Here is a 71,361-nt window from a genome sequence, read left to right as displayed (position 1 = left end):
GTGATATTTGAGCACCAGTTGTGTGTATGGGCGCGTAGGCATGCTTGCACGTTTTTTTTTTATGTGAGTGTATGCTGTATACTGTAAGTCAAGCTTCTTCTGATGTGCACATGTACACAAAAATAGGAAAAGAAGCGCTTTGCTTAGGGAGGTTGCCTAAGAAAAAAAGGAAGTGAAATTGTTGTGACAGCCATTAATTCCCCAGAATCTACCCTCATTTACATTCTCACCTGAACCAAAACAATTTCCATGCTTTAGTGTTCAGGCTGCTGCACAATACTGTGTGATAAAAGATCTTCACTCAGCAGAGACATAATTTTCATCCAGCCAAACGAGGGAGGCAAATTACCCACCTATATCACCAAATTCCATACCAAAAATGTCCATTTTTAACATCAGGATGACAACAACGTCTTTATGCTACTGTTGTATGTTTGCATTGCCAAATTGTCTACCAGTATTTTTGTTCAAATGCAATGTGAAGTTTTGCCCCCTCACAAAAAAACAAAACATTGCTTTTAAGGTCAAAGCAACTCAGAAGTTGTGTGCAGAAGCTAGCACATTATGCTGATTACTCTTATGAAAATTGCATGTAGTGGGGTGAGGGGTCACTGGAGCTTAATTCCATTTTCATGTTTTGTTTCACACTAGCCAAGCTGTGGGTGTCTGTGTGTGAGGCACTGTTTGCTATTGGCCTTGACAGCGCACAGTGTAATTGGCTCACTAAGGTGATTCAGTAATCGCCTGAGTGACACCTTCCCTGGCAAATTTTGACATTGGAGGTGGATGAGGATGCGGTGGGCTTCAGGTGCCAAGGGAGCTAACCTTGTAGGACACCCAAATTTACAGAAGGGAAACGTGGAGGGGACCCACTTCATTCAGTGTATTTGCATCATATAAAGAAAAAAACACAAAGAAAAGAGGCACCTTTTTCTTATCCTCTGCACCTTGTTGACTTCTAATTTCATCATCTGTCCTCTGCATCCTTCCTGTTCCACCTCCTCCTCCTCATCACCTACTTTCTGCTCCCTTCACTTCACTTCTATGGATCATCACTACTGCTGCCCCTCTCCTCTTCTTCACATCTTCGCCCCCCCCCCATCCATCTCCTTAACGTGGCTTCTCCCTTTCTTCCGCCTCCTCCACTTCCTTCTCCTCCCTTTTGCTCCTGGCGTAGCTCATGGAGAGGAGGAGCAGCCAGCGCTGTTCTGTTCCTCAGGACTGTCCTCCTCGTGCAGAACACAGATGGTTATTATGGAGCTGCACATAAATTGATTATGTTGGAAATTAACTGTTGCTGTCAAAGGCAGCCGCCAACCTGTCCCAGTGTGTCCCTGTGCCCGCTGATGCATAGGATCCAGCTGATGGACCAGATGTTTGCACAGTGCGCCGCTCCTTTTAAGGTCAGCACAAAAATGGTATGGGGGCTCTCTGATCTCCTTCTCTTTGTACTTTCAGCCTGTGCCCTCTTGTCTCTTGACATTTGGAGGAAGTGAAATGGGAGTTTTTCAATGTGGATTGGATTGATTGTGGCATTGCAGTATGCTACTTCACATCAAAATTACTTAGATTCAATTGAATATCATCTGTAATATGTCTCTGGATTTATTATCTTTTGTACAGGAGAAACTTCTTGTTTAGTTTTTTGTTTAGCGAAGATTTCCATGAGTTCTTTCAAGAACTGCTAAGTAACATTCATTCTATGGGAGGTTGAGGTAGGCCTTACATTTGTGCCAAAAGACCATGTAGTCTCTTCAACAACTACAGCATGCCAAGAGTCTCCAAGCGTGTGTCCCTAAGTAGCACTGTGTTCCAGCAACTCATTACAGGTTGGTCTGGATAAGCATGATGGGTGACTCCTGGCTGTGGCCTTGGGGGACGGGTAGCACAATGCCAAACTCAGCAGAAAGTCCAGTCTTAGGAGTGTTCCTACATTGTTTTCCAGGCCTGACCTTGATTCCAGGCCCACTCCTGCATGTTTCCGTATGCATGGCAGAGTACGGAGGGCTGCCAAAATCGGAGCCAAACAGGGAAGAGAGACACACACCAAACACACAGACACATGAGTAAACACACACACAGACGTGGGCCAAATCCCATCACGAAGGTTAACTTGCACGGAAATGGGAACTCAATAAGTTACTTCGAATCATTTAAAATGGATTAAAACATAAGATTCACTTTGAGGACAATCACCAAGATTTTTTTTTTTTTTTTTTTTACATGCAGTACAGAGTGTAATGATGGACATGAAGTAATTTTTGGCATTTTCCTGCCTGTGATCTCTGTATTGCACGGATTTCAGGTTAAGTCAAATGCATGGCTGGCTCGCCGTTTTTTTTTTTTTTTTAAACATTTGTGTTTGATATAAAATTCTGCTTTGTTTTAATTCATGAAAAGAAACATCATCCCTGATGCACTTCCACCCTGACTTTAGTTAGTTAAAACCTCTGCAGTGCAAAAGTCTCTTGAAGCATTTTGATTAGCACCGCTCTGAAGGCGAAGATCACTTTACGAACCTCTCTGGTAAAAAGCTGTTGGATGCTTTTAGCAGCTTTTAGGCAGAATAAAGCCTCGCTGGTCAGTGAACTAACTGAATCTAACTGAGAGGCATAGTGACATGAATATGAATGTCAGCAGGTGATAAACAGAGTGGATTTCTGGGACGTGTGACTGTTTGCGACACGTACCCCTCACACCCCAGATGTAAGCGAGATGGGGAGGCTGCCACTCAATTTGACGACATCTGAGCAGCTAGCAGCAGTAATTGGTGACAAAAGCCTGACTGTATGGCAGTGAGTCTCATGGAAAACTTTAGAAACACATAAATTAGATGTACAGTAGACACAATTACTGTATATCACAACTCTGCAAGTGTTGTTTACCTGAGTAGAAAACTAACTGCAGATAAATGCTAAATTCCTCATAGAGAGTGTGGTTGGTAACGCAAGTGTGAAACTGCCTAAATGGAATATAACTCTGGTTCAGATTAATCACATTACAGATACTTGAATTTTAATCTTCTCCATAACTTTTGGATTTTGGAAGAGGGTGAATTTAGACAAGGAGGGGACTCAAGCGCACTTTTGAAATGCAACAGACTATTAGAAATCTGGAGTCTTTGCAGAAATGGACGCAGAAAACCTTCCAATTAACTATAGCACCTACTTGGGTAAAGGTCAACCCGGGATCATGAACTCTCAAGATAATCAGCCCCAGATCCTTTTTGTGAATTACCTATTAGAATGCAAACCCCACAGTCTACAAATAACATATAATGCAATGGCTGATATGGAATAAAGGATATTCACAAGGAAAGAAGCAAAAAACACATCATAAGTAAAAATGTTGGGTTAATGTTCATAGAACTAATTAAACTGGGAATCCACGGTGGCCATGTACAGACAACAGTCATTGCAGCTCAAGGTTTATTTGAGTCCAATTATGAAAAGAAAAAAAGGTCAAAGTGAGTCATAGTATGCACCAAAGAGGTTCAGCTGCCTTTGATAACAGTTCATGGTTACTACATACAGTGCATACAGCAGCTCTAACCCATTATCGATCATGGAAGTGTTAAGGAGAAATGTCATGCTTTGTGTCATTAGAGTGCACAGTATCATGATTTCCTGCAGATATGTCAGCTTGGATGCTACAGACAAGGAAAGGACTTCCTATTTAGGCCTCATTGCTTGAAAAAGACATATAATACCATCCATGCAAAGCTATGCATAAGTGGTAACAAAAACAGATATTGCTCACTGAGTTTGGTCCTCGACAGACTATGAGAGTGATAACACCATTACAGCAGAATAAACAATGCTGAGGTTAAGATTTGTTCAGATTTTGGCACAAAAACAACTTGGTAAGGTTTATAGAAAGATTCTGGTTTGGGGTAAACAAAGCACTTTGCCAAAGCTCGGGAATTGCTGTAATTTTGGTTAAAAGGTCCACTTTGTTCAGGGTATGGCAGCTTTGTTGTGATGGTTACAGTAATAAACTGGTTAAAGGTATACTATGCAGGAACGGTAGGTAGCCTGTCCCTGCTCAGCATCATCAGAAGCACACTGCATGTACTTGCACTGCAGGCTACTATTGTTGGAACATAATGGAGAAGCCGACATTTAAGCAAGCTAACCAAGCTAACTGCCAGCATCTTCCTGTCAAACAGGAAACAGGCCAACTCCATCTACATTTGCCTCTTCATGGATGTATGCATCTGGTCACTACCTTTTTAAGTCCTGACCCCAAAATAAAAAGATACAGGCAGAGGGCTCTGCGGATAAATACACCTCCACACACATATTTAGTGGGTCTGTACATTGTTTTTTAGGAAGATCCTTCACAGTATGCCTTTAAGGTTCAGGGATGATTGTGGTCATGCTTTAAAAACAAATTTGGCTGTAGTTAGATAAAGGAAATGGAAAGCAGTCTGATATTTTGTTGTGACTCAGGAGGAATAGTGGGTCGTCCACTGATCAGAGGATTGGTTGTTCAATCCCCGACTCCCCCAGTCTGTGTAATGAGTCCTTGGGGAAGATTCTGAACCCCCCCAGTGCGTGTAAATGGGTGAACGTGACATGCGTTGTTAACCAATTTTAGTGACTGGTACACTAGAAAAGTTCTGTATAAATGCAGTCCATTTACCATGTTGACCCGTCCGTCTACCTTTATTTTCTCCCTATACGACTTGCTCTGTAGTATGTCAGCTAACTTTCTCCTTTGCTCCCAGCATAATTGCAACTAGAGGGCTTTGTCACTTGAGCATAAACATCTTGTTTATTGGGCGCCAGGTTTTTAAGAGCATAAAGTGGTAGAAAAGTGAACATTTTGATCATATTTGATCAATTTCCTATTTTTCATTTACTTTAAATGTCATACTTAAGCTGCAGCACCACATATTTTCTCTACATTATCAGTCTGTATAGAGTGGTACTGTTTATTCTCACTGGTCTAACACATTGAGCATAGCAGAGGATGTGCTACATTTCCTCAGTGGAGGAGCCATCGCATATTAATTATGGTTTTTAAATGTTTAAAGAAGTTTATTTTCTTTTACAACAAATTTGTGTATTATATCTTTCAACAACCAGACAGAGGGGAAAAAAAGGCAAAGAAAACAAATTCAGAATTTCAGAGCAATGTGCGTTCATTGTTCCACAACTTAGATTATAAGAAAGAAAAGGCTGGAGGATTTCTGGTGATTTACACTCCTCTGTGTGTGAAAAAGGTAGAAATCTCCTTTTCTTCTCATCTCTATCAGGCTGGAACACCTTGGGCTGATAGAAGCTCAGAGGTAGCTACGAGCTTAAATGAAATTTTCCATGTTAAAGTGTGTGTGCACGCAGGCGTGTGCGTGGTCTTGCGCACATCCGTGCGAGTGTATGTATGTGCGTGCTTTCATGTGCTGTATGTCTGTGTGGGTGTGAGTATGGTAGTGGTAGGAGATATTTTCCAATCACCGCTCTGCCGGTTTCTCATTGTTCTGGGAAGCTGTTTGCCACTCTGCACGATTAACAGTATTATCTGTACCTAGCCCAGTCAGCCAGCCAGTCCTTGGGCCATTGTGTTCCCGTCAGGGGTGAGTGCTCTCGACGCTGTGTGTCACGCCTGCCCCCCGACAGTAGGGACAGGCTTGGCTAGGCCCAGGTGGGACGTGCTGGCATTTGGGCAGTGTCCACTGCAGGAGGGAAGGGGTAGACGGGAGGGGGGATTTGGGAGGGGGGGAATGGCCTCCACAGCAGGCAGGAGGCAGAGAACTGGTCCCTTTGCCCAGTCAGAGTTCCAGTTCAGGGGTGAGGGGGGGTGTGGGGGTGAGGATGGGAGGCCCCCGGGGGCCACCTTTGTGTGCCCTGAGCATCAAGCTCCATCTGGTCTCTCTGCAAAGAGGACAGTGTTTGTGACAAGCCTGCTTTTAGAAAACAGAGTCGCCTCATAGTTTTTGGTCCTCTCTGCCCACGTCTCCCTCATACTCTCACTCTAATATAACCCTTAAAGGACCAGTGAGCAGGATTTAAGGGAGATCTTTGGACAGAAATGTAATATAATACTTACGGTTCTGTTTTCATTCCTGTATAATCACCTGAAAATACCTGAAATATTTGCATATTCATTACCTTAAATGAGGCTGTGTAGATATACAGAGGGAGCGGATCCTCTTCCACAGAGTCCGCCATGTTGCCCGCCATGTTTCTACAGTAGCCCAGAGTAGACAGACCAAACACTGGGTACTTGCGTTTTTCGTGGTCACTGTTGGGGAGGGAAGACAGGGGTGTGTTGGTTGCAATCTGCAACCTCACCACTAGATGCCACTTATTTCTACCCACTAGACCTTAAGGGATATTTAGTAAGTACAATTTTGAGGTACTTGAACATTGAGTATTTTATGCTACTTTACACTTAATTTATTTGACAGCTACAGTTAGTCGTCAATTTTAAGATTTTTAAAACAAAACATATGATTTCTCTGTAAATGTGATTATTATTTACTGTTAAATTTTGTAGTATTTACTGTATAGAGAAGCAGAATTACATGCAAAACATTTAACCATCGCTGTTCGTTTGCATGTTTATTACCTGTAATATAATGAGAAAATGTTCGTGCCGTGCACTCCTACGAAAAATAACCAAAGGCCAAATAAAATAAAATGTTTTTTGACCTTAACTTTTAGCCAAGCGAGCAAAGAATCAAAGAATCAAGAAGCAAACACTTAAATGGAGCCTTTTAACCAAATTTGTGTCTTATTTGATTTGGTGATATAGTCTCCTCTGATGTAAATGTCATATTAGCATACCATTGACAACCTACAGGACCACTCTCGCTCTCGCTTCCTCCCTGCCTCGCGGCCTCTCTCCCCGCAGACCCCTCTGCCCTCTCCTTTGATGAACTCATGAATTCATTGCCCTGCTTCTCGGGCCCTTCTCTTCCTCTCCTGCTCTTTACCCCTTTTCCCTACGCTGTATAATTGACTCAGCTGCAGCCTTTGTGATATAATAGCTAGTTTACCTGGCAGAATGACATTTCACAGGCTCTGAGCCACCATAAAGCTAATTGTTCTAGAGCGAGAGGGAGAGAGCTGTGTGTGTGTGTGTGCGCGCGTGTTTGTGTGTGTGCAGCTGATGATAAGAGGAGAGTGGTCGCTCCATTTGTGCTGTATAGGCCAACGGAGGGTTAGAAGTGACATTTATCTCCACACTGAGCCTCAGACCCAGTCATGGCCTGATGTACTCTCGCTGCCTCCCTCTCCTACACTCTCGCGCTCAAATTTTGTCTCTATTACCTTCCGTGGACTTTTTGTAGTTTCATTCCTTTTCATTAACTGTTGTGCATGTGTGTGTGTGTGTGTGTGTGCATGCAAGCAGTCCGAACGTACCTCCTCTAGACCTCAACCAGCCACCCTGCACAAGAAAGATAGGGTCTTTAATTAAGCCCAGTGGCTCTACTCTCAGTATTCAGGGTAATGTGGAAGGGAAAGCATAAATGCACTGTATATGGGAAGGAGAGGCAGGTGGTTTCTCTGCAGTGTTATTCTCACATGTTGCTTCTGGTTGCTCGGTGCTATTTGCCCTGTCCATCTGTCTTTTTAAAAATGAATATATGGTACGGGTCCATTTGTTCTAAATAAATGTCAGCTACCGAATGAGGCTCTGCTGTTTTGCAGAAATATAGTACGCAGCAAGGTTCACCGCATGAATGAAGCCCTCCGTCATCTTTGGTATTTCATTTAAATGTCTCCTGGAGATGTTGTTGACGGTAAATACAGTATGACTGAGCTTTCAGACTGAAAAACTTATGCATCAAGTGTCATGCATTTTATTCAAGCTGCAATATATTTTGAGGGAAAAGAACTAAGCATCGAAGCACGCTGGTGTTTCTGTTAGCTATAGGCAGATTGTTGCTCTGTGAGATGCTTTGTAATTAGGTTTTGATCTTTATTTATTCCATCAAATTAGAAAAAAAGGCGACTGATTAATACTATACTGCCATAAAACATTCCCAGCTCTCAAAGTGGTGTGTATTTGAGCATGCAAACTGAATTAACAATGGTTATTTTATTCCAGCTTTTTGTTAGTAGTGTTTGAAGATCTGTTTAACCGTAGCTGAAAACCAGGTGTTTTGCTGACATCCCGTGATTTAACTTAACTCACCTTGTTGCAGTGATGAACACGTCTTCTCCAAAATGTGTCAGTGCACTGTTGGGTGTAAAAATTCAGTGTTAATGAGACTCATTTTCAATAATGGGTGATGGTCAGAGGCAAGATCAGGGATCTGCCAACTGCCAACACCATGACCTCACAGCACTGACTGGGAAAGATTTTTTTTTTTTTTAATTATTCCAAACCAGTCACAACATCCCATAAAGGTGGCTGCGTTGGTTGCAATGGAACCGCCAGCCATCAAATAATACGCTTGACTAAATTTAAACATGAATCTTGATTGGTGTTTGATGAATGTTTTATGCTGTATTGGAAATATATACAATTTTCTGCTACTTTAAGTACTGTTATGTGGCACTGACCTGGGTACATGTCCTGGATCATGATTCTCATTGTGCTTCATTGTGAAGTAGTGCATCCTGTATGGCATTTGAGATGTAGCAGTCTGACTCTGCCCGTCATTCCACTGAATCAGATTCTTTATATAGAGTCTGACAACACACTCAGAGAGTAGAGACCTGCCACTGACATGTTTTGTATCGATTCTGTCTGTCTGACATTTCAGATAGCCCTGTCTTGAGTTTCAGCCGAGAGAGAGCGAGAGAACGAGATGGAGGGACAAATATAGAGAGTGAAGAGAAAGCTCCCAGAGGGAGAGCAGCTGCTCTGCAGTGCAAGAAGATACATTTCATAATGAGAACATATTGCTATTGATTCCAAGTTTGAATGGGAGCATTGATTTGATTGAACAGTCATTACATCGTGGCCCTTAACAACCCTAATGTGATCAGACTAAAAGCATGTCTAATGTTATCTACCCAGGGAGGGATTTTTTTTTTACATGAATGTTGAAAAATACTTTGAGGCATATGTCGACATTTTGGGAAATACATTTACACTCTTGCAGAGAGTTTGATGAAAAGGCAGATACAGCTCTCATATCTTTGCATTAAATGCGACATCAGAGCAGGCAGGTGGTTAGCTTAGCTTAGCTTAGCTTAGCATGAATACTGGAAGCGAGGGGGAAACAGCTAGTCTTTGAACTCTGAAAAATCCCTGTTCACCAGTATTTAGGAAATCATTGAATCTCAATTTCTGTTATTGTGACAGTCAACAACAATTAAATTTACACACCAAAACATTTCAAACTAATTTGTAAAATAAAATGTGACTGACAGAAAAAATGTAATATGCCACAAATTGCATTTGAAATACCTACATTTTCAGCTTCAGCCGTGCTCCAAGTGAACATTCTGTCGTGTCAGTGCTCTCGTATTAAATATATGGCAACACATCCGTCTATCCTGGCAGGTTTTGAGGAGGCATGTCCGCCTGCCTCTGTGTTGAACAGACTGTGGGATGTCTCTGTAGCGTCACTAGGTTTCTTCTGCTCTGTTCCTGTCAAAAAACCCACAGGCCCACCCATCCAAGATGGCCTCTCTGCTTCCCACTTAGAGAAATAGATGGAGTGTTTAAGTGTTTTTGTCGAGTCAAATGGCACCAGGCAGATGACTGCATTCCATTACCATAATTTACCCTGATGCAGTCTGTCAGGGTGTATCATCAGCAGGTCTGTTTCCTGCCCTGTGGAGCTTCCAGGAGCTTATAGACAGGTGTAGCGCTCCACAGTCAGAGTCAGTGAAGCTCTGCGCAGGTTCAGATTGTTGCGTAGTTTGGCAAACTTTTGTTTGTTGTCTGCCACAGCTTGTCACCAGTAAAGTTAGTTTCACTTCCTGCTCTCTGGTGACAGCTGAGGGGTGATGAGTGGCACTCGTCCTTCAGTCTGTCTGTCTGTCCTTCCCCACCTGTCTCTCTCTGCCAAAGCTTTCAGGGGCTGCCCGCACAAATCTGTCAGGCAGATGGGGGGCCGGCTTTTTACATGTCACTTGAGGGACGCCCAGGCAACACAATCTGCAGCCCACAATGCAGTGTGTTTGAACCTTGTGAAATCCGAATGGAGAATCGATGCAACGCCATGTATGGCCCAGATTCTCTAAAGAATCCCTCTGTATCCTGCCTGTCTGTGTCTACCTTCTGCCGGGCTCCTTTAGAAGAACTCTGCATCTTTTATTTATCCCTTGAAATAAGGTTGGACCCTGACGAGAGCATAGGCTGCACACACAGACACACTGTCTCACACAGACATATACACACACAAATGGGCCTCCTTCTGTTACTGAAAAGTCGGCAATTATGGAGAGAGAGGGGAGGGACAGTTGGGATTTGCATATGTCGTTGAGAGAAGAAACTACATCTCCCACAAGGCCCGGCGGTGGAAATGAACCAGCTGTCCATGGTTTGTAGATCAGATCCCATCCTCTTGATTACGAAATCACAGAATAATAAGGACCAAAAAGTTGTGGGCCACGCTGTTTGTTCCTCCTTTGTTGTTCCCTAGAACAGAAGTTATTTTGCTTCCGCTGCCTCCGAGCTGTTTGCCATGTGCCAATGTTTGGTGCACTGTGCTCCACTTGTTCTCCTTCTCACACAGAAAATCAGAAGGCTCCAGCCCTGCCCCTCCAAAGCTGTCATGTGAACTCCCGCCTTTTGTTTAATTTACATTTTGAGGCACAGCCCATCAATTCCCCCTCTTGCCGCTGCCCCCTGCCAACACCACCACCCCACCACACCAACTGGCTTCATCAAAAATGCAGAGTTCAAACTAATTAGTGACATTTGGCCATTTGTGAAACTTTTTCCCTCTCCAAGCTCGGCTTCTGTCAAGCATGGCCTCGTAACTCATGGAAGACTGCGATACTTTTCATCAGTATGAAAAATCTGAATGTTTTACATCAATGACTAACAGCTATTTCTACCGCTACATCTGTGCCGATTGAGTAGAGATCTGATGCATTTAACAAGATATGATACAAATAACTAATCAGCTCAGAATAGGGTAGATTAAATGAATAAATAGTATGAATTATGTAATTATGTTAATGCAACATTGACTAAATAAAATCTTTATACATTAGCTTGCACACTGCATAGCTTGATTTTGTCAGAAGGTTGTGATAATCATGATCTCATCCCAACAGCCCACCTTCCACTTTCCATTTCTCAAAACTCAACAGTAATCTAAGAATAATCTAAAAGAATTATTTTAATATTACAAAGCATAACATCCATAGAAATAATCCAAATAACACAAATAGTTAGAATTGTTTGTATCTGTGCATATGTACAGTGTGTGGGCGTCTTTCAGTGAATTTAAAAGTTTGCTTTTGTCACAAGGACATCTGTCTCACTGATTAAAAATCACTCTCAGTATAAAGACAAACATCTGTAGGGACAAAAATAAAAAGATGACGTGATAAAAGGATGACATGAAAGCTTAATTACACAGATAAGTACTGAGGTTCTAATAGCAGCTTGTGCAGAGGTGTAGAATCTGGGGATTGGAGATATAACACACACACTGACACACACAGGCCTATTCAGTGTGATTTGGCCAATGCAGGGATATTTTCAAGGCCCCTGGTTAGGTGCCTGACTGCCAGCGATTCTTCAGTGAGGGTGCAAAAGGCTGCAGTGTGCATAATTTTTTAATCTAAACAGCCTTGTTTTTAGCTCGACCACCATGCATTTTTGCATTAAAATGGTCAACTATCTCAGTCTATAAAGGAATCATGCAACCTGAAGTGAAGTTAAAGTCGCTATGATCAGTATGTTTATATCAACAATGGACCACATGACTACTTGTGTGTTTTCAGAAAAGCAGAGTGCAGTGGCAGAAAGACGGGCTTCAGATCTACTATGAAATTTCTAAACATCTTTTGGCAAAATCCCAACTGTTCTGCTAAGGATGCAGGAGCAAAATGCTTTTCTAGGATTATTGAGAACAGCTGCCATAACCCAAGAATCTTAGTCAGCACCTTTAACTCTGTTGTAACCCCCCCTCCTAGAGCTAGCCTTGACCCCCTCACCAATCAGCTGTTAGGACTTTAAAAGATTATTTTTAGACAAAGCTGAAAACATCAGACTGAATATCTCTCGCTGTTGTCACTCAGCACAAGAGTCCACCAGAATTTGATATTTTTCTGCCCATTTCCCTGCCCCAGCTGCATAAAATAATTTCCGGCATGAATCCCACTGCCAGCTGCCTTGATATTATTCCAACTTAGTTGCTGAAGGAGGTTTTTGGGGAAAATGGCTTGAGCATTCTCAATGTTATTAACAGCTCTCTTCTTACTGGGAATGTCCCACCTTGGTACAAAACATGCTGTGGTTCAACCCCTTCTAAAGGCAGGGTGCTGGAGAAAGTAGTCCTTCAGAAGTTGCTACCATTCCATTTAAGTTTTAGTCAGGTTTTTGTGCACACCACAGCAAGGAATCCACACTGTTGAGGTAACTGGTATACAGTGATCTCCTTATAGCAGCTGACGCTCCTCAGTGTGGTTCTTCTAGATTTCAGCACTGGTTTTGACACAGTGGACCACACATTACTTATTGACCTTCTGTGTCATTGGGTTGGAGTCTCTGGCACAGCTCTCGACTTGTTTCATTCTTATGTCACAGACTGAGCTTCTCTGTCACTGTTAATAATTCATCCTCTACCTCCTAGTATCCCTCATGTGGAGTCCCTCAAGGCTTGGTCCTGGGTCCCCTCATATTTTCCATCTCTATGGTTCCACTAGACAGAATTATCCAGAACCACAATATCTATTTTCACTGCTATGCAGATGACACACAGCTGTACCTCCCATTCCAACCCAATGACCAGATTGGACCTACTATCCTTGCTAAACGTCTGGATGATTAAGATATTAGGATGGATGGCTAATAATTTTTTACAATTAAATGAGATCATAGTGTTCCACCCCCAAACTCCTCCAGCATTACTCCCCAGCCCCTCAGCCAGTCATCTAATCACATTAGACTGTATGCAAAAAACCTTGGACTAATTTTCAATGACCCTGAAATTTGATAAGCAAGTCAACACAGCTGTCAAATCTAATTTCATCCATCTGAGAATTATAACCAAAATCAGGACATTCTTACTTCCTTAAATTTTTTTTAGAGAAAGTCCTCCATGCTCCAATATCTTCAAGACTTGATTATTGCAACTTCCCATATTTTGGCATCTTAACTGCATTTCACCCCTAACTGCATATTCACTGGAACTGGTACAGAATGCTGCAGACTTCTATGCAGAAGTAATAAAAGGGAACATGTTGCGCATGTACTAGCATTGTTGCACTGGCTCCCTGTTGGTTTCAAATTCCTTACAAGATTCTTCTGTTTGTGTTTTAAACCCTACATGGTCTCACCCCGAGCTATATCACAGAACTTGTATCCCCATATGGTACAGCTAGGCCCCTCAGATCTGACTTCGGAGTGCCTAACCATCCCATGATCTTACTGAAAACTTGGAGACAGGGCCCTCTCAGCGGCTGCACCAATACTCTGGAATAGTCTCCCTGAAAATATCAGAACAACAGAGTCTCTTGACTCCTTTAAAAGATTCTTTAAGACACACCTTTACTCTCTTGCCTACCACTGGAATGATTCCTGACATGATTTGCATTCTACACTGATATACTGTATGCGTCTGTATATGTAAACTGTGTATTATTTTTCTACTTTAAGTACTCATGTTTTGTGAAGAACTCTCTGTTGTGATAATCGCTGTGCTCAATTATGCCTCTGTAAAGCACTTTGGCGCAAACCTGATTTGTTTTTAAAGCGCTCCATAAAGAAATTAGACCTCGACCTTGAAAATTGGACATATATTCTCCACATGGCCAGAAACATGACTGCAAATGAATGATATTCTTGCACTGTATCCTGTTGCTGTGTAAATAAGCATTAAATATTTACATATTCGCCATATCAACTTAAAATATGTCAGTGTTGTGTTGTGCTTTGTCAGGATAAGAACGATACCGGCTATGACAGTGGAGTTGACTCAAGTTGCAGTCCTGTCTCTCATATCATCTACATGTCATGCAACATCTGCCTCAGACCCACATGACCCAAGTCATGACTGTATTAATGTGACGAGTTAAAAAGTTTGTGCATCTCTGACCTTTGCCAACAGAGGTGTACTGACTTGTATGGTGTTGTTACCTTTGATATGATGATGCCTTGTTTGTTGTTTCCACCCAGAACATCAAAAACATTTCTAAAAATGAAAAAGCATTGGCTGCAAGGCTGAAAGTTTCTGCCAAACTTTATTCTGTGTTTCCTGTAGAGTCTGGGTGTGAGGGGAGCACTTGAAAATGAGCGAACAGCAGAACACGGTGAGGAATGGAGCAGCGCAGGTGAGGAGAGGGGAGGTAAAAAGCTGACAACGTTAATATGGAACCGAAAGGAGAGTGCAGCCTGGCAGTCACTCAAATCCTGCACCTGCACCTTTATAAAACAAGCTCTCCGGTGTGCCTCTCTGGCTCCCTCTCTCTCCTTTTGTTTCCCTCGTTTCTTTCTCTCCCCCCCCCCCCCCTCCTCTCTTTCCTTTCCATGTGCTTTGGCTTGGGGCGTTGTCATTTTCGGCATGTTTTCTATACACTGTGCACTCTGTGTGTGTGTGTGTGTGTGTGTATGTGTGTGTGTGTGTGTGTGGTGTGTTAATTGTGGCCATCCTTGGGGAAGGGGAGAACGATGAGGAGGACCTGTTTGAGAGTAGCTGTGCCAGGTTCTGTGGTACGACTCAGCGTGGAGCTACAGACACCTGGTCTGCCTGAAGGGCAAGAGGAAGGTAGACTTGCTTTTTCTCCTCGTCCTCCTCCTGCCCTCCCTTCGTTTTCTATTCGACCTCTCTCTTTTTCTTTCTCTCTCTCACTTTCGCACACACTCTCTCTCTGTCTCTGCTCTCCTCGAGCTTGGAGAAAACAGCTGCTGTACAGCCTGCGTGCAGGCATCCCACCTTACCAGCCCAACCTATCCCATCAATCATGGCACACTACTCACCACTGTTTGTATGCATCCAAGTGCGCTAGACGGGGAGAAACTTAGAACTTTGTGGGTCAATGACTTTGAAACAATTTGTCCAGAAGGCCTGAGGCCAGTACCAGCTGATAATGTTTCATAAATTACAACAATGCATCAATGACAATCCTCAACAACTCTTGATCAAAGGTAGCCACTCGGGAGCAGGCAAAGGTTTACCCACTCTCTGAACCCATGGGTCAGATCATTAATATCACTTAAAGGACAGTTCCGCTTAATTACAAGTTTAGTCTTGTTTTAAAAGTGTTTCCATTAGTTCGAGCTTCCTGGAGGGTCAGGAAGTTATTGTGCCTGGGTAGGAAATTGTTTTGCCATAACCACATGACAATGTGCTTTTTCTTAATGCATGTTCATTGGTGAGCTGTTAGATGTGCTGGTTGGTAGATTTTGTTTCATTCGAACAAAGCCGAGCTAGCTGTTTCCCCCTGTTCACAGTCTTTAAGCTAAGCTAAGATAACCAGCTGGTGTTGGTAGCCACATTTTTACTGTACTGGCATGAAAGTGGTATCAATCTTCTCCACTCATTCTTGAGATGAAAATGGATAACCAGGTTTCCTAAAAAATTTAACTATTCTTTTAGCAGGGTACAAGTAAGGATGGCAAAAGTTTGTCAATAGAACCTCAATTTTTCAATTAACTTCATCAGTAAAGATGAAGCAGTTGATGGTGTCAGTCTTGCCTTCTTAAATTTGCTTTAGGCAGAACGATTCCTAAGGTTATGCGTGTTTCCATTTTTCCATATAGTCATATCCCAAATTGGTTAAAAAAAAAAAAAAAAAAACATCTGTACAATGGTTGCATTTAACTCTTGACTGATAACTCTAAAACTGGACTGGGATCTGTGTCTGCCACCACAGTGTGGCTTCGATTTATAGTCTGCGGCGCTTTGTCGCTTTGTCCCTGCTCCTTGGCCTTTCCACTCAACTTTGACATTCACCATCAGCTTTGTGGCCATATGTGCACATGGTGGTTGAGTGATGAAAAAGTTGCCCGTTTTCATATTCAAGTCTGACATATTGAGGAATGGAAAGATGCTCGTGGAGTGCTCGTGGGCAAAGACAGTGACATACGGACACAGTCTCTCTCTCTCTCTCTCTCTCTCTCTCTCTCTCTCTCTCTCTCTCTCTCTCTCTCTCTCTCTCTCTCTCTCTCTCTCTCTCAGATACGCACACAACTCTTGGTCAGCAGCACAGATGAGTTCTGGGAAAACAAGCAGCTGCAGGAGGAGGAAAGGACCATAAGGCTGGACGGCTTGCCAAATTTCATCATCTATTATGGATTGCCTGAGATGCGCACTCTCCTGCAACCAGGGGCATGTCTCAGATTCGCATGCAATTGCAAATCTGCGCGCGCACACACATATGCATGCACACGTGCGCACCTCTGCAATCAAAACCCACTGCATCTTATAGAGTGCTGGGAGGCCAGACTGAAGCTTACACTCAGGCATGGTGTGTTACAGGGTGTCACCTCAATGTGCCTGCTTGGATTGGGCTGTTCGGTCTCTGGTGTTGCCGCCAGCAGCTTTCTCAATATCATCAACCTGCAGGAGCGCCCCCCGCAGCTCCAGACGCTGCAGTTCCAGACCCACGTTTTTAGACATACACACGTGCCACCAGTTTTTTTTCTTTTTCAATCTTTATTAACAACATAGTAAGACCAGTTTTAGACAATAAGTAACCTTTAGACATATGGAGTTGTTCCCAAAACATTAGCCAAACCCTGAATAATTAAAAAAAAAAACAGCAAAACATGATACAAACAGAAAACCTGAAATACACTACTGTTATGACAGCAAGCAAAATGAGAGGATATATGAAACATGCAGTACAGTGGGTGGGAACTTTAGATCCATGAATTACCAGTATCCTATGGAAACAAGAGACACGAGGGAAATGTTAACAACAGACTGTACTTAAAATGTCCTCCACAGATGTTGCCTGTGGGTGAAGTTATGTCGTCTGACGGCGTCTGATTTTTGCTTGTTTTTCGCTCAAAGCTGTAGGCTTATATGACGGCCTGTTTCACCGTTCTTCACAGCATGATGGGATGAAAACAGCTACTGTTCTAGTGTTGATGCTGCTGTTGCTCAGCTGGGCTCATCGTTATTTTCTCCACAGTGATTGGAGGTGTTTTGTTGGGGAAGCAGCATAGAAAGTCCCCACGAGATAACATTCACTTTGTGGGCAAAGGTGCCGACCACTGGTCGGCCACATGGCAGCTGGAGCCCAGTCCACATATAGTACACTCTATGTACCAGCGGTTGTCAGGCTCGGTATCTAATGTGTTTTGCTGTGCTCGGTGTGTGCTTGCTGTGAGCGATAAAGTCAGAGCCTAAACAGCAAATATCAACTTTGTACAAACTCTGTATTTACATGATACATCTGTTCTACATGAGCCAGCTAACTGAAATGGAGTAAAGCCTTCAAGCTGGTTAAAGCAGACATTTCTAGAGTATAAACGTATATCCAGTGCACCGGATATTTAAGCTGCCTATGCTCCACTCACTCTTTGACTTAGCTGTATGCTGCTGCTGCAGTGCTCGTTTACACTTGCTCCTGCAGCTGGTTTTGTGCTGTGCTGAGCTTATTATAGCTACTCACTGTATATATGTAGAGTTTCATAAGTCCCAGTCCCACCTCAGAATCTACCTGTAGGCTTTGAAGACACCTGAATTCATCAGAGGTGCTTGTCGGATGGTCAAATGGCTTTCAAGACCCCCTCTCTCCCTCCACACTGTTCCGATGTCAGAGTTGGGACACTGCGTCCAACAATTTCTGTAACATTCAGCAACCGACAATCTGACTTTCATGCAGTGAATGGCAAGGTGAGAGGTGAGAAAGGGAGCAGCTTTTGAATCTCTTTCAAGCTCTCGTTTTCATTTGTTCATACCTATTGCATGTCAGTTTTTGTGTTTCTAGCGAAATGCAACGCTATGATTGCCTTCTGGAGGGACTGTCTGAAAGCGTGCACCGTTATCTCCAACCATCATCACCCACCGTCTTGCCGCTGTGTATGACAGCAGGCTATTCACTCCTCACGTCGCACAAACTTCTTCTCTAGCATAAACCAACCCTGAGTCTCAGTAAGGAGTTTATTACTGTCTGTGCCAAACCCTGAGCTTGGTGCATGCTTGTGTCGAGTGACGAGGCTTGACACCAAATATGAAACACTTTTGCTTCTGGAGGGTTTTCACTGAAATAAATTGTTTTTACTGGTTTAGAACTAATTCAGTGCAGCTCACTCGTGTTTGTGGTGGACTCACTCTTTGGTCTCACTGAGATTTCTATAGAATACAAAGAAAAAAGATGTTATTCTCTAGCAGTCATGAGAAGTTCAATGCATTTATCTTTTTTTCAGTTTTAGTTTGAGTTTTTTCAGTTTATTTTTTTTAGTATTCATGTTCTGGTAAGTGGACAATTGAGGCAAGTACCTCAAACATACAGTAGATGCCCCGTGGGCCTCAACAGCACAGTCACCAGTCCTGTGGTTACATTTTATTGAGTGGTCTTGGCATTCTTGGGCCCATCTTCAGGAAGGGAAATGGGATAACTTGTTGTTGTGCATGTTTGTGTATCTTTTCAGAGGGAGCACTTTGGCAGGCACCATTACCGCCCAGCAGTAAATTGCCTTGTAAATTACAGTGCCCGGGTAATAAAGCCAGATTTGTATATCACCGGGAGTGGAGACTGTGTCTGTCTTGTAAATTTAATTAAACAGCAGGTGCAAAATCAGGTCATATGGCTTTGATGTGCCCCATGTGAGAATGACAACCAGACAAAGATTCTAATACGGGCAGCATTTACATATTTTTGCATGCGGCGGGCGACTTGTACAGAGGTAGGGGGAGCCTCGCCTATCACCTTGTAGTGTATTAAATTTCCCCCAAATTAAAGAGGATTCAAATTAGCTGTCACCTTCAATTTTAATAGATCTACAGCAAAATAAATGGTTTAAGCTCTTCAAAAAACATCCTCTTGCTTGTTGAGAGCGAGCATAAGCTCAGGCATTACCAACACCTAGTGCCGACTGAAACACTTTCAGACTAATTGGCTTTTATTGCCTGTCTACTGTACATTATACAACATCAGAGCTAACCCATTAGAATGCAATTAATACTTCTCAAGAACTTCAGTTAAACAGGACGCGACATCAAGCTAAACCAGCGCCTGCAGTACAGTATATTAGAAAAACTGTTATTTTCTTGCCAACTGGAATTGTGTTTTAATATAGATCTCCGTCTGGCTGATGTGCACTGAAGCCAAAAATCATCCTCTTATGGCTGTACTTGACCTGTGACACTGTCAACGTGCTGTCTGGGCTCCAGAAGGCCCCTTCCTGTACGTCGGTTTGAGCTCGCTGCCAGAGAGCCTACGAACGTGTCAGCGGCATCAGTTGACCTGACGGCAACACCTTCGCTTGTTTCTTTTTTTTGTGTGTGTTGGGAGGAAGTGGTTGATAATTACCACCTAGGATGTAGCCATCTGTGCCGCCCTTTCACGGCCTGTTAAGCTCGCTTTTCAGAAAGTTTACTGTTGACAGAGGGCACGCGAGAGGAGTGAACGCCAGAGTGCGTTAAAAAGACTGCACACTCAAGCAATATTAAAAGCAGCGATAAGGAGCTGATTTACAGCCAGGAGGTGGAGGAGGAGGCGAAGGAGGAGAGGCGCGGGAGGCAAGGAGTAGATGCAAAGATATGGAGGGGGGCACAGAGGGATTGTTGAGGTTGCGTTCACTCATTAATACGCTTAAATCAAGTGGAATAACCCTGAAAACTTGCATCTAAGAGCAACTAGTGAACATCAAAACATTTACACCAGATTGAAGTGAGTATTCTCATTACTGAGTCAGTTTCACGGGGACCTCACGCAAGTTCACAATCCCCGTCTTGTTTTTGTCCCAGCATGCTCACTTGTTCCAGCTCTGTAACTTTTCATCAAACCCGTCCATCACTCAGAGATGCCTATTGTCATCAGCCATGAGGGACACCTGTGTTTCTGCCATAAGGCAGCAGTTATCATCAAGCTGTCGGATATCTGTCACTATGGCAGGATCTATGTGGAAGCCTTCGCTGTCAAAAGCTGTCAAATTTCACTGAGTCTTTAATGAGAAAAAGCCAAGTTGAAACCACAGGCACAGCCGTGTGTGTGTGTGTGTGTGTGTGTTTGTGTGTGTGTGAGAGAGAGCGAGATACAGAGCAGGCTGAGGGAACAGGTGCATGGCTGGAAGCTGTGGTGGTGGTAGGTGCAGCAGGGGCTCAGTACAGTACGTCATCTCTGGTAGCTGACGGTTCCAGTCCAACTAATCAAACACACATCAACTGCCAGTGACTAAAACGCACGACTGACATTACATAAAGAGCAGTGGGCTAGAAATTGATCCAGCTCCATTTCACAAACTTTGTGTTAAATCCATGGAAGAAAATATTTTTTTTCTGCAGTAGCCTCAGGTATTTTAAAAAAATCAATTTGCTAGCTGTATAAAAAGAAAAGGTTTCTTGCTGAAACCAATGTAAATAGTATCTGAAAACATGTCTTCAGTGATTTCCCTACAGTTCTCTTTACACCTGGCAATATTGTAATCAACTCAAGCCTGTTTGTATTTGACTACGCGCTCTATTCCAAACCAAATCCCTAAGGTCTTTGCTGTTCTCAGGTATGTCACCATGACAGAAAACAGAGTTTATTTCTTCCCCCGCGGCACCTCAACAACCGTTATCCTCACCAGACAGGCCCGCCGTCCCAACAGGCCTGTCAGAGGCCAGGTGAGGAGGCTCAGGTGAATGACCCCAGGCAAACTTCTCCCAGATAAAATCCAGAGAGAGGAGGGAGAGTTTGGAATGAGACACGAGGCAAGTGGAGCAGGAAAGCAAACACAGGGGGTTGTAGAAGAAGTGGGATGAGTTTTATTAAAGTGTGGCAAGAAGGCAAGTCAGGCAAAACTGAAGGGAAAAAGGAGAGGAGGTGTACGATGACACACGAAGAGGGGTTGAAAGAGAGAGGAGGGAAGCTGCAATTCAAGCAGTCGTTGATATTGACAGGTTCTTATTCAGGAGCCTCGCATGAATCAATAAAGAGGGACTGTTTTATTTAACGTTTTGACATACTGGACTAGGCCTGCTACAGTTCAAACAGTGCTGACTGTAAAAACCAGTTTGATGTAGGTGTGAGGTAGCATATTAAGGTGCATATATTCACTATTAACTGGTTGCTTTTTAGCATGTGTATTAGTATCACAGTGGCTCTTTATTAGTCATTTTAACACCTATTTATGCCTTATTCTGCTAGACCATATTCTACAGCTACTAGGCCATTAACTAAGAGTTTTCCCTCAACAACCTCCTAATAACTGCTGTTTGATAGTTCATAAGGAAGTTGTTGTACATGAATTATGATCTAAATAATCAAACCCTAACCCTTGATAACCCTAACCCCCAGAATGAGACATTAATAAGAGCTTTATACTCATTAATAAAGAGCCAATATGCTACTAGTGTGCATGCTAATAGGCAACTAGTTAATGGTGATGTTTTGGTGTGTACCTTAATGTGAAGTGTGACCAAACATGCTTTTAGATTTTCATTTTCTTTTATTATTATTACAGGAATGATTTTACATTTTGGAAAAGACGTGTTTCTGCTTTCTTGCTTGTCCATTTAATATAAAGCTCAACCAGCAGCCATTTAGCTTAGCTTAGCAAAAAGACTGGAAACAGGGAAATAACTAGCCTGACCAAAAGTTAGAAAAAGCAAACAAACAACCAAAAACACCTGTTACAGTGTTAACCCATTCTCTGTAGAGCACATTGCTCTCTCGTATCTTCAATATCTTCAATAATTTAATCCAGCAAATTGTCAGAATAGATTTGTGGTTCTAGTTGCGTAGACTACTGGCATCCAAAATGTTGAACTATTCCTTTAACTCACTATATCTCATTCATCTAATCTAAATCCTAACTGTTCAAACATTAAGTTGTTGGTTATATGCTGGTCTATTTGTTGGCTGGGAGCCCTGATTTATTGGAGTCTCCACTGGTTCACATTGGTTCAAGACCTCAAGAGGGCACTTAGTTTTTGTACCAATTAAACAAATATGATAAAATGTGTTAACTAAGTTTTAGAGGTGATGTTTTGTGGATTGTTTTTTTTTTTTCTGACAGTGCCTAGCTAGCAGAGGCTAGCAGTTTGTGCTAAGCTAAGATAAGCGCCACCCTGCTGTAGACTCATATTTAACAGACAGACATGTGTGGTATCAATCGTCTCATCTAACTCTCAGCAAGAAAGAAATGTTTTTTAAAATGTCAAATATTTCTTTTAATTTGATAAAATTTGCTTTTATGGTTTGATTAAATATACTGACTTTGTATTTTGTTCTCTCTTATCGTCTAATTCTTAGATTAATTTATTATTCTCCCTACCTGCCCACACAGTATGGGCGGAAAATAGCAATTTGCTGCCAATCTGTCCTTGTATTATATAAGATTAATGTTTTTGTGCATTTTCCCTGTTAAAATATGTGAAACATACATGAAACATTAATTCCATACATGTTTCCCCTGTCAGAGCTGACAACTATTTGCTAGAAACTGTGAACTTTTCAGCTCACGATCTGAGCAACTGATTGTTAGATCAACATCAACAAATGCTGTACATCCTTTGCAGTTGATTTGACAGGCCAGAGCCTCGTCGAGCTGAACCACAGGAAGCTAATGAGAGCTAATAGGTGTCATAGGCTGAAGGGACAATGAGCAGTACAACTACATGCTGGGATAGAACAGATCAGAGGCGGGACCCTGTCATCCTACGTCAGTCACTGGCTGATGTACAATGGCCCCTGGTCACAATTAGAGTCCTGTGTACTGTGTGTGCAAGTATGAACGAATGCACGTGCATATTATTAACCCTTAACCCCCCATCGAGAGCGGCAGGGAGCTCTTAGCTTTTGTCAACGTGTGTTTATTCGGGTCTTTCCTCGGCAGGGGCAAACGCCTCCAGCCAGCGTGACATTTGAGGCCTGAGAAGAGCCTCTAGACTGGGCATCAGTGCTCAGTGGAACAGAAAACAGAATAATGTTGATATATTGCTGTATACTGCACTGAAGGCTTTCCCCCGGCTCTGAGTAGACCTGCATTTTAGTCTTTGCACACTGAGAAAATTTCACCTCTGTATGATGTATCAGAAGTCAGTCTGTGTGTCATTATTGACAAACAGGCTGTGCTGTTTTTACAGCACTCTAGTTCCCTCTTCTGGCAAGCAGAGTCACCATTAACATTAAGTAAATCATAATATTACTTACAACACAACTACTTAATGACCTTCTGCTATACCATAGTGCTCATGGGAATTTAGAATTCCTGTGGGTGTAAAGACGTCTTTACTACTGGATTCTGCTCATGGAGTGATCATCACAGACTACATTAACAAGCTTTGTTAAGTAAGATGAAGCAGAGGCGTTCATCTAATGAAATTCTTAGATAACATGTTGCAGACAATGAGGCTCAAGTTAAGTCTGTCATAGCCTTGAGGGGGACAAAAATGTCAGGCCTTATGTGGGGATACTAAGAGGTGTAAATGCAGAGCCATTAATCAACACTCATGATGCAGACAACGATGGTGTATTTAACTCTGTGTGTTCTTTTTTAAAAGTGTCTTTCATGTGCATAGTGCTGAATGTCTTCAAGGATGTCAGGTCTTTCTGTCTCTATCTAATGTCACTTTCAGGTCTTGCAGGGACTAGACCAGTGGTTCCCAAAGCAGGTGTTGCGAGATTGTGTGTTTCAAGATTTTCTGCTGCATAGACAAGACAAACAGACATCCCTGGCACTCCTACTACAAGGATAGTTTTAACATGTATCCTGACAATAAGATTTTCTGTACTCTCCTGCAGTAATGCTGTAGTATAAGGGCTAAAAGGTTAAGGGTTTGTCGGTTGGTTTGGAAATGCAGCGCAGCAGAGGAGAGGATGCTGACGGGGAGCAGGAGGAGGACTTGGCAGCAGGGTGTTGGAAGGTAAAGCCAGCGCAGAGCTGCCTGATCGGCCTGCAGCCAGCACACGTGTGATAGCAGAACCTTGTGTTCTATACAGAGCAGGTGCAAAGGCCTTGTCTCTTCTCTTTTCATCCTTCCCCCTCTCAGCAAGGGAGCTTGGCTCTCTGTTTGTCTGAGGTTCAGCTCTTTGTCCTCCAGGTGATACACTCCTCCCTGTCTCTCTGTCCATCTCGCCATTTCCGTCCCCCACGCCTCCCCCTCCCCCCTCCTCCTCTCTTTCCCTGTATCATACTTCATTTGCTCCAGATAACACATCAGCTTCAACGCCCATCCGCAAACTCTGTCACCATGATGCCCACAGATGGTAACTTCCTGTGGTCCTGCCCAGTGATTGGTGGAGAGACTTCTAAACAGAGAACAGCTGGTGAGGGATGATGTATCACCGAGCGTTTGCACTTTCATTTTCAGGGTTGTCTTGTTAATGCTCCCAATCCAGCATCTGGCAGGAAATAGACACAAAGGCAGAGAGAGGGAGAGAACAACCTGTTCTTTGGCAGACCTTAACAAAAGGCTGACACATGTCTGATGAACAGACAGAGCTGCATTAGAGCAGACAGAGCCGAGAATATGAAGAAAAGATGCTTGACGCAAGTAGAACAAAGGCTAGAAAGAGGATGTTTCACAAGAACTCCTTAGGAGAATAAAATAATAAATACGCCTCCTGAGGATGAAAAAAAAAAAAAAAAACAGCATTAAGAAAGTTGTTTCATGACTCAAGCTATTAATCCGCCCATGTAGGAAGGTGAGAACGATTTTAAAATGATTACAAATAACATGCTCTTGTGATTGTGACACAAACATTTTTTCATTTTTTTAATCTTGTGATGGCACATTGTTTTGCTTGCCTCTGTTTATTATCTCCATGATATATTTATATATATGTTGAAAATGAAAAGCAAGGGAAATGTATTTTTATCATCTTTGTAGCGTGAAGGATAGATCACTCAAAACTGCAATTTTGGCTTTTAGTTTTTCTTGAAAAAAAAAAGATGTTATTATTTTTCATATCTAACCTAATGTTTGCCTGATGATTGACTATTTGTGCGTGCCTTCTTGTTCAATAGGTCTCCCTGTTAATGGAAAAGGAGAACTGCACACTTTAAACACTAGAGGGAGCCATTTGACAAGCAAATGGGCCGCAAGACTTCTATAAGGTATGTTTGAGATGCAAGATTCTAATATTTCCATACATTGGTGTGAATGAATGAAGAGAGCAGAATCACAAAAAACAACAACCTTTAATACCTGGTGTCACAGTGTTAGTGGAACTGGAGATATACTGAGATGCCGAGTCTAAGTTGTACAGAACTGATCCAAATATGCCATTTTACAATGCTGATATCTTCGCATCACCCAGGTCAATTAACTCTCACTTACTGCCTAAACTAGAGACACTGTTTACCATCTCTGAATACAGGAGTCTTGAGTACAGACGGCATTTCCTCTGACAATAATCCCACCTACTGAGGTGATTGATTGGAATTGAATTGACCAATCAGGCCAAAAGAATTCCACTCTTAAAACAGATCATGTAAATACAACAGACTATGATGTAACACAGGCGTATTAGAAAAAAACTAAATCAACGAAAAAGACACGTGAAGCCAACCTGCTGAACTAGGAAGGCTGACCAGTGCTGAATATCATATGGCTGAACATCAAAACTTATTTTCGTCCAAAAAAAAAGAAAGAAAAGGGAGCAAAACAAACTGAAAAAAGAAAATCTAAACCAGACAGCTGGGTGATAAGAGTGACAACGCTACCATTCCACAGATCTGTAGAGGCTACAATATTGTAATATTTAACATGTAGAAGTCAGAGAAAAATCATGCAGCTTCATCTCTTGACACAACAGGTTATAAAATATAAATTGCTGCTCGTAACCAAACTTGATCTTAGGATAGTTGCAGAGTAGATCTGGAGCCTTTGTAAAATAAACGTCGCCTTGCTTCCCGTTTGTGAGCCCAAATCTTAGAAGCAAGCCCTTAACTCGGTCCGGCCGTCCTGTTCCAACACCTGTGCTGATGTTTCCTCTGCTGCAGTGGTTCAACAGGCGGAAAACGGTTACGCATTGTGACGCTGCAGTGATTGTAATGTTTGCTGTTTGGCCCTTTTACATTTGTTGCATAATACGGTATCTACCTGTTCGGTGGTGCCAGCAAACATGAGTAAAGAAAAAGAATGGAAGTGGCCACGAGTACGTTTGGCTGTATTCAGTTTGTGCCAGCTCAAGACTTTGCTGAAGAAGTTAAATGAAATTTTGCCCGAAAAGAAATGCATTTTTGTCCTGGTGATATTAGAGCCCTGATGCATTAAATTTGCGAAACCCCTTAAAAAGTACAGCTGCAATCTCTCGGGTGTATTGACTTTTCTATCGAGTTGACGCCGATTTCAGCTTCTAAACACAGCAGGCACCAAACCACACACGCGCACACACACACACACACACACACACATTACAGATCATATCAAGAAGTAAAACGATGAAACCCATATACAGTGCAGCGTTTACATAAAGAAGCATTAAAATATTTTCCACCCTGTAAAAACTGTTAATACATTACAAATACATGGTCAAAATGCACATACAGTAGACAGCTCCGTTTCCTCATCCCTTCCAGGAAATCTGCTTGGCACGATTGTCATAAAAACAACAAAAGCTTGTGGAATTTAACTCTTTTGGGGAAAAGCACCAAACTTTAAAAGGTAGAAATTGGACTGGCTTTGAACTCAAATTATCATGCTCATACAGTAGATGAGGTCAGTGAAAGCAACACAGGCTACAGGTTAGGTACTCAATTTAAGGCTGCTAATAATTAGGATTATCATACTGAATATCGGAGCTAAAATTATGAGGACAGGAGTTGTGGATGCTTAGCTACTGTTTAGCTTAGATTAGCTACTGTTGTTAACTATTGATCACCTTTTTTTTTGGTAACTGTAGCCACACTTCTCATTAAATGCTACATTAAAACTGGTAAACTCCAGCAGAATGAAGGGGAAAGTAAGCAGTAATAAATGGCTTCTTCAGAACATTAGAATGGCTATGGATGGTAACAAAAAATGATTCCACAGACCCAACACAGGTAAACACGCTGAAATGATCTGTCAACTTAATGTTTTCACCTTTTTTCCTTGACTAACTTCACGCAGACTTGCGTTTTTTGTAAAGCTGTTCAAGTATATGAACAAAAAAATTTGAGATTCTATAAAAAAAAAACTAAGAAAAGTGGCCAAATCACAACCTTTAAAACTTAATAGCTAAAAGCCAGATAACAGCAATATAGATGATGAAAATAAAATGGACAGTTTCTGAATAATTCCCTGATTAAATAAAAACCATGATATGCACACGCATGGTGACATTCTGCAGCTTTCACTGTTCGAACCTTCTCATCACATACAGTTGATTATGACCGATCGATAGCCTGTTAAGAATGGTAATGTACAAACTTGCATAGATAAAGTGATATAGTAGAGAGCAGCTTTATAATAATTTGCCCAAAAAAATGGAACATTCTTTTGTATTTCCTCTGTAGGCTTTTCTGACGTCCCTGCAAGGAGTAGCTGCTTGTTGTTGGAGGTCTAACCACCAACAAAACAAAACAAGACACTCGGACCACTAACATATGCAAGTTTGCAATTCGGGCCGGCGGGGACCTGTTAAGTCTCAAAGAGTGGGAGATCTGATCCGAGTTCAGCTCCGGGTCATTTGTGATGGTTGGGTGGATGCTGATCAGCTCTCCTGCTCTAAAAGGCCTAAGAAATACAGGCCCCAGGTCACACAAAACATCAGTTTAGGACAGTTTTTTTTGTTTTTTTTTACAGTATGGCTATTAACAGTGTGGCATATGGATGACATCATAGAATCATCTGAATATAAAGGGCTTCACTGACTGTCTGTAATGCTTTAAAATGCTGTTAAACATGCTTTCCCTGGGATTATTTGGATTCAACTTTTAACTCTTTTTAATGCACAGGGGGGAAATGCCTGATTTTGGCTCTTCTCAATTTAAGGCTATTCATTTCTTTTTGGCTACACCACCACCTGGGGACTGAGACTTACAGGAGTGACATCTCTTTTAGCGTAGTATTAAAATGTCTCCACAACACGTGGATACAAAGTCCTCTGACGGACTTTACGTTGATGCTGAACTTAAAGGGGAGAACTACTCAATTTGGGACATTTCTGAATCTAGGATCATAAAAATCTGTAACATCTTCTGGAAACACACCATCTCTCTCTCACAAAGATGACTCCAATGTCTGGAGGTGTGTCAAAGATGAAAAAAGAACATTTAGGTCTAAAACACAAGCTGAAAGTTAAAGGAAACTAGTCAACTTTACAAAATAAGTGTATTTTTTAGATTTGAGTGGCAATCCCCTTTAATAAGTGTACCTTACAGTTTGGAAAACACTCAAAAGTACAACACATAGACACTACTCTGAGCACGGGTCTATTTAAAAGCAACAGGTTATAAAACATTGACATCATCAAGAGGACGTGCTGTACATTGAGTCGAGGGTGACAACAGCCTCCCGTCTCTACCTCAGTCGCCGACGTGATGTAGAAATCACGCCCAGTGTGCACATCGAGTGGACACCAAACATGCGTGGTGTGACTCTAATGCTACGGACTGAATCTGTAGAGCTACATCGAGTGTGGTGGTGGTGGGGAAAAAGCTTTTGTTGCGTACGACAAATCGACAAAACAGAGCGATAAAGTAAAAGTTCTTTCTAAGGTGGCTCTTGCATGATAACGTCCATACAAGAGAAAAGCATCTTTAACTCAGATTTTTCCTTTGTTTGTAATGACCCGCCCAAACACCACACCACAGTAACCCGCCACTGAGGACCACTTGACGTGGCCCAGTCTTCCTCCACGTCCCCAAACCACCAACGTCTCACACACACGGACACAGCGGTCCATAGACAAGTCTGACCTCCTCTGACCTTTGACCCTGCGCCCCTCTCCAGGCCGAGGTGCAGGATCGCTTTTCTACCATGCCTCTCTCATGCAGAGCGATGGATCCCGAAGCGGCTGGGGCTGGTGCAGGCTCAGCCCAAAAAACATATGAAGCGCTCAAAGCTGGTGGGAGGAAGATAACGTAAAGGGGTGAAAAGGAAAAAAAGATGGCCCATCCTTGAAGCGGCTCTCCGCTCCAGCTCTGACGGCGTGGTTAGGTTGGCAACGGGTCGTCATCCCCTTTGCTGCACTTGCACTTGCAGCAGAGGACGATGGGAGTGGCCAGGAGGAGGAAGGGGGAGGCGACCAGCAGGAGCAGGCCAAAGCCGGCAAAGATCCCCACAACCTGCAGGGAGACATCGGCAAAAATGAAATACCTTCATTCAAGTACGACACTCTTATACATACAATAGCAGGTACATGTAGGCGTTGGGTGCAGTGATGTTATACTGAAAGCTGACCACCTGACAGCATCATCCTATGCAATACAGGTATCAGCTCCAGCACAAAGAAAAGCTTGGTTACATCACACATATAAGTGCAGAGTAAGCTACTTACACCTTTTCAGCTACTTTTTATTGTGCGACTTGTACTGAACAAAATATCGAAGGTAACTGTGGTGAACCAGTGGCTTGAATCCCTCCAGTCAGCTGCAATACCACATGTTGGCCTGCAGATGGACCACTGCCTCAAAACAACAAATCCTTTTCAGCACAGTTGCTTCATAAAGGCTTTGTTTTCCCACAAACTTTTTATACAAAACTAAAAATTAAAAGCATATGAATTAGGTTTTCTCTTCCTACAAAATGCTGCGTGGACAGGTGCCTTTCTGTCATTGCAAGAGAGAACGCAGGCGTACACAGAAATGTGGGATGTGACGGACAAACCCGCGTGATGTAGCGCAGTGGAGTAGATCTGCAACAATCTGAAAATCCTACTGAAAACGCAGTGAGGATCTCCCACATTTCTGTGACGTTGCTGTTAAATTGTCAGATTTACAGGCACGGACTGGCTCGTAAGAAGATTTACTGGTTCTCTGTCCCGGCATCGACACCAGGAAAGCTGCTGATGGACATCTGTAATTTTCAGCAGGGAACATTCAATGTTCTGAATATGTGATGCTCTGTGCAGTAATGCTCACATTATCAAGGTAAAACAGAGATAACAAACTTAATGTCTCTTTCCTCTTACAATTACGACAAGCTAGTTATTCACCACATGGGGGTGCCAGACACCAGCATATTCACAGCCACAAAAAGGAATACATAACATGCAGTCACATGTAATAGTCACTTAGAATAGCACAATGCTTTTCCTTATGCTTTGAGGGCAGAAAGGCGTCGTTTTTGGGAATCACTTGCCAGCAGGTTTCTGCCTGTTATTTAACAACATCGCTATCCTTCCAGCTGGTATTACAGGCTGTGCTGTCAAGGAATGCACAGTGCACTGAGGTCAATTTTCTCTGATTAGCAAACCCTGGTGCAGTTGACATGTTTAGGACATGACCTTCCTGGTAACTGACGGTACGACTCACGGTACGCCATCAGATTTGCGCAGGGAGAGGAGACGTTTTCTGCGGAACAGGTTTGCCTCGGTGCATCTCGTATTTATGAGGGAGTGAGAGGGAGGCTTCTGAGACGTGAAGGAGCGAGGGGGGGTGAAATGAGGAGAGCAACAGTGAGACAAAGACACACAGAGCGGTGAAGCTATAGCTGGTTTCCACCAGCTGAACTGTAATCATATGACTCAGCCTGTCCCACTGAGCAACAGATGCCAGTGTGTATGCTAATCTTGACAGAATAACAAGTATGTTGGACAAAGGGACGCACCGCCCCATAAACAGATTATTTGGCTAAAATACTGAGGAGAAATCTGGGAACTGAACAACAGCGTCAGATTCCATCATAGACTTAAAACACGCTGTCACACGTGGGAAATTTCATGTCGTATCTAATCCTTCATGTGTAATCCGCCATTTCACATGTGGGAAATTACACTGCATATCCAATCCTTTATATGTAATCCCTCATTTCATGTGGTTACCTATTGATAAAGAAAAACCTTGGTTATGTAAACCTTTTTTTTTAAAGTGAAAGGTTTGTATAATAGGCTTTGTTGGAGGCAGCGGGACACTGACCACCAGACATTCGTCGATGCACGTGGATCAAGATGTCCTCTTCCTATTATGCTGTCAAGATAATACAAGGCCGTCACTGACTGTGAGAGTGTGAGCCAGAAAGAGGCGGGGAGCACGTGTATGTCCACATGCTGCAGTGTGGTTAAAAGGGGGGAGGGGGCAGAGTAAGTGTGAGAAATTGGGGGGGGGGGGGGGAACGGAGAGGGGGAGATGGGTTTCTCACCTGTGTTCTGTGCCAGATAACAGACGCCCTGGAGTGGCCCAGTTTGTTTCGACAGGGCCCTTTGTCATAGTGGATCAGGAGAAAGTCATCCTGTCTCACACACACACACACACAAGTACAGATAAAGATTGACCATTAGCAGAAACAAAGACACTGGTAGCTGCTCTGAGAAAATTGCTTTCTAAATGAACTGTGTGGCACAGTCGTTTCTGCTCGCACAATTAAGATTACAAAAAGCCCAAAAAACACATCTCACTCCTTTCTTATCACGACCAAGGTTAAGCTACAATTTCCTGATAATGAAAGCTAATGCTGTCGCAGGGAGACAGATGATGACAGCATCCAGGATTATCACAGTGTGCAAACACAGTATTAGAATACTAAACTGCAGAGATTTTCAGGGCTGGGGGGAAAAAACTGCGCGATCTTGCTTTCTAATGCCGTGAATGCGAAGGAATAAAGAAATTATGCAGAGCCAACTCACATCCAGGGACTCCAGACAGTACCAGCAGAAGGCGTGCTTGCAGTTCTTGCACATCATCTGTGCACATCCCTCGTCCCTCTCGATGTAAACTTTGCATTTAGGACAGCGCTTGATCGGTGCGTCATCCTCTTCGTTCTTATAGAAAGAGCTGGGAAGGAGAGAGACACAAGCCTGATGTGTGAGGGTTTTTTTTTTTGGTCCGAACCTGACGTAAATCCAAAATCACTCAACGTTCACGTTACAAGAAATGCCAGGGGCGAGTCTACTCTGACGCAGCAATCAATATTTACAATCTTTGGCTTAACAGGATTGCGTGAGGCGGCAGATATCTTTTAAAAACCACCCGTCGCTGAATGGCACTGAACCCCTCTCGCGCTCTTATTCTTCCCTCCGGTTGGTGTCAGTTTATCTGTGCGAGTGCTGAAATCTGGCGGCGAGCAGGTAGCTGTCATTTTGGGCATTGTGCTAGGACAGCTAACAAGCCATTTCTAGTGGAGGGGGCATTTAAATGAGGAGGGCCAAAGTCTCTACTGTCATCCTCCTCAAGGCAATAAAAAAAAAAAACACTTAGGGTGTAAAGACGAATCAGATTCCAGCGTTTAGAGACGTCCTAATAGTGAACAAGTGTAGTTCAAACACCGAGGCTGGTTTTGGACTAAGAGTCGACCTGTTAATCCTCTCTCCCTCCCTCCACTGTGGCCTCTGAGCTTGGTCGTGAACCTGTGCAGATAGAGGAAAGCTCTGCAGAGCTAATGACGTTTCCAGAGTAAGAGGATATCGCAAAGAAACGGGTCAGCCGCACATGTCCCCGGCCAGCCCTCTTCCACTCTCACAGCCAGTTCCTGCATCCTTAAAATGAATAATGGGCCCATCCCGGACTGCTTTACTGCAGTCTATTACTTTGTGCTTGAGCCCTGGCTGATGTTCAACTGAGGTGACTGTCAGTCTGTGTTTAAGGATGCACTGAGTGAATCCTGCCGTGTATTGACAAGCGCCTGTAAAGTCCAGTCAGGTGAGCTGAACATGATGCCTGGACTGCCACTCGGTTTCTGAGAAAATGAATATCACTGCCAGGGGTTTCCTCTGCGGAGGCTTTCCAGCAGCCGACAGTCAGAATAAAACATGTTTTGAAGGTTGAGGAGGTGGTTACGACAATCACATTATGTCGACAAATTACTGGACTGGCTGTAACTGATGATGATGATTTCAGTTGTACTTCATCAGTTGCTGTTATGTAACTGAGCACAATTACTCAAGTACTGTGCTTAAGTACACATTTGGTGCTTGAGTACCTGAGTTCTACTGAATTCCACTACATTTATCTGACAGCTCTACTACTTTACTAATCAAGATTTGTACATACAAAACATAAGAAGAGCTTATAAAATATAATTTTTTTTATATAAATTAAACTACCAACTACTATTCTCCGGGGAAATGTGAAGCCATTTCTCACGATTGCAGAAGATTTACAAAACCAATTCAATCGAGTGATGGAGAAAATCATTAGCAGATTAATCCATAGTCCTATAGAAAATAGCTAAACAGCAAAATCCTGCTTTTAAATGAATGCATGAGTAATAATAATAATCTAATGATATAATACTTTTGAGTGCTTTCCAAACTGTAATAATGACATAACAGTCACAGGGGACATTTTTCTGCATTGAGTACTTTTACTTGTAATACTTTAAGTGCAATTCCTGGTGGCACTTATTATTATACAAAGTTGTATGCAACATTTTCAATGCCGGACTTACTCCATCACTGCTAGTAGGGAACAGAAGGGCTGTAGCTAAGGGTTATTTACTGGATTATAGTCCATAAAATGTTTGAGAAATCCTGATGGCCGTTTTATCCTTTGTTCTCTAACCAAATTTGACATATTCAAACTAAGTCCAAAACTCAAAGAGTTTAATATAAAAGAAAATCTCACATCTGAGAAGCTCAACCCCTGAGAATGTCTGGCATTTTGGCTTAAAAAATGTCTTAAACAACTAGTCAATTATGAAAATGCTTGCTAATTAATTGTCTTTTGGGCAGTAGCTAACCCTTAACAGCTGCTGAAAGCATGAAATCACCAGAGGAGCAGCATGTATGATTGTGCTAATCAGATCATAAAGGTACATGGAGGTCAGAACAAAGAGGCAAAGCGAGATAAAACGTTCTAATATCCGATCTGCTGAATAACATCGATGAGAGAGAAACTGAGAAAGCAACAATTTCAAATGCAACGGTAGGTTCGATCTGAAGGGAAGAACACGTGAAAGACCGTACCTGTTTTCTCCTGGTAGGAAGGAGGTAATGGGCAGGTTGTTCTCCTGGCAGGCCTGCCCGGGGTGCCAGTTGGCCTTGCAGGCCGAGCAGAACTCGAGGGCGCAGACGGCGCACTGGACCAGCTGGGGCAGCGCTGGAGAGTCTGCTTCCTTTAGTTGGCACACGGCCTGGCAGGTCGAGGAAGGGCACCACGTCCGGCACGGGTCCAGCAGCACCTCTGATGGAGCAAAGTGAGTGCCAGCGTCACGGACAGCAGCTCTATTAAAGGGTTCGTTAACAAAAACTCCAAAGAAATCGCTTGTAACGCTTGTTTTGGTAGAAGCTTGAGGTCAAGTTGGTATGGATTTATGTTTCAGATGATTTTTTTTTCTTTTTTGGCTGCTGCTGTTTCAAAAGTATCTCCACATCTCAGCATGTAAAATCAGAACAAGTTGCAAGGCTTCATGCCACCAGGGGTGAGAACAGACACGCTAAGAAAGGGATAACCTTGCAAACTGGTGAAAAGCTTCCTACACATAGATATTTTATGTAATGTTCAATTTTCAAGGTTCTTTTTGGTACCTGCTTACACCTGCTTTCATCCAATCGTTAATTTCTGTCTATCCGCGATCGTCTTACTTCTCCAAACTCTTTCTGAATGTGTGCTATTTTGTATTATTTTTTCCGCGGGTAAAGACACCATTCCTTGTGTGTTCGTGCCAGTTCTGTTCGAAGTCCGTGGCGTGATGCACTTGCCCTTGTATCCCCTCCTTCCTTCCTCTTGCCTCCCTGCCAAGAACTCGGAGCACACATTCCACATGCACTCTTGGCTCAGCCTGAGAAATATGGAACGGTTACAGCAACCGTTCTGCCTGACTGAACTGGGACATTGATGAGACGGCTGATTGCCCTTATCTAGGCGCCATCAACAGCCACTTCCCAGCATTTTTATTCATTTACAGGACCCCCCTCTGTGCTGCTATGCATGTGTTTGTCTTTGTGTTCATGCATTTATTTGTGCACATCAGATCTGTATGCTGTGTGTATTCTCTGCCTCTGTGTAGGTGGAGAACCTGCAGGGGGAGTACCATCAAAGAGAGATAGCGCTGCTTGGTTGCTGTTTTCCCTGGTAGCGGAGGAGCTCTAATATTACTGATTAGCATGTCTGCACTGACAGCGGGGAGCAAAGCAGCACAGACCTGCCATTATCTTTCCTCCACTGATATTCAAGCCTGTTAGCAGTAGGTTAACGTTTATTCTACAAACAGTGTAAACTGCAGACTGCACGCTGAAGCGGCGATAAAAAAGGATTTAACTCAAATATCTCGCTATGCTAAGAGACCTGCCTCCATCAGAGTCACTCAGACAGTTTACGAGTCTAGAGCCGGACCAATCCAATTAGAGTCTCTTTAAACAAAGTCTGGGAGGCTTTCCCTTTCATGCATATTTGATGGGAGCTGGTGTTACACTTTGATGAGGACGACAGGGTTGTGTCAGAATACTACAGTGCAAATCAGACAAATGTTTGGACTGAGTACCTGTCACGAGAATACTCCTTGTGTGCATGATTATTTGCAGTCCATGAATGGTGCTGAATCCAGAATTGTTGGTGCCAGAAGTTAAAATTGAAACAATTAATTCGGAATAAGTCGACTGCTGCTCGTTGCAAAAGAAAACGGATGAGCTGAAATTTACTGAGCAAACGCACATTGCTTAAATCTTTTCCATTAGCTTTCCGCAGACACCCCGTGGCGTAATTCAATAGCCGGAACGTCCACAGGGGGTGAATGATTGATTCCAGACAGAGTGAGCAGCAGTTCGACTACAGTCGCAAGGCGGGACTGTCATCGTCCTTTTGTGTGTCGCAGTAGAAACACAGTACCCCTGGAGGACAGGAGGGTCCACGTGTGTCTGCGACACACAGCCACTGCCCACACATCACGTCTGCATTGACTCACCCCTTTCAAACTGGAGCTTCTTGTATCTCTGCATCATCTCCGTGGCCACCATGCACTCGATCTGCAGGGAGAGAGGAGAAGAGAGGTGGGAGGGAAATAAGCAGGTCATTGTGCATATTTATAGACAGAAGCTGCAAGGAGCAATTACACATTCAGTGTGTGAATATCATTTCCAGAACAATGTCAAATTCCAATTTCTACATGATCAGAATTTGCCGCTCGCTTACCAATAAGGCCTTTCATGGCGATAGAAAAACAGAATTATCACGGATGTATTCAAGGTGCATACGCAGGCCCACTCGAAGTTAGATGTACTCATTTATTGGGCCATGAAATGAGCATTGGGGCTTTGTAAAAGAGCAGTCAATTACAGGGTGAAGGCAGTGCTGTCAGAGCAGACAGGGATGAGGCATGCTCTGCCTGAGTGGCAGGAGGAGCCGGGCTTCTATTAAAGGCCAGCGACACTGATTGATTAAAAACATAAGGCTGCGGTGTGCTGAACCGTGCTGTGCTGAGCCGTGCTGTGCCTACTGGCCTCCACACCAAGTGAGAGATTGAGTCCATCACCCAGGCTGCCCTGAGGATGAGGAGCTTTTGTCCTCAGACTGACCTCTGTTAGGAAGGCTGGCACGTGTGCGCGCTCATTATAGTGGAGTAAACGCGCCGGCAGGTGTAGCGCAGCGGTCATCTGGAGTAAAGCTACAGCTGTGAGGGGGCGTAGAGGTGTTAAACTAACTGCACATGTTAGTCTCCACCAACTCGTACTTTCTTACGTGGGAGGAAAAAGAACGGCTTGACATGACATCGAAAAAAATTATCTGTTGAGATAACGCATCGCTGTTTTTTCGTTTTTTATTCCGTACATACAGTAGCTTATTGTGCCATGCGCCATGCTAAATTCTGTACAACACGGTGTGGGTGTAAATGTGACTGTTGTTTCTGGAAACTGCTGCAGTGATAAAAGTCCAATCTCAGTCCAACCCAGAGCTAAGACTGTTTATAAATGTTCATGAGCCTGAGGAGCAGTGGGGGGTGTTTCTGATAGCCACCACCTAAAGCACAGATTCATCTAATGACAATCAAAGTGAAAATCTGACTTTTTCCTTTTGTCGGTACCTCATTTTCCTGCAAGTGTCCTCTTTTAGGGCAGGCAGAGTCTGGACAGCTGATAGCAGTTTCAAGGCCTTCTTTAATCAGGAGTTCCACATACTGCTTCAGGCACTGAGGGAAAAACGGACAGACAGACAGACAGACAGACAGACAAACACAGCGTTTGACCTTGTTTAATATCAGTCAGCCAGTTAGATGAAAAAAGAAAAACAAACAGACCACACAGCAGAAAACAAGCACAGCTCTATCAGTCTGTCTTGATCGCTATCTCTGTCTGTCGCCTCAGAAAATGAGGCAGGAGTGACAGGATGTGTTGAAAAGCTGAAAAATAAAGGTTTGTACTAACAATGGATCAAATGGCTGTGATATAAAAGGGTTCGCTGGTAGTAACAAACCTACCACAACTATCACCTGACTCTTATACCTCTGCATTTTAGCTTCTTTCAGCTCATTGTTTTGGTTTTGCTTACCATATAAGCGACTGTGATTAATATATATAACTGCTGCTTTATGTTTGCATTTTGATGTATATACTGTAACTGTTACTCTTTTAGGGAAGCCACTGTTTGTCATTAAGGTTTTGGGTTTTTTTTAAGCTCATTTTGAAGTACTGCATCAGAAAAGGTTGATGGAGCCAGCATTTCAAACTCTGCTGGTGAGACGTCTTCGGTTGCAAAATGTACATTCATGAAACAACCAATGACTGATCCTTTACAAAGCTGAAAAACCCAAAATATCGGTTTAACGAGGATGCAAACCAGTAAAAGGAAGCACTGCAAAAGCAGATGTCTGAGTGAAAGGAAGAGAAATTAGAACACCATGGTGACACGTTTAAGCAGCGCTTGCATTCATCTATTCATCTTTTTCACTGGTGAAATTACATTGCATTCAATTTGCTTGTTGCTTGGCCTTAAATTAAAAGCTCTGCAGCCCATAGTCAGACATGTTATATTCTCTTCAGGGGCTTAAGGTGTACAGCCAGAGTTCAGGTAGAGCCAGCGCAAGTGAGGTACTCACCTGGGATATAATGGATTATACTACGGGGACATCAGAAAGTAAAAAGCATGGGAGGAAATTGCTTGCAGAATCATTGATAATGCTGTAATTTTTCAATAACCTGACAGAGCTGCAGTCTCATTTTCCTTTCTGGGGCCCTGACGCCGCATGCCAAACTCAAAGAACCAGTAGAGATAGAGGCTACACTTGTTTGTACTTGCACAAACCTGCGGCTACAACTACGATGCTGATTATAAAAAAAGTCGGGACGCTGTGTAAAAAAAACAGAATGCAATCATTTGCAAAGAAAAAAAAAAAGTCAGAAGAAAACGTAGTAACATCCTTTATACAATCATGTGTTCACAAAGTGATGAACGTCGCTCCAACCTCTCCCAGTCTTGTTGCTCCTGTCCCGACTTGTTTGAAACGTGTTACTGCGTAAAATTCAGAATAAGCAGACCTTCACAAAAATCAGTGAAGCTGAAGAGGTAAAACGTTGAATAAACTGTCTTTGTACTGTTTGTCTGAGTGTATGTCAAAAAGGATTAGCAAGTTAGCAATTTCTCTTTTCTTTACATCTTATACAGCGTCCAGCTTTTTGGGAGTCGGGTTTGTAATTCATTCTTGCTCATTTATTATGTTTGTTTTCTAGTTCAGCTTCAGTGAGGTATCAGACTGTTTGTGTGCTGTGTGTATTGTGTTTGTGTGGTTGACCTCTGTGGAATAAAGCCTACTAATTGAACGTTGGTAATTACTGCCACCACCCAGACTGTGCTGTAGGAAGCAGTTTTTTATTTTTACTGGTCATTCTTGGGCATTGTCTCCTCATCTCTCTACTATATTGGTTATGATCTGACAACCAGTTGGTGTTAGTACTCCTCTGTTCCAGCCTTTTCACACAGGTCCAGTGTTACACAGGAGGGGTGTGAGATTTGTAATTGATCCCGAAGTCATTACCGGTTTTAATACAGTGAAGATCCCATGTGGCTCTTACGTTAAAACCCATCTGAATTTTCTTTGATGTAAAGAGAGAGCTTGTGAAAATGCCTGCACTGCACAGAGCAGTAATTCTGGTAACTTTGGCTTTTTCTTCTGTGCATTGCCTTTGAATACCGCTCATATATTCTATAAACTTGATGTGTGGATCATTCTGTCCCTGGGAGACTTGTGTCCAGCTCACCAGCGTGCAGAAGACACATTGGCACTGTGTGATGGTGGTCATCTGCTCCAGAGGGAACTCTCCAAGGCACAGCTTACAGGAGACCAGGGGGTCCACGGCCAGCTCCCAGGTGGGACGGTACCGTGCCGTGGTCATCTTCACCGCCACCGAGCTGCAACACAAAAAGAGAGGGGAGGGGGGCCGCGGTTAACGAAGTGCATCCTGAAATACAGTGAACAAAGTGGAACGGATGACGCTCTTAATGCGGCTGATGACAAAGGTAAACCTTGAAGTGAGAACATCCGTGGCTCACTTTTGTTTGTGTCCGTCTACATAACAAACGCACAGTACAGGATGTGCTTTATCTGTTGTGGCACGATCACCATGACAGTATGAGCACACACACACGCACACACACACACAGGCCTGCTGTATGCAGAATGGCACCAGCTCTCTGCATAAATGGCCCTTGTCAGCCGTGTTCATTTTTATTCCAGGCCTCATCCTTTCTGGCAGTGAGAACGAAAAAAAAACATGCAGTTCAAAGCTCCTGAAACTCCTGTAGCTATCAGCTATCGCAGCTCCTTGTGAGATTTTCACTCAGGATGAAATAACACTTTTTTTTTTCCCCTTTCCCTTCTCTTCACTGCGCGTCATCGCAGCTCTTTTGTGAGAGTCAGAGAGGGTTATTTTAGGCCGTCTCGTCTCTCGCTCTCTCCTTCCCTCTGTAGCTGAGAGCAGAGAGCACCCACTCGCCTGTTTACAGGAAGTGGTCCCGCGCACACAACGTCAGCACTGTCAAGCTCTCCCTCCGCTGCCTAGCAACCGGCTGAAGGAGGATTTTGGAGGTGGAGGGGCGGCGGAGGAGAGGAGACGGAGGGGGAGAGATGGCGGTTTGCTGTCGCTGGTCATGCTACGGCCTTCCTCGGTCTGCAGCTGCCTTTCGCAGACGTACGAGAAGAGGACGACGAGTGGGAGGAGGCGGGTTGAAGGGTTCACATGATCGCGGACTCGTGTGCCGTCTACATGTGCCTCTGGGAGAGGGGAGAGGAAAAGGAGGCAGGCAGCGTGCTCTGCTGTAGCAGATATCATATCACACTGCCCCTCTTCACACATTTAATATTTTAAAAGGAAGAGGAGAAATGCACGGATCCGCCATAGATCAGCTGCATCGGGGCGCCGGGTGAAGGCAGATGATAACATGCCGGAGCGATAAAAAGATATGAGACCAATCTGTCACGATAATGAGGCAAAAGCAAGGAGTTGCGATGCGTCAAGAAGGACATATGTCTCCATCTCATTTCTTTTATTTCACATGTCCTTATTCTTTGTCCCCACGTAAGGCGTAAAAGTGTTGGGTCAGCCATCAGTCAGGGGGTCTCAGTCGCTGCTCGGCGGTCCAAAGCTTCAGCGAGGAGACATGAGAGCATCCTATGTGGAAGTCTATTATTAGACGCTTCATTGGAAATCAGGAAATGATTGGCCGCTGCAGCTGATGAGATGAAGTGCATCGCCGCGCTGCTACAACTGCCGTTTAGTCAAACTACAAGCAGAGACAGAAGAAACAGAAGCACACCCCCCCCCCAATTCATGATTTACACAAATTCGTTGGACATGTGTTAAGTGAGGGTTTCAGAAGCCAGATGGTGTCTTCTTTTCACAACTTCAACATGCATCTTAGCACAGTCGAGGAGACTAATACAGTCCACTGATTTATTTTCCCCACATGGGCAAATGCTTTTAATTAGAATATCTTTGAGATCTTATTGCCGACTTGAGCTTTGTGTCTTCTATAAGCTATAAACGCATCATGATTGGCTTGTCACTGTGGAGTAATTGATCACATTGGGCAGAAACACTATTAAGTATGTTGGCACGAAAAACTGCAAATGCAAATACAAAAAAAAAAAAAGGATAGGAAGGAAAGTTCTTGTTAAAAAGCGCAGATTTAAGTGAAAATATGCAAAATATTTCATATCAAGATGACAGCATGTAGAGCAGCTACAAGCTCGTGCTCAGGTGATGCAGCTGTGCACCTGCTGTCAGGAAGTGATGTTCATTCCGATGATGCATGAGTAGGAAAAATGTGTCATTTGATTGCCTCAGTTCTTCCTCCTCCGCATCTCTTCATCGTGTCTTACTGTAAGTAGGAGGACTGAGGAGGAAATCGCAAAGTGAGACAAAACTTGAGAGGACAAATAAGAAAAAATGAGACTCATCTCATGTCTGACTCACTCAAATCACCTGGCGTTCATCCACCATCCATCACGCTGACCAGAAAGCACCGAGCGTGAGCGGGCTCCACTGTGGAGGTGCTGGACTCGTATACAAAAGCTTAAATGGCAATTTGTTACCAGGATGGAGCCAAGGACTCACAAACATGACCCTCAGGGGAGTGTGTGGGAGGGCGTGAGCTTTGGTGGTCCAAAATAAAGAGAAAGGGGACTTTACCACCAAAGTAATTAAAATCACACTTGGAAACCCAGCTGCTCAGGTGAGCTTTATTTAGGTTGTGGAGTGCGAATGAGCAGCGAGTGTCAGCTTAAAGGCAGGTCAGACAGCCAAACAAACATGAAGCATCTAAAGCAGTGGTGGCAAGCAAGTATTAAAAGTAACCGCACTCACTTTGCAGTAGAATGATCCCTGTCAGTGTTTATTATCATATATGATGTTTCCAGCTAATCCAAGAGGGTTTTTAAATACTTTACTTATCTTTGTTCAACACATAAAGGGACACTTAATCCTCCAGTTTATTAGAAAAACTCAAATCACCAAATTCAGAGATACGTGGTTTTTTTTTTTTTTTACTGGACAGAAAGCGTAACAAAAAATGGAATCTGAAAACGAAGTAAAGCTGTAACTAAAGTATGAAGCAGAATAAAAGGGAACTACTTAAGTAAAGTACAAATAGATAGAATTTGTGCTGGAGTGTGGTGCTTGACTAAATATATTTGCTACATCCACCACAATTAAAGATTTATGTTACAAATTCAAACAATATTATTCTGACAACATGGACAAACTTCACAGGCAAAGAGGAAGATGAAGCAAGTTCAATTATAGGACTGACAGACACTTGAAAGGACAGGTGCTAAACATTAAACAGCATATCAACAGTCTGTGGTAGAGTCTCAACGCTGCACAGCTGACGAGTTGAATGACAGCAGTTCCAGGAGGACTGAAATTAGTCTGTTTCTTTATCTGTCTCCTAGTCTAAGCTGCTGAACTCCATTAACCCTGTGGCAAAAAAAAAGCCCCTGATGGGAAAAAGTAATTCGCACTGTACAGAGCACTGCTTTCTAATACATTTGAATCAGAATCTGTCCTCCCAGACTTATATTGGCTGTGCAAATGCTGACAGACTGGGTCAATGGGGACAAATGAAATTGTTTTGTAAAGATGGCCTGAGGAGAGGAGAGGAGAGGAGGAATGAGGAAGGGAGAGAGAAAGAGCAACAAAGAGAAAATGAGTTTCATGAGAAAAGGTGGTGCAGCGCCATCGCTCTGCTGCATTATTAACTAGATGGGTCCATTATCACTGGAAACGCATATATACACAATATATTCTAAGCAATGGGTCGGCACGTGCAGGCCTCTCATGCTCTGCGTGTGCTACTGTAGGTCTGAAAAGGTCGTGTCGGTCGAAGCAGAAGCCAAACATCCATCCTGAGCGGCGGTCACCATGTGTCAGTCATCAGTCTGACGGGGCTCAGCTCATCGCTTAACTGGCTGCAGCGGTGCTCATGCGATAATGATTCCATATCCACGAAACACAGCACACACACACACACACCCGTACGCGGACGTGCATTAAGAATCCATTGCATAACCTGGGTGGAGATGGTCATGGAGGAGCAATTGAGGAGAACATCTCCGGGGAGCTCGGAGCAAATGGGATTTCTTGCTGCAGTATACATGATACCATCCATTAAAGCCATTTCTGCATCTCCAATGCATGTTGTGTAAAGTAAAGGTCACTTACAGCACACAAAAGAGAGATATTATACCAAACCACTCTCATCCACACACACACACAAACCTACTGTCAAGGCTCATAAGACAAGACCAGACATACACTTGCACACAAGCAGTATGAAAGCATATCTTGTCTCATTACAGTGTGTGTGTTCATATTTCTTAATTCCCATGGTAGGACTGATGAAATTTATGGGTAGCTTCCAAATATATCTCAAATTAAACCACTGCTTGTAAACACACGCCCTTGATGGGTAAAGTGCAGATATTTCATAATACTGCAAGTTCATGTCTTGGTATTGCTTGTGTAAGGCAGCAACTGTCGAGTCCCGCGTTATTGTCACAGCCAACTGAAGTTTATGATCTTTTTAGAGGAGAATATTTTGTCAATTCATTAAACACAGCTTCAGCGCGATTGACTGAAAAATAATTAAACGGATTAATCAATAATGAAAATAGTCAAAGCCGTTAGATTTTTAGAATTGTATTTAATTAAAATGAGACTGATGTTTAATACGCCGTTCTTAGTGTTTTTGCTGCTACTCTGTCCACACAAGAGGCCTGCCGAGCTCTGCATTCAAATAACTGCTGCTTCCTCGTGTGGAAAGAACACAATAAAATGCAAATTCTCACCTGAATAGACTGAGACAAAGATGGAGAGTGAGAGCACATTCTCATACGGTTCAGCACGAAGCCTCACGCTGCATAGTGATGCGGGCTTTACATTCATGAGGAACTAAACGAAGTGCTCTCAGTGCAGCGGAGTGTGCAATCCACCCTGTCATGTGCTCCTATAGAGGAGAGAGAACGCTGCAAAAACTGCGAGAAAGAGGAGGAAAAAAAGAGGGGGGAAACAATCTTTCAGCTCTCCATTTTCACCTAACAGGCAGCTTTTATTGTGCATAATTATATAATGTCACATCAAAGCATTGCGTAAGTTTCTATTTATATGTCTCACCTATGGCTGAAGTGAAGGAAAGCTGTTAGCAACTGTTAGCAGATCTGGAAGCGGGGAGCAGCCCGCACCTTTTTCCTCATTCTCTTGCACACACAGATGAACGTTACGTCAACACATGCACGAAGCCGTCCTTCAGCTGATTTGCAGGAATGCACTCAACCAATTAGACGAGCCGGGGAGGGCGCGGTGAAGGACCAGTGTTCAAGCTGGAGACGAAGGACTGTGGACCGCGCTGATGATATGCTGCCTGAAGTCTGGGGACGAGCCAGTGCAGTAGATGCTCACTTGTGTCCTTATTTGCTGCAGCAGAATTAATGTAGTGAGAAGCGTGATATGATACTAGCTGACTGGAGCAGACTTTGTTCTGACTGGCCTCATCAGCGAAACCAAATCTAACCTGAAGTTTGCTCATCAACGCTTCTGTCCTGCTTACTACAACGATTATTGTCTCGTTGGACTCGCAGCTTTAATTGCATTCCACAAACACATTCTCGCCAATGAAATACCCTACTGTGAGAGACTTCTGAGAAAAGGGGCTCCAGGAAGAGCCCTGGCCTCAGGCTGAAGATGAGCACACCAGAGAGTGGTGCAAGATGTCGTCTGCATCCACATCTAGTAGACAAAACCGGTGCATTTAATGCAGGCTTAAAGAATTTGAATCATCCAGTATGTGATGAACAGGAAAAGAGCAAGGAGCACACGAATGTGGCGCAAGCTACTGCTAACAAACACTCTAGTCAAGCTGAAAAGTCCAGTCGCCCACTTGCTAAAGAAGCTGAATAAAGAACAACGGCTAGCTCTGTGTTTTTTTTCCCAGCATTTCATGAGGCTAAATATGCACGTCCTATGTTTTCCAATGCTGAGGAGTTCGCTTTACTGAAGCTGCTGGGAGTGAATGTCGGAAGTGAAAAACTATTCACAAATAATAATGTGAATAATGCCGCAAAAACTGAGAGAAGATGCCGTCCGCTCTTTGATGGATCAGAGGACATCACAAAAGGAGTTAATTTACATTGTGTCTGTGTCCAACAACAAAGAGTTTACCTACTTAACACACTCATCTCTCTGTCCTGGTGCACATTCACCTGTCAAAGATGACCACAGAGACATTTGACCCAAAGCCAGCTGTTGACCTGTGGATGGACACAGCTCAGAGGCTCAACCGGGGACTGTGCGGTGCATCTTCATCATCTGCCATGCAGGAAGCTGAAGCAGAAGACAGCGAGGAAGACGGCGTGAGTGCCAAACACCATCTCCTGCTACTCAGCTGAATATGTGACTAAAAACATGGTGTGCATGTTCACAATGTGACTATTGTGATTTAATTCACCTCAGAATCCACATATACTGAATCAATAGTCCTGTGTGTATCCACAGCTGCAAAGAAAGAGAGAAACTGAGTATGGTATCTCCAGAGGGAACACCTTACAGCACTACATCACACACCAGCAATTATCAGTGATTTTCGTGAAGCTGGATCATATTTTATAGAGAAAATGTCTTCTGGTTTTCCCCCTGATGTGGACCGATAGCTTTGCTTGTTGCTGAAGCTGGAGCTAAAGCAGAGGCCAAGAAACCGAAGAGGACGTTGATGTTGGAAGCTAAGAGGAGGAAAAGAAAGAGCGACTGAGTATGAGGCTTGGATTGGCTTTTAGTCGTTGGCGAGGGCTTCGTCAAATGAAAGGCAGCAAGACGGATGGCGAGCTGCGTGCTACAGCAGACTCTGCTGACGCTCAGGCGATATGAAAAAATACAGAAAGCTGCACCAGATGACTTGAAAAGATCTATTTGGAAAGAATTCGTCACTCTAGAACTTTTATGCTGGAGGTTTGACTTCTTTAAATGAAGAGGATTTCCAGTTAGAGGTTATATTCTATTAGAAAATAGAATTAAAATAGTTCTGTCAGACCATGTGAAAGAAGACTGAAACCCAGCACCGCAAAAACAAAAACTCCACAACTCAATTAAGTTTTCAATACTTCAATATTAAATCAAGCAAGCGAAGCCATGTTGGTGTGTATGTGTGCGTGTGTGCATGTGAAGGACTCAGCCCACATTCCCAGAGTTCAATCCGCTTGGTAAAGAGTCTGTTTTGTTTTCCCCACAACCCCAAAACAGTTCACTTCCAATCCAGTTAACAACCACAAAGAGAAAGACAACTCAAAGCTCGGGGGTTTCACCGCAGATCGCCACAAAACAGCTCCGCCAAAACCGGCAAAATCCGACCGAGGAAAAACACACATCCAGCGGATCGTACCTCCTGACAGACTCCAGAGATGAGGCTTATGTTTTACCACAGGTTGGCTACAGGGACACGGACTTTACAACACGAGCTGACGACGAGGGTACAGCCAGAGTATGAAAACGCTCTGAAACTGTTTGCTGTGCATGCAGAGCCTCACTAGCAACAAACTCTGCATCCATTAACCCTTGAACCGGGGGAAATTATGCTTATCGGCCTTCTCTTTTAGATTAGCTGAAAATGAGAAAGTTTTCTTTTTGCAGCACGCAGCCAGAAAGTTGTAGCATGACGTGCTGGAGTTAATTTGCCTTACCTGACATCGCACGTCCTGTGATGGTGATGCCGAGTCGATATATCACGCACCCCTAATGTGGCAGCCCGTCGCCTTCAGACAAGCACACAACAGCGTTTGAGGCACAAATTCAGCCCTTGCCTGGATAGTCATCGACATCTTCTGCATTATTCATGCAGTAATAAATGACTCCTCTCAAACAGTGGGCCAAATGCAAAAGCAAGCTGCACATTCAAAGCAACAGCAAATAACACCAGTTTATTTACAACCCATTCCTCCATCTGAATTACACCATCCGTGCACTAATAAATAAAATCAATGTGGGACATGTCACTGCTAACATCACCTGATGAAATAATAACATTGGTAAATCATACCAGCATCTATTTTCAGCGTTTTTATTACAGGCAGAATGTAGGTCATGAACAAATGTGGGCCATAGGTTGATGTGGATACTGGAACAATGCTAAAGTCATATACTGTCCAGCCATAACCCACACACTCCTGATCAAATATACACTAACCCACATTCATGGCCGAAAGCAAAGGCGCGGGGGCTTTATTTTTGGACGGCTCAATCGCTGAATGTGAAAGGTGACGTGCCTTTGTGAGGGAACAGCGGCGGGGGACAGCCTCCGTCTGTCCTTGACATGGAGAGGGAGCGCTAAGAGGGTAGCTAAGAGTGGTGATAGGCCTACTTTTTCCATGCCCCGAGGAGTTACACAATCACCCAGATGTATTCTGGCATCGTGAGTGTGTGCGTGTGTGTGTGTGTGGTGGTAACGAGCAACTCAAAGTCCGTTCTGCAGTTCGGGCCAGACAGTGGTCATGCCTGGGCATGTAGGGCAAAAAAAAAAAAAAAAAAAAAAAAAAAAAGCTGTAGTCTCATGTCTGCTTGGTCTCTTGCCATTTTTGTGCTGCAATGCAAGCGAAGTATCGTCTCGCCGAGCACACAGTTACTGCAAGAGCTGAGATGGGTCTGGACAAGCTGGAGAGGGGCTACGTAATCTGTTTCTGTCTGAGTAAGGCTAAATTATCTTCTTCTGAACCTGCTCTCCTGCTTCACCCCACAACCATTTCTGCTACTCTGTCAATTGAAAGAGAAATAAACATGATTACTTATATGCACAGTTTGGTGAATGCATGACGCTGCACGGCTACGATAACAAATCCTGCCTTCAATTAAAATCAACGATACTGTTTGTAGTACCGTGAGGCTGTGCAACAACAATGGCCAAACATCTGCAATTCAGAGGTTACAATGGCTTCGTGCTAATAGTGTTTGCGTCAGTGCCAACAGGTGGAGGAAGCCGTGAGCTCTGAGAACACAGCAATGCTAGACCACATTCACCAGAAATGGCTGCCTGTCGGCAGAGATAACAGTCTCGCAGCGTTAAAGCCGCTGAGTCGGAGAAACCAGACGGCCGCCCTGAGACAAAAGGCAGAAATAAAGCAGAACAAAACAGGCCAGTGAGTCGGGACAAGAAAAGAAAGAGGAAGGAAGGAAGGAAGGGAGACGGAAATGGGATAAAACAGAAAGTAAGAAGATCGAAGAAACACAGGAAATCATGTGAAATTGCAATAAAAAGGGACTTTTCCACACCTCTTTAAGCCTCCTAATTGGACCGTTAATGACTGACTGTAAATATTCATGAGGTTCATTTTCACTTTAAATGTTCTGTGTTTGTTCCACGCTGCAGAAAAATTCAATGCTTGCCTATCTGGACCCCCGAGCTGGACGACACTCGTCCACTTTAAGCCGTCTTCCGGTTGGAGGTGAGATTTGTTTTCCCCCCTCGCTTGTATGACTTACTCCCCACGCGGCTCAGATAAGACGCGCCCCGCTGTCCTGACCTCGCGTGAAAGAAAGGCCCATCGCACTCGATGACATATTGGTGAGCAGCATGCACAGAGCAAAACATTCAGTCCAGCGGCTGAAGCAAGAGGCGGCACAGAGGCTTATTGTCCGGGGCGACGGAGCCAGACTGAACAGACCAGAGTGACAGCACGCAGCTCTCAACAGCAACAACGAGTGACGAAGAACGTAAAAAACAAGATGCTGGAAGACGCCCAGAAGAGCGTCCCCCCTTTTTTTTTGAGACATACATATGACATCACAGCTTGCCAACTGCAGGAATGCTTAAATCAAGGCTCTAAGCAGCGACAATGGGCTTACTGTGCCCTCCAAAAAGCCATCTAGGCTCACATTAGCGCACCACCAGCTGAGTGGAGACGACAGGCGTGCCACATCGAGCCCATTTCCACTGACTGATGCACAGCGCCCGAGCAAAGGGTCGACGCGGCTGCCAATGTTCCCCCTCGGTTCTCTGCAGCTTCACTCATTACGCTTACATGTCGGACGACCCTCTCGGGCCGTTCATCGTGGCCGTCCTGACCGTCTTGAATGTTACATGTGCTGTATTTATAGAGGCAAAATCTTCCAAACACACAACGCCGACTGAGGGAAGAAAACCTTTTCGAATGTCCTCACTGTGCTCGGCTCAGCTGGCTACGAACACGTTTGGACTCAACTGCTCTCCTCTTTGTGCTATCATGGGAAGTTATTTCAGTTAGTCATTAAAGACAGTTATATCCACCCATCCAGAATTCCCTTTGTATTTACGTCCAAAAAAGAATCCCACAAATATAAACTGGCAGAACGCACCATTTCCAAACTCCCTCAGTTTTGTTGGTTAATGCTGTTGGCTCAGTTTTGATTATTTCTTCTTTTTGGTGCCAGGTTGTTTTTTTTTGTTTTTTTTAACTTTGGGTTTCATCTTTGAAGTGAGCCTCACTAGAATTCCTTGTGAATTTCCATCCAAACCAAATGTGAGAAAAATACTGCAGTGAAACCCAGTTGGTTGTTTATTAATAATGGATTAATAGATTTACTAAAAGGCCAGACCTTCTCTCCCAAAAGAAATCTCAATTTCCATCAACACGGCAAACAAACAAGGTCACGCCCACCGAGGGCGGCGGCTGGAAACCAAACAATAAGGGCTGCATTCACGGGCTGTCTGAAAGTGACGCAACTGGTGGACACGTTAGCACATTTCTGGCAGCGTTTTGAAAAAAAAAAATAAATAAATACCAGACGCCTTATGGCTGCGAGCCAAACAGCTACAGAGACGCTGTTGACAGAGGGGAGTATTTGATTAAAGTCAAGCAGAATGTATGGCAGCCCAGAGAAAACCTCTTATCACATCCATGAAAAGAGGAGAAATGAGGTATGAGGTGAATTTAGACTAGTGAAATCTGTATTTCCATCACTGGCTGCACTTCTGTTTGCATTGAGCAACGCTGCAATTCGTGTATCATAATCACTGAAGGCCTGTCATAGTTTGACTGAGGTAACTTGTCGTGACACTGCAGGCTCTCCAAGGACAAGTGCATTAAACTTCATCGTAGTGGCTAAATCTGAAAAAAGGCAAAACATAAAATGCTCTTTAAGATATTATATACAGTATATGGGTGTCTTTTATTTGCATGCTGTGTGCGTGTAAATTCTTTACGCGTCATCTCATCTCATGCTGTTTCATTGCCTCATTATTCTCCGTTTGTTTCACCTGTTGCATCTGTATCTGGGTCATGTGATCAGCTGTTGCCGCTACAGTATATTACGCAGGTGAGGCCACGCACGTGTTGTTTGTGGTTTGGAGCCCTGATGAAGACCTAGTGGTCCAAACATGTTATGCTTTACCCTGTTTGACACATTTTCTTACATTTGATTGCCTTCTGGTTTTGCTAGTATCCTATTTGAACTTTTGAAAGGTGATGCCATTTTGGTTTACACTGTGTTGTAGGTTTGATGAGCGGAGACAAGTAAAATAAAAACATGATCTGTGTTGGTATGATGAAGGATTGTGTCACCAAAAAACAACAACATGGCTCTTGGCCATACCAAACTCTGGCAGAAAAATAGTTGTTATTAGGACAAACTGATAACTTGATGATAATAATGAAAAAACTGTCATTAAAAACTGTCATAGCATTATCCTTTAATTGTCTGACAGTTGGTCTCACTGTGACTCATATTGTTGGAGGTCAGCGTGTTAACGCTTACAGGAAGGAGCTGACTTGTGTAACACGCCACAAAGAGGTTAAACATTCAGTGTGTGATGGCATATCGTCGCTTTTAATGCACAGACTCTGATAGATCCTTTGAGATTACATCAGCATTATCACACACACACACATACACCACCCTGGGGGCAAATCCACTCTGCAACACCAACTGTTGTGTGTTGCACGAGTGGAGGCTGAGAGAACTGAGCAGGTCGTCTTCGATGAAGCTCACACATAACAAGGAATAAGAGATAAAAAACAATTTGTGCCAATTCGCCTCACTTTAAACGCGACTGCGCAGCGCTGATCGAGACACTTAAATGGAGTTCTATCATATCAGCGCTTTTATCCTTCCACTGAAGCGACTTTAATGAGGACACTACAGTGCTTGCGCTGAACTAACGAGCGTGACTGCTGCCCGGCGAGGGCCGCCGTTACTCCACTGGACAATAGAGTTTTCACGGTCGCAGGAGGAGAGAGCCACTCCAACAGAGAGGCACTCAGAGCCTAATCTGCAGGGTGTGGCGACGCTCTCACCAGCAGCGAGCCAAACAACTCGCAAGCAATTTCAGGAATCGCTGAGTTAGGGCAATGCAGACAAAACAAAAGGGGATAGACGCTAGAGTTTTAAAGTTTTGTGTCATCCCGGGATCTCGTGCGCACACTTCTGCCTCTGACACTCCCAACATATCACCGTCCACAGATGGCTTTCTCACATCTTGTACACCTCACCACGACAGCACACTCGCTCGGTCTGCCCTCCGGCCCTCATCCCCGCTGTTGGTGAGCTGCCGCCTTGTAAAGCAAAACCAGTCTCTGAGTCCCACTGCAGGGGAACGAGGAGGAGGAGGAAGCCAAAAATGACATTAGGAAATGCGCCGACATCCTGTTGTTGCGTTTGGTGCAGATACACAAAGGATGTAGACCCATTGAAAGGAAGCACTCCGAAGGCAGATGTCTCCATGTGACTTTACAGAGCACAAGAGTGAAAAGAGGAGAAATTAGAACACCATGGTGACACGTTTGAAGGGAGAGCTGTGAGCAGCGCTTGCATTCATCTATTCAACTATCTTTTTCACTGATGAAATTACATTGCATTCAGTTTGCTTGTTGCTTGGCCTTAAATTAAAAGCTCTGCAGCCCATAGTCAGATATTTTGTGTTCTTTTGAAGGGCTTCAGGTGTTTTAAGGTTTAAGATCTCCAGCCGGAGTGCAGGTACAGCCGCCGCAAGTGAGGCACTCACCTGGGATATAATGGATTATACTACGGGGACATCAGACAGTAAAAAGCACGGGAGGAGACTGTTATCAGAACCACTGATAAAACTATAATTTTCTGATAACCTGACAGAGCTGCAGTCCCATTATCCTTTCTGAGGCCCTGACACTGCACGCCAAACTCAAAGAACCAGCAGCGATAAAGGCAAACTCATCAAATACACTGCACCGCCTCAAAAAAACCCACCTGCGGCTACAAATACAACCCCGACTGTTGGATTCAGGCTGCCTACCTAAGCAGGAGCGATTCACAGGAAAATGATGCATGCATGCAATCAAGCACCACTGTATTTCAGTGATAACGGCCTCACTGTTTATTGTTCCCTCTCTTTGCACCGTAGCAGGGCTGTGTTAAGATACAGCTAATGCAAAATAGTCTTATTTTCACTTATTTCACTGTGTGTAATGCTGCTGCTGCACTGCAATTTCCTAGCTTGGGATAAATAAAGTCTATCTATCTATCTATCTATCTATCTATCTATCTATCTAACAGGTCACTTCCTACAAGCTGCTGCTTCATATTAAAAGTCTGCAGCTGACAAAACATGTACCAGCTTTTATTGTGGAGGGGCCACAGGAAGCACAATGTGTTTACAAAACAGTGACAGTCTTCCAATTTTCTTTTTTTTTTTTGAGAATAATTTTCCAAGGATGCAATGGAACAAGATGGAGCGATCACTGAGAGCTGCTCCAACTACAAATTTAAGCAAAGTTGCACTTATTGTTGACTTCATAGTTTATTTGGCTGCACTGTAAACGGGAGCACCAGTGGCTTCAGTGGTGTCAAGCAGGCCTGAAATCGTGAGGATTATAACTTTCATCAAGTCTTGGCAGGCTGCAGGTTCACTGGAGAGTACAAGTGTCTCCAGTGCTTAGACCACTCCTGTGTTCCAAGTATTAGTCAGGCCCGTCCAAAGGGAGACAAAGTCCTCACAAAAAGTTTAGATTCTAGGAGAGTGACTGCATGCTAAGTCGTAAAGTAATGAGGCCTCTGCTGAACACTTATCATCGTCATCTGCTGTCTTCCACCGTGGAATCAGCTCGTGATTTATGTCAGGCCAGGTTGCATCGGATTTTGGCTCATCGCTGGCACTCCCAGATCCCGGCCTACCTCCTGACTCATCCACATCTCCTTCAGTCAGTGGTTTCCAACATTTCAGAGAATGACTTTCTGCAGAGTACGAGCCCGAACGTGTTGTACTGTGCTGGTTTTATGTGTAGGTGGAGAGCATCAGCGGCAGAGGCAGACATAGTAAGAGCAAAGGATTGGCTTGTTCCCAGTCGAGCTGAAGTGTGAGTTGTACCCCTTAAAGGAACATGAAACATCATTTGTTGTTCGACTGTAGTCTACTGAGGCTACAGTGGGTGGAAAAACTACCGTCTCCTATTACAAAGTATTTCTTCCTGACTTTTCTCCAAATTAGTAACCTCAGAAAGACGCCAAAAAATCTGAGCTGCAAATGTTTCAGAAAGCTTTTCTAAATGTTTTTCCTGCTGTAGATCTGCATTATACTGGCTGCACTGGACAGAATGGTGTTACATCATCTATATTCTTTCTCTGCAGGAAATCTACCTCCAAATAAGAATGCAGCCAGATTTGCTGTGACATCTGTTTCTAAAACCATGCTGGCTGTGGTCCTCATTAGGCAGTGCGTACGTACGGGTGGATGCTGCTAAACCGTCAGGATGATGCATACAGAGGTTGTGTTTCGGGGGAAATGGCTTTTTGTGTCAACAGCCACAAAATTGCGAGCCGACATTTCTTCATGTCTAAAATGACTTGAGCTCGCTGCTAGTTTGTGCGGGACTCACCAAATCTGAAGGATTCCTGGAATGCTCAAATCTTGGAAAGCGTCAGATGGTCAGCAGAACCTGTGGTTTATTACATAACGGCGTCCCACTTTACGTGCCCTACCTGTCTGAGAAAATGGAGCCCGGGAGGACGGTTCTAAATGCCAAGCAGCTGTCTGGAAGGCTCACAGCGCACACACACACACACACAAGCATCCCATAATGCTCTTGTAACAATCCCCATCTCATCCCGACGCGATCCTAATGGGCTGGATACAAGCCATAGCACACAGAGAGCTCTCTGAGCAATGAACATCATTTTCGGGAGCTGTTTACACCTCACGTGGTTGCATTGTTGACTGTCTGGTGTGAACACTACCCTCCCCTCAACCCCACACACACACACACACACACACAGTACACCTGGAAACCGGCACCACCCTGAACACTCTCTCACAACACCCCGCGGAAAAGGCATTTAAGCTGTTGCATAATACTTGGCAACCTGACTGCACAAAGGCTACGTACAACCCCTGGAGTCACATTACACCAAAATCACTTCTCTAGACGTTACAGGAATAAAGGAGTGATTCAACACTGGCACGCTGCATTAATGCACCGTATAACTGAGACGGCAAAGTGTTTCCAGAGAAGCCAGTTGACTAGCCACAGTTTGCTTATTCTGCCCTCCAAGACCCCCCTCCACTCGGTGAGCCGTCTAACAAGAGTTTGGTAACCTGGAACTGAGAGTGATTGACTTTAAAACACTGGTTAAGTGTATTTAAACAAAACGGGTGTCACATTTCTAGATCAGCTCGGCCTCAGGTTGGCTAATCTCCTTAACGTTACGTGCTGCTGTGTGATCTAACGTGGAGCTCAACTGGGTTATAAGAAGACCTGGAAATTAGACTGATTCAGGCCTGGAAAACCGAAGCGCTTCCTTGTTTACTCCCCAAACACACTTGCATGATTGCAACAGAAGGTGAAACAGCATCCAACAAATCAAGGACCTGAATCTAGAGGCGGGATTATTGCGTATAAAACCGATATTGTATTATTTTCATACATATTGGGTTAATAATCCACCATCAAGACATAAAACTACACGGTTTTAAGACTTCTTGACAGTCCAAGCCCAAAGCTGAGACAATGTAAAGCAAACCCAGCGGTAGACTTTCCCTGCAATCAGAATATGATCACCATCACAACAACACATTCAGCACAGATCCTTTTCAAAGCGCAGCGGTAATATTTCTCAATGCACGGCGATGCCAAGGTCAGGCAGAGCCGTGAAAGGCTTGGATAAACACGGCCTGAGCTGTGTGAGGCTAACACGGCACGCCAAAACAATCGCAGCCCCCTCCTCGCCTCCGCAGGTGCGAGCATGTGTGCGTATGCGTTTCCAGGTACAGCGCGTTCATGTGCATGTATGTTTTGACCTGGACTGCAAAGGCATCATAACCTCGGCCCATCTCAGTCTGAAGTAAACTAGCCTCTCCTCTGGGAACGGGCTGACCGCTGCTGGTCACTCTGAGGAATGTGTAGCTGTTTTGTACACACCATCCTTCCCTTGTTTTGAGCGAACTCGCGGCAGCCAGCAGTGGCTCGATGCATGTATTCACCCCGATGGGAGCGGGCTCTTTCTGAGGATAGCAGAAACAGTGCATCACAACATCGCCTGCGAAACTCCATGTGGAATACACAACGCTCCCTAAAGGAGTGTTTACGTGTGTGTGTGAGAGAGAGTGTGTGTTTCACTATGCAGCTCCTGCAGTATGGCTGGAAGCATGACACCGGAGACGGAATCAATAGTGCACAATGAGAGGGATCTTAAAAGCCAAGGATTAGAACAGGATGGACCTCATCTAGGTGCCCCCATGTGTTGAATTCCTGACGCTGATGCTTAAACGCACCATGTGGAGGCGAAACCACTGGCATCCAGCACATGATGTCCTGACAGTACCTGGCCGCCCCCCCAGGGGATGTGTGAGACATGAGAACAGTGTGTACAGGTTGGACACACACTAGAAGTGAGTGTATCGCACAAGGCTGCAATGAATGCTCTGTTCGTCTGGTGGCCTGGTTTCATGGCTGTGCCCATAATCTGACCGTACCCTGAGGGGGACCCGCTGCTTAAAATGGAACTAGCAGGGCACCGAGTGACCTTTCAGGGCTCGGCGGAGCCATCCACGCCGAGCATGTTGTGCCAGGGGTTCAGATGCAACACTCTGCAGCTGCTGCATGGGGGGGGGGCAAATGGGATTGAGGGCCACGGTGAACGACAATTACAGCAAGTCTGATCAAGTGTCAGCCACACACACACACACACACACACACACACACACCATACTGATGTCATTCTGAAGCAGCTACCTGCAACCTGTGCTTTGTCATCTATTCACAGCTGTTTACATCAACATAAGAGCTAAACAGCCTTCTCACATCACCACAGACACCGCTGACAGTCTGAACTGCGAGCCAAGTACAACACGTCTTACTGTAAAAACGAGGAAATGGCGAAAATCAAATGCGACAGCAGTTTCTGAGTGAAACCGAGAGATCAGGCGCTGCTCCAGCTCCTCCTGCGCTGCGCTGAATCAAAGCAAAAAGGGGGACAAAACCTTACCTGGCTTTCTGAGATAACGCCGTCTTGATGGTGTAACCTCAGGAAGGGTTGAGAAGATGATCTCCTGAATTGGATTAACGAGGAGGCGGCCAGGCAGTCAGGCGGAGGAGGAAGAGGAGGTCGTGGTGGAGGAGGAGGATATCTCTGAAGGGGTGATGCCCATGTTCATTATGTTTCCCTCCAACAGCGGGGTGGAAACATTTGACCCGCTACTGTCGCCTACAGCGCCTCAGATCGGGCCCTGGTGCAGCACCAACGACCGTCGGCGGCAGATAAACAAGCAAAAGCAGAGGGGAGCTGCGGCTGAGTCGCTCCCGTCTGTTTGGCTTCTCAGCGGGGTTTGTTGCTACACCGGAACCGCGGTCTCTACTCTCGATTACGGGCGAGTGCGCAGCGTCCAGCCGCCAGCCTGCTGCACAAGCCCCGCGAAGAGCAAGAGGCTGCGTCGCTGCAGAGGAATCCGGGGGCGGTGTGTTTACCTCTCCGCCGCTCCTGCTGCCGTGCTCGGTGGGAAATCAGCTGCTCCGCGTTGGAGAGACGCCATTTGTTAGCGAGAGGCTTCCCGTCTGCCGTCCTGCGCTGCCGCTTTAAGACGCTCAGCTGGCTTCTCACAAACAGCAGCGCCCCCTGCTGGCGCAACACTGCCATCACCTCTTTTTAGGAGCAGTCAAACGATATTTTCTCACCTCCTTCCAGTGGTGGAATGTAACTGAGTACATTTACTAAAGTACTGTACTAAAGCACACATTTGACTCTATTTGTCCTTTCTTTTCATGCCACTTTCTACTTCTCCACAATTCACAGAGAAAATGCTAAACTTTTTACTCGACCGCTCTGACAGCTTTTGTCACAACCATCTTTACACATTTAGATTTTTGCACAAAACATACGCAGAGCTGTTTAAAACCAGTATATACAAGTAGAGCTGAAACATTTTAAATCAATTATCCGATTGACAGAAAATTAATTGCCAACTGTTCTGATAATTTAAGGATTTTAATCTAGGAATCTATTCTGAATGAATCTATAATGAAAATGGTTAGTTCCACGTCAACCAAATGCAACAGTAAAATCCTGCTTTTACATGAATGCATCAGCAATAATCTGATGATATAATATATAAGAGCATCACAGTCACAGGAACCATTTTTCTGCATTGAGTACATTTAACATTTTAAGTATATTTTCCTGATTAAGTAGAATTTTCAATGCAGGATTTTAACTTGGCGCAGTATTTTCACAGGGCGATATTCGATTAATAAAGGATCTGAGTACTTCCTCCACCGCTGCTTCCCTGCAGCAGTATCTATCCATGCAGACATCTTGTGTATATTATGCCAGCACCTTTACGATGGCCTTTAATTAGAAAGTGGCTTTTCATGGTAATTTAAGGTAATGGTATCTGGCCATGCAGACACTGTTTGCATGGTGTGACAAATAATACAACCCTAATGCAATGGAGGAGAATGGAGTGTAGTTTATGGTGTCATTTTCCAATGTGTGCACCAAAAGCTACATTTCATTTGCCTCCACTGTGTTGGGTTGGAGGCAGAGAGACGGATATCTAAACACCTGAGCAGGTAAGACTAAAATGATACACATGAACTAATACAACTAGATAATAAATAATGTTTTTTTTTTTATGAATTTGAGGGAATATGCTCCTTTAAAAGAATCAGCTGAAAAAATACTCTAGGGGCCCTTGAGTCTGTGGAGTCCCAGCAAAATGAAGCTCACTTCAGTTTCACTATTTCATGCAAATGAGCTCTCAGCTGAAGTGTCATAAATTAAAACGTAAAACCTCATGAAAATGTTTGGATATAGACAACAACATGTCAGACATTGTCAGAGACTGAATGAATTTCCACAGGCGTTTACACAGTCCATCACAACACTTCTACAGCTCACATGAGTTTAACTTCCATATAAAATGTCCATTTACAGACGACAGCTGTTGTTTACCAGGTTGCTAAAACAATTGAGCCAGTCGAGACATGTCGTCAACAATTCAGATAACAGGACAGTCCAGTCTGCTCAGTTCAACACGTCTGAATAATGGAACGTCCTGCCACCTGTTGGGTTGACTGCATGAAAACAATGCATGCAATAAGATAAGATAAGATCAACTTTATTAATACCCAGCTGGGGAAATTTGGTGTTCCAGGCAGCATCAATAAAAAAAAAAAGCAAATAGCAAAGACAGTGGAAAGTTAAAAAAAAAAAAAAAAACGAAAAAGGAAGTTGACAATGTATACGTACATTTTGTACAAAGACTATAGAAAATATATTGCCAATGGAAATATTGAAACAAAAATTGTGCATGGTTATAGCTAAATATGGATAAAGTACAGTATTTGCTCTATTGATCAGTAGATAAATATAAATATATATGTGCCACAGTGGAAATAAAAATGTATACATGTTGTATTGAAGGAAAACTGGAATGTAATATTGTAAGAGGTAGAAGGATGTTTTTACAGTAAAAAAACAAAAAAAAAACAGCATGAACGAAACCGTGCTACGAGTTGAAAAGCCTGACGGCTGCTGGAATGAAGAGTGGATGCAGCAGCTTGATGAGCTCATGAGAGTGGCTGCTGCTCAGCGTGAGGACGGTTGGACGTGGTTGGGATTCCTCTCAGTTGTCAGAGTCATGCATGGCATCTGCTCAGCTTCTTTTACTGGGAATCACATGAGCCAGTTTCTGCTCTGCTGGTGCAGAATCAGTGACATCTTTCAAATCATGTGCTTTTTATTAGTGCTTGCACACTGTTTAATTTCCAACATACCTGCGTAATAACCACTATTATTGTTTCTTTTATCTTATATTATTGCTTGGCATTTTTTTCTATTATATTTTTGTATTATCTGTATTAACTTATTTTATTTGCCTCAAATGTTTTAATTCTGGTTCAACCATGTAAAGCACTTTGCACCTTTGTATTGAAAGCTGCTGTATGAATACTGTTTTTTATTACTATATGCTAGTTATTACTACAGTGGGATGAAATTTTAGGAAATAAAAATAATAAAATATTTTCATGATAATTTGGGTTGCTACATGCTGACAAAAATAAAATAAAATGAAACTCACAATTTTTTAAACAACAATAAGCAGCACAATCAGTTATCAACATAACAGAGACAAAGAAAAGATAAATTATTAAAACATTCTGATTAACAAACGTAAAAAAAAAGAGGAGCTGCAGATTTTCACCACTCCAGCTTCATGTCGGCTTTGCTCCACACATATTTCCCTCCTCTCTTCAGAAACATCTTCTCATCGAAGCCACTGAAGCGAATGGCCTCCTTCACACCAACATCAAGGATGGACTTGGACGGGTCCTTCCGTCCCTCTCGACAGTCCAGGAAACGCATCTGAAAAAAGAGGAAAGAGGAAATCAGCTGTCACATCCAGGTTACCTGTGTATTGGACGGTTAGAAGGCAAAAAAGATTGAGATTTTTCTGCAGTGAAATACCTATAAACCTGCACATTTAAATGATCAAGTCAGAATAAAGCCAAAGCTTTTCCTTTCATTTCCATTCAAGGAATCAATGACTTCTAACTGCTCAAAACATGGCGGCAAGAGCTGTTCTTCAACATAAAATTATTTAAATATAAGGTACTTACGTATTCATCCAGGATCAAGTAGGAATTCCTCATCTGTGAAGACAACCAAGACCGCAAAGCTCAATTCTGGCCACTGATTCATAACACTGTCATGCCATTTACATGCTAACATGCAACACTGCTGATGCTGCTCCACTCCCAACAGAAAATGTCCCACAAATCAATGTTATTATTGACTAGCTGCAGGATGAATTGGTCTCTGCCATGGTACATTTTAGTCGGGCCTTGGTTCACTGAATATCGCTGACGTGCTACTTGACCGTTGTGGTTGCGTAACACTTTACATTTGCAAACTCAAGGACACAAGTTATTTATTAGTTTGCTATCTCTTTTCCATCCACTTTAACATTCCACTATCTGTGCAGAGAAGTGTGCACAGTACGATGACAAAATTGACTTTAAGCACATATGGAGAGAAGATGCACTATACACATACACTACACACTACATCCATATACTAGTTTATGTCACAGGCGACCTGGTACCATGTCAAAGTGTGCAAAAGACCCACCGGTCCACCGTGTCAGCATCATGTTTTGCCTCGCCAAGGCGTGAAAAGAACACATTAGCAATAATGAATTTCAGGTGATCGCTGAAGCTTGGTTAGGTTTAAGCACTAAAACTAAGTGGATCAGTTTAGGAAAAGATCATGGTGTGGGTTAAAATAAGTGCATCAGTTACATGAGCTAAGTACGTACACACATACGCACATGATAAGTTAAGTAAGCCTATGTTGCATTTTCTAATGTATGTAAGTTTTTTTTAAAGCCAACAATGACTTTTGTTTTTACAGAATACATGAACCCTGGTCTCTTGTTTGACCCATCCATCCACCCAGACCTCCTCCAGAAGATGACTTTGTTGATCTTTACACTAGTTTGTCCTCATTATCGCCCCCTGCTGGTACTACCACAAAACCACGACACTGACACAGTATCTTATGTTGAAACAGTGGGTCTATTTACACGCTCTGACTGCGCTGCACAGGATGTCAAAGGTGTAAACTATTAACCATAATGTATGCATAGAAGATGAATTTAAACATATCTACAGTCTTATTTGTTGCCACTGTTAACAACCTCGTACCTTCTCATTGGACTCTGGAACAAGGCAGGAGACGCTGCTGTGTCTGTCCAGAAACTCCTGAAACTGCTCGTCGCTAATGACGAACCTCTCTGCCTCCCTCAGAGCCTTCTCTCCTGCATTCTCCCCATCAATCAGCAGGCACTGGAATACCTGAGAGCAGTGAGCACAGACAGCGAAGGTGAGTACGTCTTTCAAGATCCTCACCCACTCACACACAAGCACACACGTTCTCCCCTCCTGCCATTACCTTCCAGCGGACTGGGCCAAGCTGGGTGATGTTCTCCGCCATGTCTTCGTCCACGTTCAAGGTGTTGATGACTGAGTTGATTTTGAACGCCACCGTGTACCGCTGGCACCAGTCGCGAATCTTGTAGAGGTTGTCAAGGTGGCTCTTCCTTCCCTGAGCTCTGCCAATCAGCTGGTTGGTCGCTTCATCAAAACTGTCACAAGAGATGGCCAAGATGTCCAGATAGTCACCTGGCGGAGAGAGAGGGCGCCAAATGAGGCCATTTTTCTTCCTCTTGGATGAAGAATATCCTCCTAACTTGTGTTCAATCCGGTAAAAGAGTTAAAACGAAATAAGACAGGATTTGTCCTACAAACTTAACGCTAATTTGCAGTCTTACCATATTTCTGGAACCATTTTTCTCTGATCATGCTTCCATTGCTGACGATGCTGACACTCGGGAGCTGGAGGTCCTGCTTGCAGAACTGAACTAACTTCCCCAGAAACTCTCCTTTATCGTGCAAGAAAGGCTCTCCTCCAGAGAAGTTGATCTTTTCCATGCCTAACAAACGTAGAGATGAATTTAGCAGCATGCCAGAGGTTTGAATTTACTCAAGTACTGCACTTAAGTGTAAAGTCAAAGTACTTTCCATTTGATGCAACAGAATTTATTTTAAAATGATTTTATTGGTTTTCAGATCACTGACTGGCTTTGCCCCGTCCTATCTGTCCGACATGGTTAAGACATATGTGGCCGCTCGGTCGCTTAGATCATCTGACTCAAACCTCTTGACTGTTCCTGAGGCCACAACTAAAAGGCACACAGAGGCAGCCTTTGTTAATTATGCACTCAAACTCTGGACCAGCCTCTCTGAAGGTCTCAGGGCTTCTAAATCTGTGGACACCTTCAAATGAGATCTTAACACACGTTTTTTTAACCTGAAGTGTCTTTTCTTTTTACCTGACAGCTGGTTTATCTTGTCTTATCCGGCTGTTTTAATTCTGCTTTATCTAATTTTATTTTCCTTTATTTCTTGTTTTATCACACCTGTTAAGATTAATGAAGCAGTAATATTAAAACTTAAGACATAATAATAAAGCACTGACAGAATGAGACTTCCTTATAACAGACCTACTTTAAGTACATTTTGTTGACTTACTGATATTCTGTTACTTCAGAAAAACTTTGACAGCAGGACTTTTACTTGTAGAGGAGTATTTTCACAGTGTGGTATTAGTACTTTTACTGGAGTAAATCGATCTAAATACTTCTTCCACCACTGACTATACTGATTTGTGACAGTTACCTGATTCCTGCAGAAGTTGGAGTCCCCTCTTGGCTTCCTCTAAAGGCAGGACGAAGGACGTTTTCGCAGTGTGGAAGCAAAATCCACATTTGTAATTACACTGGCGCGTGAAGTGATAGTTGACGCTTGTCGGGGTCATCACGTGTTGGGCTTTGCTTTGGTCCAGTTTGCTGTCAGCGGGTGTGACAGGGGAGGTTGTCCCCTCGGAGGCTCCTGCTGTCCAGTTACGAACCCTTGAAAAGAAGCTCGACAAAAAGTAATGCACGGTGCTGATGCAGAGCTGCAGCAGCAGCTGCGGGGACGCGAGCACAGAGGAGACCTGCATCTTCAAAAGGGACCGATTCACACCTGCTCTGCTCGGACTGTGGGCGCGGATGCATCTTAAATAGTAGGCTGCAGGGGGAGAAAGTCAGCCAGCTGAGCAGCTGAGTTTCTGTTTACAAACACCGAAAACGAAACCAATGTGGGTGAGTGGCTGACAGATGACTCGGCCACGTGACGCTGCAGGTGCAATTATAAAGCGTAAGGTTATCAAAGTAAACACACTTTGAGCCTTCACACAGATGCAACTGTAAGAACACTTAGGGGCTTCATGGGAACCTATAAGTGATTATATGGATATCAGTGATATGCCATTAAGTATAACAGCCCGAATGCTTATGCAACATGTCTTTTAAAGACTTTAAAAACTTGCACAGAATCAAATGCATGTGTGTGATTGGGCTCCTGCTGACACTTCTATGATTATTTCGTGTCTTAACGTGCATCCTCGGCTTGTTTCGAGCACGTCCTCAACAACATTATTAACTACTGTCAGCGCAGTACTGCGGTTATCAGACTCATGCAGAGGAATGCAAACTTCCCTGCTTCCTTAATAATGACTCATCTCACCCCGAGTTTCTTTCTTCATTTCCACACCCACAATTTATCACTAACGACACATTGCATAACAACTTTGAGCCAAGAAAACATTACTCAGAGCCAGCAGTACGGAGTGTTGGCTCTGACTCTGACGACCCATGGGACTGGGGGAAGTTTCGTTTTCGCCTGTTCAGCTCGCAGTAGCTTTCGTTTCCCCTGCAGCGGCTCGCGCAGTGAAACGCAGACTGGAAGCGGATAAAAACGCGTCGGGCAGCAGATGGCACGGCGCGTCATGCCTCTCCTCGGCCGATGGCCCTCGCGTGTGTTTTCAGTGGAGCTGGATGGAGCACCCTGCTACTTCTCCATCCAAGAGAAGCACCGGGGAGAAGAGGCGCCGCGGCTGTTCGCAAAGGTCCGAGAGCGCGACAGGTGTTTCTCACTGCTCGTGTGCGCCGGCGACGCGATCAGACGAGCCAAGTTTTACGCGGAGCTGAAAGAGACGCTGTTGAGAGACTTGCCTCCGGGGTGTGATGTGTCTCCCATGTCGTCGTTTCTGCCTAATGTCAGGGACTCTCTCATCAAGGGTTTCTTTTTAAAAGATAGCTCAGACAGTCCATCCAAGTCGGAAGGACTCCTGCGGGATTTAATAAGGCATGATCCGGTGCTTGTGTGTTCATACCTGAGGGGTGAGGACGGCCAGCTGTGGACTCAGCATCTGTGGTCTCACGCAGACGGCCAAACGATGGACATGTCAAAGGAGTACTATGTGGTGCCCTCAGAAGCGCCAGAATATCACCCATCTACTCTCAACATCATCAACTCTGATGTTTTCTACAGTTTTGAGGAGGCTTATGAAGTTCTGAAAAAGGTTCTTATTGTCTCATTATGATGCATAAACCTGTTTTACAATTACATAAACGATTCTCATATTGCTTCATATGCAAGATATGGCAAAATGTCGCCCTCATGTGGTAGAGAAAGGTATAGCAGTGTGCACCAAGTGGCCCATAGAGGCACTTGATTATTCCATTTATCTATCAGTGCCAGGTGGGCCCACAGTGGTGTGTGTGTTCATGTGCGCCACCGCCTATGACTCCCTCCTGCCTCCTCTCACAGCAGCAAACTGATTGTGTCTGTTCTGCAGTGCGGTGACATCATCCCAGAGGCGACGTCTGTTATGGAGCTGCTGCCCAGCAGAGCGCCGGCCAGAAGGAAACCAGACTTCCCTGTTATTGTCGTAGAGGGCCTGGATGCCACAGGTTAATGCCATTACCTCATTAATAAATATGGGATCAGTCTGATGTATAGATGTCTTGCAGAAGTGATGGCCAGTTGTTCTCTGCTAAAGCCATTATCTGCCAGCGTGCTCGGCCTAATGGAATATCACATATCATGACCTCAGAAAAGTTACATCACTGTGAAAGTGGTTTATTGAAGAGCTCGCTCTTCTATTACTCTTTGCAAACCTCACAAAAGCTCGATCGTGTAGGTAGGATGGGAGTTTTAGGTCGGTCAATTTTTTAAGAGTCACCTCGGTCTTTTATTACATTTAAAAATAGGATGAATTCTACCTTTTGCTCTCTGAAAACTTACCCAGACTTTGTGTTTCTTCTTTGTCTCTTTCTCCCCTCCTCTTCCCATCGCAGGTAAAACCACTCTGACAGAGTCACTGAGGGATACTCTGGGGGCCGCTCTTCTGCGGTCCCCTCCCCAGTGCCTGTCCCCCTTGAGGGCCCGCTTTGATCAGGAGCCGCCCCTCATCCGCAGGGCCTTCTACGCTCTGGGGAACTACATCACAGCAGAGCAAGTAGGCCAGGAGGCCTCGAAGACACCTGTCATCGTTGACAGGTAGAGACGACTGAGATGTCGCTGGTGTTGTGAAGTTTGCCCGTTTTGTGAACTGTTTTGTGATAGAGGGGGCAACAGAAAGAGTCCGTGGGGATCTAGACCTGCAATTCAAAGTTTAGCATCTCCTTCTCCTGTGAGGACAGTTACCTGATCATCCATCCATCCATCTGTCCATCACATGCCTTTCAATCCCCCGTCCCTTATCTCTCCCCAGGTTCTGGCACAGCACAGCAGCTTATGCCATCGCCACAGCAGTCAGCGGTCCAATGTGCAACCTTCCAGCAGAGGGTTCGGAGGTTTACCGCTGGCCCAGTGACCTGCTCCAGCCCAGCCTGGTGGTCTTACTCACCCTGGACCCTGAGGAGAGGAAGAGGCGGCTGAGGGACAGAGGTCAAGGAAAGACTGAAGAGGAGCAAGAGCTGGACCACAACCAGCTTTTCAGACTTAAGTGAGATATTTGGATTACATACAAGTTTGAGTTTACAAGTTTACAGCAAGGCATCTAAAATACTGGGAATTAATGGGAAAAATAATGGAAAAGGGTTAATGAATTTGATTATCAATTAATGTGTTGATTGCTTCTTTAATTAATAGATTTAATAGTGTTATGTGCGTCCAGCAGTCCAAAACCCAACAGTTTATAGTTAACAGTCACAGTGAACAGAGAAAAGCAATAAATGCTCAGGTTTGAGACTGAAAAACACAGTTTTAATTGATGTCTTAAACAATTAACCGATTATCACAATAGCTGGGATGTAATTTTCTGGAGACTGACTACTTTTCCTAAGGGAGAAAAAAACTGGAAGTGGTTGAGTTATTTTCAATTATTTCCAATGCAAATAAATTTCCTGAGGTTCTATCGATCATAACACAAGAGTTATCTATTCCTGAAACAAGGGAAATTGCACCGGAAACAACAATTTCATCAAAAACAGACGGAAAATTACTAAAGTGCCTACATAATAAGAGGAACTTTTTTTTCTGTTGGTGTACACTGTAACATACATGTAGTTCTCATAATAGAGGTGTCTTATCTACACTCTTCTATTAATCTGACTGAGGTACAGTATGACAGTACAGCTGTATGGTGCTCAGAGTGGGTAATGGCAGAAAAAAAACACTCCCGCCACTCGTTGCTGTGTGACATGTGTGGACAAATGTTCTACAGTCGGGGATGAAAAAAGTTCTCTCTGTGAAAACATGAAAGCACAGATGGGGTACAAACTGTACTGCACGTTTCACTGAGTCAGGTCAGCTCAGTCTTAGTCTGATCCATCAAACACTTAACAATCAATTACTGTCCCGCGGGGGAAGCAGCTGATGAGAAGGAACAGGTGATTAGTTGCTGAGCTGTTGTGCTCCATTAAGCTGGTCAAAACTCGCAGGAACTGCCGGCCCAGTTAGCCGCTGCGCAGACAGGTCGATGGCTACTTTCATTCATCCTCTATCCTGACATAATGGCCTTTCCACATGGGACAGCCAGATGTTGGACCAGCAGAATTAGAAAATGGAGCGAGTTGACTGTCTGCTGCTGAGAGAGTGAGCGCTTCTGGAGACTTGGTCAATCACTATCTCGAGGACTATTCTTCACTTGTCTCAGGAAACGATGGCGTTTTGAGCCATCCATGTTGTTGTTTCTAATGCTAAATTTCTCAGGGGTTGCACATTTGACAGTTTCACTGAAACTCTGTGCAGTCAAAATACTCATAGTTGCCCTGAAAACAGATTATTAATGTAATGTAAAGTGACAGTTGCTGTGTTTATATGCTTATTTTCTTCACTTGTTCATGTGTGTCTCTGCAGAGTGGAGGAGGCTTACCGGAGGATCAACGGCCCAGCTTGCGTCACGGTGGATGCAAGTCCTTCTGCAGACCAAGTGCTCCAACAAGTGCAGCTTTTAATTAGGGGCAAATGCCACTTGTAAGCAGTTCTCCATCTCCCCCCGCTGTCGGCCAAGCATCAAGTGGATGCAGTACCTCCTCGCACCACTGGGTGCCAGTAAGGTGTTGTGAATGTGATAGTAGGAGGGACGGTGGCCAGATTGGAGTGTGGAGGAGAGATTCTCCTCAGAATGAGTAAAGGTTGAATGGCTTGGGGCCAGAGCTGCATGCTACAATCAGAAATACATATTCATGTCGACACACACATGCACACGCAGATTCTGACACACACACAAGTATTGTCAAAAGGAAGTGTGCATTTAACTGCTGTTGTGACCTCTCAGAAATCAGACGCAGTGTAGCCCTTCAGACGCTGTGCAGCTGCACTTATTGACAACCACTCGCATTTGGGCCGACACTGAGGAAGTGGATAGAAACATTTGTATAAGAACTGGTCAATTAACCTAGACACGCAAACATCTCAAAATACACAACTGACCTGCAAGAATGCAAACACTGGAAGTAATGATAGGATTCAATTTTCATTCAGATAAAATACTTTTAATTTGTCATGAATGTGCTTCAAATTAAAAGAAAATGACAAGAAATATCTGTTTGGGTTAGTGATTATGTCTTCCATAAGCCTGCCAGAGAGGTCTGTGAAACAAACTGATACTTTTGCACTGTGGATGGTAGTTCCCTTTGGTTCGACTGTTGATATTGACACAACTGATGCCACTTGTATTGATAACCTGTGTGTCTCGCAGTGGAGCTGCAGAGCACGCTGAGAACAGGCAGTGCTGTTTGTACTTGACGTTCTAACGGGCACAGGGCCTCACAAGTGAGCACACATAAACGTACACATGCACGCCCACTTGTGTAAACACACACGCAGGCGTGCACATTTACTAAGAGCATATACTGTTACTCATTTATGTATGGAGGAAGTGTATATTTGGCCTATGTGATGGGAAGATTAATTGGAGGTTTTAGTAATTATGAGCTCGGCAAAGCTGCGGGCTGGAGAAGACAGAGTGACCCATCTCTTTTACTGTGATGCATCAGCAGAGCGCCAACCACTGCAGACCCTATTCATATGGCAATTAATGGAGCGCTGTATATCAATGTCATTCCTGTGCTCCCCCACATAAGTGCATGGATTACTCCTACTACCAATTACAGCAATCCAGTGTTTTACTGAGTGGAGAGGTGCTGTGAATGCAAATCCTACCATCACATGTAATCAAATAAGCTAAAATAAGGTGTCATTATGTTTATGGAGTATGGATTCCTACATAAGGTAAGCATCTCAGGACATTTTATTGAATTCATAAGCCCTCAGCTGCCTGGTAACGCTGTGGATGTGCGGCATGACACAAAATGAATGAATTCTCAGACCGATGTGGAATTTTGATTTCCATTAACACTGTAGCCTCTGTCTCAAGAGAGTCCAAAATTTATGAAGTGGCAGAGCAAAGCAATTAGGCATTATGCCATACATCATACCTGAATGCAAAGTTGAGTGTGCCGGTGGTGTCAGCCATATTTCCAAGTCAGATGTTATGCTTTTGTTATTCTTGGCAACAAAGAGTGAGCAGTGATATCATGCCATTACTGCCCCTCAACACAACTAATATGACATTAATGGCCCATAATCACAGTACATTACACATGCACTGAAATAATTCTCTTTACATTTGTTTAGCGTTTTTCCTTGTTGAAACATGAGGGATTTGTTCTGTTGTTTTTGTCAGGTAGCCAGGATACACTCAGAGGTCTTAACAATAACAACAACTCTCACATTCACACATTGAGGACCTGTGTTTCGAAGTTGAGCTGCGGTTTGAGGGGAAAAAGTTAATAACTAATGCAATCTGCTTCCAATCTGTGACCTCACTACTGAAGTTGCAAGATAAAAGTCCAAACCGCATTTTATGGGAAGACCAAGATCCTGTCTGAGAACTGCAGGAGGAGCTCAGCCTCACGCACATGCGCCTACATGAGCACAGATATACAGTGCACCTACACAAAATACCAACTGAGCCTCATGCACACACACACACACACACACCTCACCCTGCATGGGGCCACTTTGCACTACACTCCTCAACTTCAATATTTCATCTGCACAACAGAGAAGGAGCAGCGGAGAGGAGGAAAGCCCTCCATGAAATAATTAAAGATCCAGCAGGGATGCAGCAGCACAGCAGCCGCCGTCCCATCCTAAGTAATAGATCAAATGAAAGCTGTCCCTCAGATCATTAATAATGAGTGCGGTATGGAGACCGAGGGGGTAGGGGTGGGAGGGGAATGGGAGGGCATAGGGCTGGTACAGGTTGGGGGAGGGAGAGAGGGCACCGGGGAGGCACAAGGTGTTTTTATGTGTGTGTTAGGAGTGTGGTAGGGTGGGGGTGGGGCCGGTTTGAATAGTAGTCTGGGTCCCCTGGCAAAGACCCCAGTGGGCCTCACTTGGCAGCCACATGAAGCGGCATGGCAAGAGGAGTCATGCATATGATTTGGCACCGAGTGTCTGCCAACCTCTAAAGACCCTACAGCAATGTCTATATACTGTATGTCCCTTGTCAAATAAACAACATTATACACGGTGAATGGGCAGGTTAGCAGGAGCTAATAATGCCCCTCTCAATCAGTGGGCCTCACAGCAGTGACTGGGTATGATGGGGGATTTTGGGTGAGCTGAGTTCGCTCGGCAGACAGGCGGGGATGGGCTCTCTGCGACGGGGGAGGGGGGAAAAGAGAGGGAAGAGGAGCTGAGGGGGAGATGGGAGAAGGAGCAGGGGGGGGGGGCGGCAGGCGAGAGTGAAGGGAGACTCCGTGGATGTTGTCATCTGTGGGCGCAACTCCCACCAGAGCCCTCCAGCTGGCAGGTACTGCTATTTCCCAGATAGTATCCTCACCCACAAATACTGTAAAGCATGTAGCATTGCCCAATTGCTGTGTAAAGGAAATTACACCAACGTGGATTAGAAAAATCTGAGTGAGTGCAACAAGAAAATTCCAAAGTATACAAAAGCTAAGATTAAAGCAGCCTACTGAAGTAGCCACATATTTGAAAGATTTTTAAGCAAGACTGAGGGCAAATAATGAGATTACATCGTTGTGTTTGAGTCACCCAGCCGACCAAATGAAAGCTCAGTTTCTCAGCCTTTGACCCACAGCTCCTTCCGCAATTTTATCCATCCAGCCCAGTACCTTCCATAGTTGCACACGTAAACACACAACATTCACACACCGTCCCCCTGAACACAGCAGGTGGTGGCAGACACACCAGCACCATTCTCAGTGAATGACGGGTGGTGGGATGTAAAAACATGAAGGGCGCAGGCGTCGAACTGATCGGCGGTGAAATGTTTGTCAAACACACACAGCGAAGCTCAAAATGAGGTGGAGAAGGCAAGAGTGAGGCAGAGATGGGGGAATTACTTTGTAGTTGGGGGGGGGGGGGGGGTAAAAGTTTTGAAAATATCCCATCAAAAAACAGATGTATAATTCAGCAGCTTTTCATCATCATGCTCACCCTTTGTCATGGTGTCTGAATACTTATTTGCAGGGGCAAAGACAGCATCGCTGTGGATAGGTGCGGGCATTAGGCACAGCAGGCTGTGTATTCAGGATGCCATTATATATTCAGGTTGTGCTTATTTTCTGATGTTTTCAGGGGATAGGTGCTGTATAGTCTGTGATGATTGCATGAAACCTCGCCAGTTTTGCCTGGCGGCTGTTGAGGAGGCTTCACCAGGAACGGTTAAATATTTAAACACTGCTGTGAGATCTCATTAAAAACGGCACATCAGCCCCCATAAGGCCCCTACAGCACTCCCTCACACACTCCCGAAAACC

At 44.0% G+C, this 71,361-nt stretch overlaps 3 protein-coding genes across 4 annotated transcripts; 1 reads left to right on the top strand and 2 right to left on the bottom strand.

Annotated features, from left to right (window-relative positions):
- Nucleotides 1-25,367: 25,367 nt before the first annotated feature.
- rnf144aa (ring finger protein 144aa) lies at nt 25,368-57,236 on the bottom strand. Of its 2 annotated transcripts, none has more exons than XM_041953823.1 (8): nt 56,664-57,236; nt 39,459-39,609; nt 37,289-37,393; nt 36,173-36,233; nt 34,236-34,452; nt 31,959-32,106; nt 31,475-31,564; nt 25,368-29,460 (listed from the first exon to the last, which is right to left on the bottom strand). In XM_041953823.1, exons 2-8 carry the CDS (start codon nt 39,591-39,593, stop codon nt 29,329-29,331), a joined length of 888 nt encoding a protein of 295 aa, XP_041809757.1. In that variant the 5' UTR covers nt 39,594-39,609; nt 56,664-57,236; the 3' UTR covers nt 25,368-29,328. The 2 variants fall into 2 exon arrangements, with proteins under 2 accessions (XP_041809757.1, XP_041809758.1); XM_041953824.1 differs by lacking the exon at nt 56,664-57,236 and adding an exon at nt 44,045-44,172.
- Nucleotides 57,237-58,858: 1,622 nt separating this feature from the next.
- On the bottom strand, nt 58,859-63,294 carry rsad2 (radical S-adenosyl methionine domain containing 2). Its single transcript, XM_041953562.1, has 6 exons — nt 62,912-63,294; nt 62,005-62,166; nt 61,626-61,855; nt 61,379-61,528; nt 60,293-60,325; nt 58,859-60,038 (listed from the first exon to the last, which is right to left on the bottom strand). The coding sequence occupies exons 1-6, from the start codon at nt 63,234-63,236 to the stop codon at nt 59,874-59,876; spliced, it is 1,065 nt and encodes a 354-aa protein (XP_041809496.1). The 5' UTR covers nt 63,237-63,294; the 3' UTR covers nt 58,859-59,873.
- A 589-nt stretch (nt 63,295-63,883) lies between these two features.
- Nucleotides 63,884-68,119, top strand: cmpk2 (cytidine monophosphate (UMP-CMP) kinase 2, mitochondrial). Its single transcript, XM_041954044.1, has 5 exons — nt 63,884-64,640; nt 64,917-65,031; nt 65,419-65,620; nt 65,835-66,068; nt 67,424-68,119. The coding sequence occupies exons 1-5, from the start codon at nt 64,050-64,052 to the stop codon at nt 67,542-67,544; spliced, it is 1,263 nt and encodes a 420-aa protein (XP_041809978.1). The 5' UTR covers nt 63,884-64,049; the 3' UTR covers nt 67,545-68,119.
- The last annotated feature ends 3,242 nt before the right edge of the window (nt 68,120-71,361 follow it).

Source organism: Chelmon rostratus, chromosome 15 (assembly GCF_017976325.1).
Source record: "Chelmon rostratus isolate fCheRos1 chromosome 15, fCheRos1.pri, whole genome shotgun sequence".
NCBI classification, from domain to species: domain Eukaryota; kingdom Metazoa; phylum Chordata; class Actinopteri; order Chaetodontiformes; family Chaetodontidae; genus Chelmon; species Chelmon rostratus.
The sequence above is the reverse complement of the archived record's forward strand: the minus strand, read 5'-3'. Positions and strand labels throughout refer to the sequence as shown.

What these genes read in the sequence shown, in the direction of transcription:
- rnf144aa (XM_041953823.1), bottom strand. Translation starts at nt 39,593, where the DNA reads ATGACCACGGCACGGTACCGTCCCACCTGGGAGCTGGCCGTGGACCCC. An exon ending in GACACTTGCAGGAAAATGAG is followed by an intron (nt 36,234 to 37,288) that starts GTACCGACAAAA and finishes CTCTCCCTGCAG; the next exon opens with ATCGAGTGCATGGTGGCCAC. An exon ending in GAAGCTCCAGTTTGAAAGGG is followed by an intron (nt 34,453 to 36,172) that starts GTGAGTCAATGC and finishes TTGCTCCATCAG; the next exon opens with AGGTGCTGCTGGACCCGTGC.
- rsad2 (XM_041953562.1), bottom strand. Translation starts at nt 63,236, where the DNA reads ATGCAGGTCTCCTCTGTGCTCGCGTCCCCGCAGCTGCTGCTGCAGCTC. An exon ending in CCAACTTCTGCAGGAATCAG is followed by an intron (nt 62,167 to 62,911) that starts GTAACTGTCACA and finishes TACGTTTGTTAG; the next exon opens with GCATGGAAAAGATCAACTTC. An exon ending in ACTTGATCCTGGATGAATAC is followed by an intron (nt 60,039 to 60,292) that starts GTAAGTACCTTA and finishes CTCTTTTTTCAG; the next exon opens with ATGCGTTTCCTGGACTGTCG.
- cmpk2 (XM_041954044.1), top strand. Translation starts at nt 64,050, where the DNA reads ATGGCACGGCGCGTCATGCCTCTCCTCGGCCGATGGCCCTCGCGTGTG. An exon ending in AGAGGGCCTGGATGCCACAG is followed by an intron (nt 65,032 to 65,418) that starts GTTAATGCCATT and finishes TTCCCATCGCAG; the next exon opens with GTAAAACCACTCTGACAGAG. An exon ending in ACACCTGTCATCGTTGACAG is followed by an intron (nt 65,621 to 65,834) that starts GTAGAGACGACT and finishes ATCTCTCCCCAG; the next exon opens with GTTCTGGCACAGCACAGCAG.